The following is a 72089-nucleotide window of genomic DNA, read 5'->3' as shown; positions in this document are numbered from 1 at the left end:
TGAAGGTGATGCTTTTGAATTTTCCTTTCTCAATAATGTACCTTCAATGGTCACTATGGATCAGAATTTGGAAATTAGCAGATTGCCAACAATTGAAGAAATAAGGGCAGCAATTTTTGAGCTTAGTGGGGAGAGTGCTAATGGTCCTGATGGATTCATTGGCCTATTTTATCAAACATGATGGGATGTTATTGGTGCTGATATACACAATATGGTGCTACACTTCTATGGAGGGGCTGCATTTCCTAAATCCATCACTCACACCAATCTAGTGTTGCTGCCCAAAGAACCTAGAGTTGAGACCTTCTCTGACTTAAGACCTATACGTTTGAGCAACTGCATTAGCAAGGTCTTGTCTAGGGTGTTACATGACAGATTGGAGAGTTTTTTTCCCATCTCTAATAACTCCTAATCAATCCGGATTTGTAAAGGGTAGGAGTATATTTGAGAACATCTTATTGACTCAAGAAATTGTCACTGACATAAGGTTAACGGAAAAGCCAGCTAATGTGATGATCAAGTATGATATGGCTAAGGCCTATGATAGGGTTTCATGGAAGTACTTATTACATGTGCTAAGGAAGATGGGATTTTCTGAACACTTCATCAACATGGTGTGGAACTTGATGTCAAATAACTGGTATTCAGTATTGGTGAATGGGCAGTCCTCAGGGTTCTTTAAGTCGACAAGGGGTATGAAACAAGGGGATCCCTTATCTGAAATAAAGTGTCACATGGTGACTTTTACTTGAAATGATTATATTCAAAAGAGTTTATTTGAAAGAATTATATTCGGAAGATATTTATTTGAAAGGATTATGTTCTAAAGATTTCTATTTGAAAAACCTGTAGATAAAAGGTGTATATTTTGAAGGACTTGATTAGCTGGTTGTGCTTGTGTTCATTATTCGTTTGGGCAATATTTATGATATTCTTGTTGCTTTGTTGTTTATATCACCAGTTGAGTATTGTTTATATCATTGCTATCTGTTTTTTATTATCTTTGTATGTCGTATTGCACAGGTTATTTGACTAGTGAGTGTCTTGATTGTACCTCGTCATTACTCCACCGAGGTTAGTCTTGATACTTACTGGGTACCGACTGCGGTGTACTCATACTATACTTCTTCATATTTTTGTGCAGAGCCGGGTATTGGAGATATCGAACTCGGGAGAGTTAGTGTGTTGATCGCAAGGATTCCAGATAGAGTTGTTTGGTCGTTGCAGTCCCTTGAAGTCTTTCCATTTTTATTGTACTGTCACTCTTATTCGAACAATATTGTATACTCGATCTTTGAGATCATTGCATGTAATCAGTTAGAGTTCGTGATTCAGTACTGCCAGTCTTGGGAGGTTTTTATAATTGTTTTCGATGTTGGTTTTGACACTTGTATTGAATTAAAAAAAATAATGACTTGAATTATTATTAAAATCGGCTAACCTAGTCTTAGAGACTAAGTGTCATCACGACACCTGTGGTGGGATTTTGGGTCGTGACAAATTTATTTACAAGGAAAGTATCATGGGGATTTAAATTTGAGTTTAGTTTAATTCTTGTTTGTGATTCTTTAATTTAAAATATACTTATTAAATTATTGTTCTAATTTGAATTTTTAATATGATAATCTTTCATTAAGAGATTTTAATCTCCAATATCTTCCAAGTTGCCACAATCAAGTTCATACTCTCAAATTTCTCCTCTCGTGGAAGAAATTTTGTACCAATTAAAATAACAACCCCATTCCTCTAAAAATACAAAGGCAAAGAGTAGATCTGAATTCTTTAAAGACTGATCTAAAAGAAAAATATCCATTAGAGACAATCATCAAAGTGAGTTTGATGAGATTAGAAATGCATACCTTCGAAAAAGTCCTTACCAATCCCGGATCGATAAATTTTCACAAAGAAAATAGTTTTTACAATATATTTTAATTTTTAATATTAATAACAATTTATTTCGTTGAGTTCTTAGTACATTTCTTCTTCACATGTTGAACAAGCTTGATAAAAATCCTAGGCCCGCCACTGATTATGATTCTGCCGTCTGCATGAACCATGAAGCAAAGAACCTTAGCTATTTTTGCGCTTCTACTTTTGATAACATTGGTTTGCACATTTGGTACTGCTTTTTACAAAATTTTACGGGGTTTTACATATATGTTGTGGTATTGTGTGGGTTTAAGTAAAATTACCTCTTCTCGTAATAGTGTAGCAATGTGTCACTGGTATAACAATGTATCTTCGGCGTCGGGGAGCGAGAATTGAGGGGGAAGGAGTTTGGGAAATTTGTAGGGTTAGGGGTTTGGGGAATATGTGGGGTCCGAATTAATTTAAATAAAATTGATAATAATAAAATAATAAATAATATAAAAACACATATATTGAGATAACCAATGACTGTGTACTTTGCGGTAGGTTAAAATATAATTAAAGTGAATAAATTTACTTAAGATATTAAGGATATGATGACTTTGAAAATAAAAAAAAATCAAGTAGCAATTTTTTATACATAAAGATAAAAAATATTTACAAGGTAAGAAAAATAATTAAATAGTAGTAAATACTTAATAACAATAATAATGAGGTTACATTGATATTGATAAATCGGATAAACGAATATTTTTTACATAAATAAATATTTCAAAATATGATAGTGGAAACATTGTTGCCCTGTGTAGTAGTCAATTACCTGTTTCATCACAAGTGTAGTAGTCCCTTACTGATATATCCAAACTATCGGTAACGGACTACTTCAAACTTGTAAAATATGCATTACCTCTTATAGTAATAATGTAGTAATGTGTTACTGATATCACAAATATATCTTCGGCATCGGGGAGCGAGAATTGAGGGGGGTGGGGTTTGGGAAATTTGTATTTAGTGAAAGGGTTAGGGGTAGAGCTATTAAAGTGGGCTAGTCCAACCCAACCCATCCCAAGTCTCACGGGCTTTTAAATTTGGTGGGCTAGGGTGGACCGGGCCGCCATCTAAGTGGGCCTTAAAATGGCTAGCTCAACCAATCTCTAAGAGGGTCGCGAGCTAGGGTGGGTCGCAATTCATTTTTTTTAGAAAATAATTTCTTCGAATCTTTAAATATTTCTTCGTGACATAGTCTCTTAATCATACGAACGACTTCTTTTTGTTTAGAGCGTACAAAATCTTAATATTTGACAAGGAATCTCGTAATTGAAATACACATTCTCTATATCTCTTACTCTTCTTTTTTAATATTACATGAATGTTTTTTTAATACTTTTCTTTCACTTTCCTCAGGTTGAGAGATTGCTTCAATAAGTCTATATGTTGAGGTTTTTTAATTTAGGTTTAACATCATTTCCTGAATTCATTATTATAGTTCATAAATATTTTAAAAGTCACGAAATTTGCTAGTGTTGTCAATTTTCTTTGGGTCTTAAAACTGGACCTTTTTCCTAGTTCGCTGTTAATTAAGCTAAAGAAATACTAATCTTGTCATACTACATGCATATTAAAAATCTAAATTCTAGTTGATATGGAAGGGTAAATGAACAATCTAAGGTAGGGGCTGGTTTGGGCTGGCCTCACGGGCCAAGCCCATTTTGACGACTATATAGGTTACTATTTCACTGAAAGTTTCATAGATATCATCCCTTGACAGGACATAGTAACAATATTACTGTAACAACCCAACCAATCGTTTTGAGTATCTGCACTTCGCTCGGTAGTTTGAGAGTATGAGTAGCTCCGTATGATGAATTATGAATTATGTAAATCGTCGGTTTTGATTTTCAGGTTATTCGGAATTGATTTGGAAGAATGATTCTCAACTAGGAAGCTTTAAGTTGGAAGAGTTGACCAAGTTTGAATTTTGTGAATTTGACCTCGAAACGGAGTTTTGATGATTCCAATAGCTACGTATGGTAATATTGGACTTAAGAGTGTGTTCGAAAAATTATTTAGAAGTCCGTAGTTAAATTAGGCTTAAAATGGCTAAAATAGAAATTTAATTTTGAAAGTTTGACCGGGGAGTTGACTTTTTGATATCGAGGTCAGAATCAAGTTCTAAAATTTTTTATTGGTACGTTATGTTATTTATGAATTGTGTGCAAAATTTGAGATCAATCGAACTTGATTTGATAGGTTTCGGCACTGAATGTATAAGTTGGAATTTCTTAGTTTCGTTGAGCTTGAATTGGAGTATGATTCGTGGTTTTAGTGTTGTTTGATGTAATTCGAGGTTTCGACTAAGTTCGTATCATATTTTAAGACTTGTTGGTATGATTGAATGGGGTCCCGAGGGGCTCGGGTGTGTTGTGGATCACTGGTTGAGAAACTAGTTAAGAATTTGGAGTTTGACCATGGTTAATATCGTGTCAAGATGACCTCTCTTCGGTGTTTTAGGTGCGCGAGCAGGTTCGTAACATATATTATGATTGAAACGCATATATGGTTTGTGTCCGGGAGGTACCGAATGAGTTTTGGGTGCTAAAACGAAAATTCTTTCGTTGCTGATTTTCTGGTGTAAAATAATTACGAAAATGTCATTTTTATCCCTTAAATTTCTAGATTTTATTTAAATCTTCAAAATATCATATCTCCCTCATTCTAAGACCAAATTGGGTGATTCAAAAGCCTAACTTGACTGCAATTTCACAAGGAATTCATTTGAGGTATCAAAAGAGAGTTTTGAGATTGTTTGTCATATGAAACGAGGCAGAACAACTGGACAAGAAAAAATTTTAATATCGAGGGTTTGTTCATTTTCCATTTTTGATGAATTGGAGCTCGGGGAGAGGCGATTTTTGGGGGATTATCAAGGAAAATAATGGGGTAAGTATTCGTTAACTCAATATTGGTCAAATTACCCGAACCCATGGTTATTTTTAATATTTAATTGGTGAATTATGTTGGAAAATTTAGAAAACCCTCTTGGTTTAATTTGAAGATTTGAGGGTTGAGTTGATGTCGGAATTTGGTAACAATAGTATGATTGGACTCGTGGTTGAATGTGCGTTCATATTTTGTAACTTTTATCGAGTTCCAAGATGTGGGCCCCACAAGCGATTTTTTAGTGTAATTCCGGACTTTTTTGGGGAAAATTAGTATTTTGATATGGACTTAATTTCTATAATTTGTGTTGACTGAATCGAATTAATTATGGCTATATTCGAGCCGTTCGAAAGTTGATACGCGTAGAATAGATTTTCTATAGCATTGTTTAGCTTGCTCGACATTAGATTCAACTTGTTCGAGGTAAGTAGCATCTCTAATCTTGGAGCTGCGGGTATGAAACCTGATTATACGTGTTATGTGAATTCTTTGGAGGTGACGCACACGCTTAGTGACGGGCGTGTGGGCATGCACCATAGAAATTGAGACTCAGTTGATTCTAATTAATTTGTATTCTTCAATGTATTTTTATATGTTAGAGAAATTGAGTTGTGACTCATGTTAGAAATCATGCTTAGGAAAATGTTGGTATTATTGGGACCCAATTAGGCATATTCATTCATTGCATATCATATCTCAGTCTCTGCTGTTATTTATTGATACATCATAGCATCATTTTGGGCTAGTTTCATGAAATTATGAGCCCGAGAGACTAGAAAGATTGATAACTGAGTGAGGTCGAGGGCCTGACTGTGAGGATAATTATGGGATTGGGTTGCACGCCACAGCAGGCAGATTGGCTTATTATAGCACGTGAGTTGTCCGTGCGGATCCAGATATTGATACTATAGCACGTGAGTTGTCCATGCAGCATGTGAACTGTCCGTGCATATTATAGCGCTTTGGCTGAAGGAGCCCCTCCGAAGTCTGTACATACCCCTAGTGAGCGCAGGTACCTATTAAGTGTGAGTGCCGAGCGATTGGGAGTATTGAGTGACTATGAGGACTGAGTGACTGGGAGGACTAAATGAATTGATACTCTGAGAGTATGTATATGGTTTTATTACTGAGTTGCATCGTATTGACATGCACACTTGACATACAAGCATAGAGATGCATTTTTTCTCATACTGTATGATATTGCGTCATTCATGAATTCACATACTCATTGACATGTAGGCATAAAGATGTATTTTCCTCATGCCATTTGAAAATGAAACATCCTATCTGTTGTTGAAATGTTTTTGGAAAAAATCCCAGTTTTACAAAACGTACTCATATTTTAGTGATTTCGGTAAACGATTCGGGTTTTCACTGATATACTTGAAAATCGGGCCTATTTTTCTGGAACTGTGAACGAGCTGCGCATTTTATCTCTGAGCTACTTCTTTTATTACTTCTATTATGTTGTTATGCACTGTTGTTGGCTATTGGTGTTGGACCCTGACCTTTGTTCCAGCTCGTCACTACTTTCAACGTAATATTAGGTTTGTTACTTATTGAGTACATGGGGTCGGTTGTACTCATACTACACTTCTGCATCTTGCATGCAGATATTGGATGATGATGTTGTTGTGATCGACGGGAGCTAGATTTGAAGATGTACCTGTGTTCCGATCATATCTGCCTCTTGTTCATGGTAGCCTTAGATTTATAAAATAATTTATTTATGTACATTTCGAACTGATGATGTATTTATTTCATACCAGCTTATAAATTCTAATCTTAGAAACTCATGATTTGTACTACCAATCCTTGGGGAGTGTATTAGAGTCAGTTAAATATTATTGGAATTGGATAGGTATTAGTTGGCTTACCTAGCGGGTTGGGTTAGGTGTCATCACAACTAGTTGGATTTTGGGTCGTGACAAGGTGGTATCTGTAACGACCCGACTTGTCGTTTCAAGAATCTATGCCCCATTTAGCTACATAAGGTCTCGGGCAGCTTCGTAATATGTAATACGACCCACGTGTATTGTCGGGTTTGATTTTCAAAAGATTCGGAATTTAATTTAAAGAACAATTCACATTTTTTAAGCTTAAATGGAAAGAGTTGACCGTAGAGTTGACTTTTGAGCAAACGACCCTAGAATATAATTTTGATAATTCCAATAGCTCCGTATGGTGATTTTAGACTTGGGAGCATGTCCGGAAAAATATTTGAAAGTCCGAAGTGAAGTTTGACCGGGGAGGTTAACTTTTTATATCGGAGTCGGAATTCAATTCTGAAAATTTTCATAGATCAGTTATATCATTTATAACTTGTGTGAAAAGTTTGAGGTCAATAGGATTTTATTTGATACGTTTCGGCACAAAATATAGAAGTTGGAAGATTTGAAAACTCATAATTCGATTCGATGGGCGATTCGTAATTTCAGCGTTGTTTGGCATGGATGGAAGTCTCAACTAAGTACGTATTGTATTTTAGTAAATTTTAGTATATTTGGTTAAGATCTCGAGGGCCCGAGGGCCTCGGGTCGATTTCGGAAGGTTAACAGAATGTATTTCGGACAAAAGGAGCTGCTGGAATATTTCTACTGCAGAAGCTATTTTTGGACAGCAACTGGTGCAATCACAGAGCTGATTTTGGAAGCTTATATCTCGAAATCTATAAGGAATCTGAAAATTATCAAAACATTAAAGTTGTAGATCTTTAATTCTAGTTTACATAAAGTTAAAAAATTAATCATTTGGACATTTGTACAGAAAGTTATGGTTGACTGAATAAAGGCTGGTAAAGCCATTTTGCCAAAAATTTCTAATACATGAAGCCGACTTTAGAAGCTTATACCTCGAAATTCATAAGGAATCTGAATAATATCAAAACATAAAAGTTGTATCCCTTTGATTCTAGTTTTCAGAATGATAAACCATTCATAATTCGGACATTTGTACAAAAAGTTATGATCGATTGACCGAAGCTAGTACTGCAAATTTTGGCTACATCAGTGTGCATCGCCAGAAATTTCTACTGCATAGGGCTGACTTTGGGAGCTTATATCTCGCAATCTATAAGGAGTTGGGAGATGGAAAATATGAAACTTGTAGCCCTTTGTATCTAGTTTGCCGAACCTTAAACCGTTTGGTAGTTGGAGTTGAGTACAAGAAGTTATGGTTGATATACTACAGGCTGTCGAGGAAGAGTTTGATGTTTTCAACTTAAGCATGTAATGATCTAAAGGTCCATTGGATGAAAAGTTTAGATTAGGAGGTCGAGTTGTTATCAGAATTTGATAAAAAATGTATGGATGGACTCGTAATTGAATGGTTGTCAGATATTTTGAGTTTCGTCGGATTCCGAGACGTGGGCCCCACTGGCGATGTTTGAGTTAAATTTCAGATTTTGTTGGAAAATTAGTATTTTCATATGGAATTAATTCCTATAATTAGTATTCATTGAATTGAATTAATATGATTAGATTTGAGCTGTCCGGAGATCAATTCAAGCAAGAAGGCGATTTTGGAATATCGGCCTAACTTCAAAAAGGTAAGTATCTTGCCTAACCTTGAGTGGGGGAATTATCCCTTAGACATTCAGTCTTATGTGAAAATTGTATAATTGAAACCATGTACGCGAGGTGATGAGTACGTACTTAGTTTATATGTGCATATTATATCGGTTGAAATTTGTAGACGCCCTTAAATATTAAATTGGAAAATTATTGTAACTTATTAAATCCATTATTTGTCATGCCTCATTCCTTGTTAGTAGAGGTTGTTTTTATATGATAATTTAGAGTGATTGCCACTTGAATTTTATACGAACTCTGTGTTTGTTTGAGTTGCCATTTTTATGGAAAACACTTTCATTATTAATTTTACCTACAGATAATTTAAATGAAAAAATTTAGTTAATGAGATGAATAAATCTATTTATTTCTTGAAGTTGTGATTTATAAGAAGTGTTGTTCCTTGATGAATTACTTTTCAGTTAACGTTGTTGAAAATTCGGAATTGAATTATAAAGGTCGTGAATCATATTGAGGCAAAGTGCCAAATTGTGAAATATTATTCGGTTGAGTTGTTCACTCCCGAACATTTTGTTAAGATAAACATTATGATCGAGTCGTGGGCTCCTTATTGTGGAAAAATAATATATTGTTGATTTATGTGGAAAGTTGTAATACTTGAGCACTTGATGTGCAATTTATGATATGTTGTAATATTTGAGCACTTGATGTACAATTTGTGATATGTTGTAATATTTGAGCACTTGATGTGCAATTTGTGATAATTTTTAATATTTGAGCACTTGATGTGCAATTTGTGATATGTTGTGACATGTGAGCACTTGAGGTGCAAGTTGTATTATGTTGTGATATTTGGGCACTTGAGGTGCGATTTATGAAATATTGTGATATTGATACGCATGCGGTGATATAAGGTCAAGGTATTGAAACGCATGCGGTGATACCTTGTCTCTCCTTCTCTATATCTTTGTATATTGTATTTGGTCTCAAGCTATTATAGACCGTATTTTCCAGACTTGTACTCATATTAGATGCTCATGTACTCAGCGACACCAGGTTTTGGGAGTGTTGTATCGGAAATTGCTAGATTTTTGGTATTGTATTAAATGTTACGTTTTTAAATTTAAAGGAAATCGTGGGTTATTGATATTGTCGGCTTGCCTAGTACTGAGATAGGCGCCATCATGACAGGTTAGGATTTTTGGGTCATGACACAGGGTTGCTCAACCATTGTTATAATATGTCGTCCATATCGAGGATGCGAAAGTATTGAGAGATCATTCAGTTGTGCAATTGGGGGTGCAACAGGTTCTGACATCTGGTTGATAAGTACGATCATAAGAAGGTTTAATTAGTTGCCTAATCGTCACAATCGTGGTAGGGTCACGGGATGGATGTAGTTCTGAAGATAGTTGGTCATATTAGAGACTATGTGGTTCGTATGGGATTTCCATTTAGTGAAGGGTACATACTAGCAGTCAAGGCACTGGAGGAAGCGAGTTTAACTGTCACGAGGATGACATGCGCTAAATAAATGGCTTGAGGTGTCTTATGACTGGTGTCGTATGAACGGTGAAGGTTAGTACTGTGGATCATCAGACTGTGTCATATGGCTTCGTGCTAAGTGAAGGGAGTACACTATCAACGATCAGATTGCGGGGTCATGTGTTATATCAGTTTTGTCCTGAGATGTATTTATGTGGTATTGAAAGGTTCTCCGAAACTTGTATATGATTAAGAGCTGAGATTTGTATGGGATGATGCTGAGACTTGCGGTATTCACGCGTCCTTAATAATTCTACATTTCAGTATCAGCAGGGTTATGGAAACAATTTCAGAATACTCGGAGTACTCCAGTAAGTTCTTTTAATGCACCACTGACACAAGGTTCCTATAATGGTTATTCTAGTTATCTGGAACAGACCCAGTATGAGCAGTCGAACCTGCAGAGGGGTTGTTATCAGTGTGGTAATACTAGGCAAATCATGAGAGATTGTCCCAGACTTGGAAGGGGTAGATTTTATCAGAACACTCAGGCTATGGTCCCCAATGCAGTTACTACCCCACATGCACAACTAGTTAGAGGTGGAGGATAGGCGGGTAAAGGGCGCCCTAGAAAGGGAGGCCCAACCCGTTGATATATTTGCTATAGTATGGCTGAAGCCACTACACCAGACGATGTTGTTACAGGTATGATCCTGATTTGTTATAAAAGAATATTTTTCCTTAATTTGATTTGGTTCTAAATATTGAGGCGAGTCTTCCTATTATGCTCCGCTTATGGGTGAGCTTCATAATTTTGTGAATCACTTATATGTTATCCCTGTTGGGAGATTCGATGAGGTTAGCCTGTGTCTATCATTTTTATTTTGTACACCATTGAGGACTATAAGTCCAAAGGTGACTTTTTATTACTCTCTACATTGGGTTTTTATGTGATTTCGGAATAATTGAGTTTAATTTTATGAATTATATGCCCTACCGGTATTGGGGTTCATTATGTGTTGTGAAAATTGTTTACAGAATTTATTGAAAAAAAGAAATAAAGGAAATTGAAAATTTCAGTTGGCACGATGTGCAAATACTTGTGATTCAGAACTTAGGACGAGATCCTCGCATTTTAATATAAATTGATATGTTTAAACCAAGCTACGAGTTGCGGTGGAAGTTATATAAGGACGAGATCCTTGTGAGGAAAATTTTATGTTTAAGTTCTCCCTTGTGAAATTAAATTTGTACTATAGTACTAATAGGGAGTCATGCTTGTTAGGCTTATTTAAAAATTCTTATATGAAATTCTCTGTGCATACTTGACAAATTCTTATTGTAATTATTGAGTTTTAACCCACGAGGTAGGTGCCCGCCCAGGTGGCGTTAAATGTGACTAGTTAATCTGAGTAAATAATTATGAGGTCTTCATGCCTCGCGTGTTGCCGTTAGTGTTGTGAAAATTAGATATGAGATTTTGGTTAAGATAAGATTAATTGAGGATGCTGAAGTTAATTATAAACAGCTATTATGACCAGAGATATGGTTATGAACATACGTATGATGTGTGCGTAGACATGAGTTGCTACAACTAGTTGAAACTAATACCGTGTGTTGATGTAAGGAATTTGAAATTGATTGGAGTGGAAGGAATTGGCTTTAAAGCTTATAAGTGTGAATAAAAGAAATAATCTCCACAGAGATGATGTTGTCGGACCCCTGTTAAATTTACGGTGACGTAGAATCACCCGTGAGTATGTGTGAAATAATGCACTCAGTAATTTAATGTCATCAGAATAATTCTTGGCACGTTCGAGGACGAACATATGTTTAAGAGGGGGAGAATGTAACAACCCGACTTGTCATTTTAAGAATTAACACCCCATTTAGCTACATAAGGTCTCGAGCAGCTTCATAATATGTAATATGAACCGCGTGTATTGTTTGGTTTGGTTTTCGGAAGATTGAGAATTTAATTTAAAGAACAATTCTCATTTTTTAAGCTTAGATGGAAAGAGTTGACCACAGAGTTGACTTTTGAGCAAACGACCCCGGAATGGAATTTTGATAATTCCAATAGCTCCGTATGGTGAATTTGGACTTAGGAGCGTGTCTGGAAAATTTTTTGGATGTCCGTAGTGAATGTTTGCTTGAAATGACGAAAGTTGAATATTTGGGAAGTTTAACTAGGGAGTTGACTTTTTAGATCAGAGTCGGAATTCAGTTCTAAAAATTTTTATAGATCCGTTATGTTATTTATGACTTGTGTGCAAAATTTGAGGTCAATCGGATTTGATTTGATATATTTCGGCGCAAAATATAAAAGTTGAAAGATTTGAAAACTCATAATTCGATTCGATGCGCGATTCATAATTTCGGCGTTATTTGGCATGGTTTGAAGCCTCAACTAAGTTCGTTTTGTATTTTGGTACATGTTGGTATATTTGGTTAAGGTCCTGAGGGCCTCGGGTCGATTTCGGAAGGTTAACGGAATTGATTTCGGACAAAAGGAGCTGCTGGAATTTTTCGGCTGCAGAAGCTGTTTTTGGACAGCAACTAGTGCACCCGCAAAGCTGAATTTGGAAGCTTATATCTCGAAATATATAAGGAATCTAAACTTTATCAAAACATTAAAGTTGTAGATCTTTGATTATAGTTTCCAGATTGTTTAACCATTCATCATTTGGGCATTTTTACAAAAAGTTATGGTCGACTGAATTAAGGCTGGTAAAGCAGTTTCGCCAGAAATATCTGATGCGTGGAGCCAAATTTGAAAACTTATATATCGAAATCCATAAGGAATCTGAAAATTATCAAAACATAAAGGTTGTAGCTCTTTGATTCTAGTTTCCAGAATTATAAACCATTCTTCATTAGAACATATGTACAAAAAGTTATGATCGATTGACTAAAGTTGGTACTGCAGATTTTGGCTACAGCAGTGTGCATCGCCAGAAATTTCTGCTGCACAGGGATGACTTTAGGAGCTTATATCTCGCAATCTATAAGGAGATGGGCGATGGGAAAAACATGAAAGTTGTAGCCTTTTGTATCTAGTTTGCAGAACTTTAAACCGTTTGGAATTTGGAGTTGAGTACAAGAAGTTATGGTTGATACACTACAGGCTATCGAGGAAGAGTTTGATTTTTTCAACATTAGCATGTAATGATCTAAAGATCCATTTCTAGTTATAGAGATCGAAATTTGATTTTGAGACTTTCGAGATTTTGATAATGAATTATAGGAGTGATATGGAATGTTTGGTCTAATTTCATCAAGTCACGATTGAGTTTTTAGCGCGAAACATGAGTTAATTGTTTGACGAGCGAAATTGGTATCGCATTGAGAAAATGAACTTTGACTTATGTTCTGATTGAATGAGTAGGTTCGTATTTTTATTTGTGATTCATAGGAACAAGAATCGTCGAATTTCGAGTTCGTATGATGGAGTTAGAGCATTTTTAGTGAAACAAAACTGCTAGGGTAAACAGTCCTGGTGCGCACCTTTAGCGGCCATATTTGACACTTTTAGCGATAGGATTGGACTTTTAGCGACCAAAATGGTGTTTTTTGGGCAGAAACATAAGGACCAAAAATGGTCATTTCCTTCATTTCGTTTTGGATTTTTTGAGCACGGTTCTTGGGCGATTTTGAGGATTTCTTCAAGACTTCAACTTGGGTAAGTGTCCTATATATAAAAGTGATTATATTTCATAAATCCATGGTCATATTCATCATTTATTTCGGATTTAAATGGAAGAAATTAAGATTTTTGCAAAACTTTTCAAGAACGAAAATTTTATATTTGGAGGTCGAGTTGTTATCGGAATTTTGATAAAATTGGTATGGGTGGACTCGCAATTGAATGGGTTGTCGGATTTTGTGAGTTTCGTCGGATTCCGAGACGTGGGCCCCATGGGCGATTTTTGAGTTAAATTTCGAATTTTGTTGGAAAATTAGTATTTTCATATGGAATTAATTCCTATAATTAGTATTCATTGAATTAAATTAATTTGGTTAGATTTGAACTGTCCGGAGGTCAATTCAAGCAAGAAGGCGATTTTGGAATATCGGCCTAACTTCAAAAAGGTAAGTATCTTGACTAACCTTGAGTGGGGGAATTACCCCTTAGGCATTGAGTCTTATATGAAAATTTTGTAATTGAAACCATGTACACGAGGTGACGAGTACGTACTTGGTTTATATATGCATATTATATCGGTTGAAATTCATAGACGCTCTAAAGTATTAAATTGGAAAATTATTGTAACTTATTAAATCCCTTATTTGTCATGTCTCATTCCTTGTTTGCTGAGGTTGTTTATATATGATAATTTGGTGTGATTGCCACTTGACTTTTATGCGAACTCTGTGTTTGTTTGAGTTGCCATTTTTATGGAAAGCACTTTCATTATTGATTTTACCTACAGATAATTTAAATGGAAAAATTTAGTTAATGAGATGAATAAATCTATTTATTTCTTGAAGTTGTGATTTAAAAGAGGTGTTGTTCCTTGATGAATTACTTTTCAGTTCACGTTGTTAAAAATTTGGAATTGAATTATAAAGGTCGTGAATCATATTGAGGAAAAGTGCCAAATTGTGAAATATTATTCGATTGAGTTGTTCACTCCCGAACATTTTGTTAAGATGTTATACACATTATGATCGATTTGTGGGCTCCTTATTATGAAAAAATAATGTATTGTTGATTTATGTGGAAAGTTTTAATATTTGAGCACTTGATGTACAATTTGTGATATGTTATAATATTTGAGCACTTGATGTACAATTTGTGATATATTGTAATATTTGAGCACTTGATGTGCAATTTGTGATATGTTGTAATATTTGAGCACTTGATGTGCAATTTGTGATATGTTCTGATATGTGAGCACTTGAGGTGAAAGTTATATTATGTTATGATATTTGGGCACTTGAGGTGCGATTTGTGAAATATTGTGATATTGATACGCATGCGGTGATATAAGGTTAGGGTGTTGAAACGCATGCGGTGAGATAACACGTGGCTAGTAGGAGAACTACTAGAAGTCATGCGGTATGATAAGGGTGGCTAAAACGCGGGATGCTATTTCGGGAAAAATGATTTCTTTAAAAAACTGAAATATGAAGGCTCCCGCGGTGATATAAGGAAATAATATATTGTGAATTTATATGATAATTTGGTGTGATTGCCACTTGAATTTTATGTGAACTCTGTGTTTGTTTGAGTTGTCATTTTTATGGAAAACACTTTTATTATTGATTCTACCTACAGATAATTTAAATGGAAAAATTTAGTTAATGAGATGAATAAATCTATTTATTTCTTGAAGTTGTGATTTAAAAGAGGTGATGTTCCTTGATGAATTACTTTTCAGTTCACGTTATTGAAAATTTCTAAATTGAATTATAAAGGTCGTGAATCATATTGAGGCAAAGTGCCAAATTGTGAAATATTATTAGGTTGAGTTGTTCACGCCCGACTATTTTTGTTAAGATGTTGTAAATATTATGATCGAGTTGTGGGCTCCTTATTGTGGAAAAATAATATATTGTTGATTTTTGTGGAAAGTTGTAATACTTGAGCACTTGATGTGCAATTTATGATATGTTGTAATATTTGAGTACTTGATGTACAATTTGTGATATGTTGTAATATTTGAGCACTTGATGTGCAATTTGTGATAATTTTTAATATTTGAGCACTTGATGTGCAATTTGTGATATGTTGTGACATGTGAGCACTTGAGGTGCAAGTTGTATTATGTTGTGATATTTGGGCACTTGAGGTGCGATTTGTGAAATATTGTGATATTGATACGCATGCAGTGATATAAGGTCAAGGTGTTGAAACGCATGCGGTGAGATAACGCGTGGCTAGTAGGAGAACTACTAAAAGTCATGCGGTATAATAAGGGTGGCTGAAACGTGGGATGCTATTTCGGGAATAATGATTTCTTTAAAAAAATGAAATGTCAAGGCTCCTGCGGTGATATAAGAAAATGAGATATTGTGAATTTATTTATGATTTGGGACTACGAGGCGGTACCTCGCGAGTGCCCTGTTGATATTTCTTTATTTATGTTCTTGTCTTGGGTGATTTTGTTTCATTTAATATGTAAATTCTTGTCTTCTTCCGTGATGTACTAATTGACTTTATTATTATGTATTTTGTGCTCCTAGTTGTATTGTGTTGGCTTTGGCTTTTTAGCACGAGACTCTGAAGAAGTATATTTCTGATTTTTCTTACTGATTTTCAATGATTGAGTTAATTTAAATAAATAAAATTATTATTATGTTTTAAATTAAATAGTTTTACATCCAAGTCAGTAGTTTATCTGATGCTTTAATTTAAGTGCAATGTTATTTTCTTTACCCAAATAATTTCTAAAATAAATTTATTTCTTTGTTGATTTCTTACTTGATTTAAAAATTGTAAACTCACTTTAGTGGAAATAAATTGATCATGTGAATCTTATATACATTGATATTATTGGCACGTGAGTTGTCCGTGCAGTTGTGATAGAAATATGGGCACGAGGTGCCGTGAAAATATGGAAGGGGGCTGAGACCCGTATGTTTATGATTTTGAAATGAGGTGTCACGAGGTGACTTTTATTTGAAAGAATTATATTCAATATATTATTTCAAAGAATTATATTTGGAAGGTATTTATTCGAAAGAATTATATGTGAAAGATTTATATTTGAAGGACATGTTTAATTGGTTGTACTTGTGTTCCTTATTCATTTGAGCAATAATTATGATGTTCTTGGTGCCTTGTTGTTATATCACTGGTTGATTTTGTTGTTATCATTGCTAGTTATTTTCCAGTACTATTATATACTGCTATATTGACAAGTTATTTGACTAATGAGTGTCTTTACTGTACCTCGTCAGTACTCCACCGAGGTTAGTCTTGATACTTACTGGGTACCGACTGAGGTGTACTCATACTACACTTCTGCACATTTTTGTGCAGAGCCAGGTATTGGAGATATCGGACTCGGACAGAGTTAGTGTGTTGATCGCAAGGATTCAAGGTAGAGCTGCTTGGTCATCGCAGTCCCTTGGAGTCTTTCCATTTTATTGTACTGTCAACTCTTATTCGAACAGTATTGTATATTCGATCTTTGAGATTCATTGCATGTATTCAGTTAGAGTTCGTGACTCAGTATTACCAGTCTTGAGAAGGTGTTATAATTATTTCCGATTTTGGTTTCGACACATGTTTTAAAAAAATAGTTTGAATTGTAATTGTAATTGGCTTACCTAGTCTTAGAGACTAAGTGCCATCATGATGCCTGTGATGGAATTTTGGGTTGTGACAATATCAGAGCTCTAGGTTCATATGTTCTACAAGTCATGGGCAAATGTCTAGTAGAGTCTTACAGATCGGTATGATGATGTCCATACTTATCTTTGAGAGGCTACAGGGCATTTAGGATAATTTCCCATCTTTCTTTCCTTATCGTGCAGAATTGATTCAGCTTGAAACATAACTCTTTGAATTCCTTCCACGCATTCATATGCGTATGTGAGCGCTCGGTATCAGTTGTGCATCATCGGCTTGTGATTCCATGAACGAGGTTCGAAATGTGTATTCGATATTTTGGTGATGCGCCAGTCTGGAGGACTTGAGGCCAGGTTTGGACAGTAGCTTGGGCTGGGTAGCTTCAGTTGTAACTTATACATTTTGACTCATATGTCCAGTAATGTCCCTATGAGTGGAGCTTGTGGCTAGACGAGCGATCGAATGGCTATACGATAAGTATGATGTGACTGCGGGATGTGTTAAGATGGTTTGAATATGGCGAGAAGTGTTTTCTTGGAATGTAAAGAGGGCTATTGGGTGCTTGATTTTCATTTGATGTGACGTACAGTCTCGAATTGTGAGTGTATTGATGGATCTGTCTTGCAGTTTAATTCTGGAACGAATTAGATTTTCATGTTGTGTTGATGAGTTCAAACTCAGAAAGATTAAGTTATTGCATAGTAATCGTGGCTGTGAAAGGGTATAACAAGGTGCCAATTTGGCACCTCGAGGCTACACAAAGTGGGTTATCTCCTGTAGAGTAATCTACGTAGGTGTGTTCATTAGAATGTTGAGTGGAGAGTTTCTTTTCTACCAGTGGGATATATGTGTTGAGATTTGAATTTGAATCTGGTTGAGAAAGTTGACTTGACTGTCGCGAGAATGAAGGCCAGCTTAGCAGATGAATTGAGGTACTTTATGCTTTGTGTTACTTGAGCTTGTGAAGAATTTTCTTTGAATTGACTGCGGGATTATGACAATAGTAGAGTATGGGTATGGCGAGTTATCAGATGTTTGGTTATATGGCTTTGAACCAAGTAGGGGAGCCTGCTATTTACAATTCAATTTTATGGTTATATGTTAAATTTTAGTTTTGGTGTGAGGCATACTTGTGAATTTTTTATGACCTTCAAAGGTTGAGATTGAGGATGACTCGAGTGAGGATATTCCTAGATGCGGCTTATATTGCACTTTATGAGTATATGAAAATCACGGGATGAGTGAGTTGTTATTTGTGAAGGATGTAGTGCGCACGAAGTATGAATTTGATTGGTGGTATTAAGGCAGGGTTACTTCTTTGGGTGTTATTGTACTAAGGGGGCATGTGTCTTTCGGCCTATTTGGGAGGTGCAATTTGGATTTGAGCAAAGTGGGTGACTCTCGAGAAGGTTCTAATGGATTCAAAAATATATAAGTGGCAATTAAAAAAAATTTGAATCCGTATATCGCTAGAATCGGTTATTTACATTGAATGGTGTCGGGACTTGCGGTAATTTTGTATGACTATGGATTCTACATTTCAGTATAAGAAATGAAAGAGGAACAATTTTAAATTCACATAAGGTCTTCTAGAGTGGGTGTCTCGGTTGTGGTAGTTATGGGGTGCTTAAGAAGAATACAATGGCTTATGAGCCTTAGGGCGGTGTGGTTTTATGTTAGGGTGTCTTGTAGTGAGCTTTGGGTAAGGATCGTAGTGTTCTGACAAGCAGAAGTGTCAATTTTAGGGTAGAAGAAACTCGGAGGAAATAGGACAACTGGGTAGTAGGCTAGACTAGTATGGTGATGGTATGCTCGGTTATTTTGGGTGATTAAGATGTGGTGAGGCTCTACAGATATTTTAGTGGCAATACTCTCGGATTTGGCAACCTGTGTGGCTTGGTCGAGTTAGAGAAATTCAGTTCTGTTAGCTTGGTTATGTGCAAATGGGTTTCGAAGAGTTCTAGTTGGTTTCCATCACGGTTTAAGATGGAAATGTCCTACCAGCATGAGGAATATGTTATGTATTGTGATTTCCTCCTGTATGGGAGCAAATGGAAAGTTTCTAATTAACCGGGTATGTATTTTTGCTTGTGACTCAGAGTGTTAATGAGGATCTTGTGTTCTCGTATGATGGTTTAATAGAGGCGGTGAGTGGAGTGAGATTGGAATTGCATGTGCAAGTATACGATTCAGTTTCAAAAGGGAGGTAATGAGTTTATGGAGAACAAACAACTTCTAATATTGGCACTTGTGGTATTACCCTAGCAGAGTGTACATTCAAAAGAAAAGGGGGCACACTCTGTTTTGCACCTACGAATGTTTCGTGGGTATTGCGGTATTCGCCTGATTGATAGACTGCCTATATTCAAATTATTGCTATATGGCATGGAAGAATTATGGAAGTATTTCTCGTGGGATGAACGTGTATGAGAGATGTGTTAGATATTCGGGCGGTAGAGTTGGGAGCAGATATGGTGTTTCATGTGTTCTATAAATTTGGGAGATTGGGAGTTCTCAGAAGCAGATTGTTTCGTGACTGTGAACTGTGAAAATGTGGCCAAAGCTAGACAGATGATAGTATATGTTACGATTAGCTCATTGTGGACTTTCGGAGGAGTATGTATCTATTTGTGGGTGACCAGAGTTGATTTAGGTTCTATTGGTAGGCCCAATGAGGGTGTGTATTCTACATCAGACCATATTTGTTGACTCCGAACTGCTATTGTTGAGGAATGTGCCATTCGGTTAGAATTGATTTTATTCATATCTGATATGTTCTATATGTTACTCTTCCATGCCACGAAGGGTTGTGATTCGTTGGTTATATGCACACATGATGCGGTTCTGTTTGGGCCTTATAGCAGAATTCGAGCGAGATGGTGATTGGGGTATGGAATGGTTGATTGCGCCTTGGTTATGGTCTTTTCGGGCTGTGGTATATTATGTTATTGGCTTCTCCATGGTTTTGGTCATGCACTTCGGGAACTTGATGTCGAATTGCCTGTAGTTGTTGATTTTGAGCATTGTGGCTTGAGGTATTTCATATGGACCGGTATTTTGGATGTTCACGCATTGTAGAGGGGCTATGTTGGGATATGATCCTTTGTGTTAGATTCGTGTATCTTGGTACTACTATGTGTGATGGGTTCATAGCATTGCGTTGTGGTGGTACTTGTTGGGCTTACAGGACAGTTCTTTCATTTGAGTCATTTTCCCCGATTGAGTACATTTGAATTGTTGCTTGTTGGTGCATAGATTGCACAGTTGTGACTTTAGGTTTTATTGGTGTTGCATGTCAATAGAATAGTTATGTTTGATGAGATAAGGTCACTGGACCTAGAATGGATACTATCGGATTTGATTATGGTATGTTTGGAAACATAACACCGGAAGTCGGCTTAGAACTTGGCTTTGGTTCCCATCGGACGAGAGAGAGTTTCATGACTTGTTGATATGATGAGTGGTTAAGAGTTTATACATGTTTCTTTCATCATCGGCGCTGTACAAAGGTTCATAACAAGATTTTAGTTTATATGAGGTTTGTTACCGATGTCGAGTTGGTTATCGAGCAGCTATTGCAGCCGGAAGTTATTGCTATGAGTATTTGAATTATGTGGTATACCATGTTATTGTGTCTCGGGTTATGGTTATGGATTTGTACAAATTATTCATACTTATACAATGTGTAGATGCGAGATTCGGGTCTTGTAGGAAATTCCGGATGTTAAAAATTAGATTCTGGGGTTTACGGGCTAAGGTTAAAGTAATAATCTTCAGTATGTTGTGTTGTCGCGCCTATATGGAATAGGGTGACGCGGGATCACCCCCGGGTATGTGCATGGTAAGATTTCACAGTGATCTGACGGCTTAAGAACAATTGTGGGCACATTCGAGGACGAACGTATGTTTAAGTGGGGGAGGATGTAACGACCCAATCAATCATTTTGAGCATTTTTACTTCGCTCGGTAGTTTGAGGGCATGAGTAGCTTTGTAAAATGTATTATGACTTGTGTGAATCGTCGATTTTGGTTTTCAGGTTATTCGAAATTGATTTGGAAGAACGATTCTCAACGAGGAAGCTTTAAGTTGGAAGAGTTGACCAAGTTTGAATTTTATGAATTTGACCTCGATACTGAGTTTTGATGATTCCAATATCTATGTATGGTGATATTGGACTTAGGAATGTGTTCCAAAAATTATTTGGAAGTCTGTAGTTAAATTAGGCTTGAAAAACCTAAAATAGAAATTTAAGTTTGAAAGTTTGACCGGGGAGTTGAGTTTTTGATATCGAGGTCGGAATCCAATTCTAAAAATTTTCATAGGTACATTATGTTATTTATGATTTGAGGTCAATCGGACTTGATTTGATAGGTTTCGGCATCAAATGTAGAAGTTGGAATTTCTTAGTTTCGTTAAGCTTGAATTGGGGTATGATTTGTGATTTTAGCATTGTTTGATCTGATTTGATATTTCGACTAAATTTGTATCATGTTGATATGATTGAATGGGGTCCCGAGGATTTATTCATTTTCCATTTTTGACGAATTGGAGCTCGGGAAGAGGTGATTTTCGGGGGATTATCAAGGAAAATAATGGAGTAAGTGTTCTTAACTCAATATTGGTTAAATTACCCGAATCCGTGATTGATTTCAACATTTAATTGGTGAATTAATTTGGATAATTTAGAAAACCCTCTTGGTTTAATTTGAGGATTTAAGGGTCGAGTTGATGTCGGAATTTGGTAAAATTGGTATGGTTGGGCTCATGATTAAATGGGCATTTATATTTTATAACTTTTGTCTGGTTCCGACACGTGGTCCCCACTGACGATTTTTAGTGTAATTTCGGATTTTTTGGGGGGGAGGGGGGGGGGGAATTAGTATTTTGAGATGGAATTAATTCTTGTACTTTGTGTTGATTCAACCGAATTAATTATGGCTAGATTAGAGCCGTTCGGAAGTTGATACGTATAGAATAGAATTTCTGGAGCATTGTTTAGCTTGCTCGACATTGAATTCAGCTTGTTCGAGGTAAGTAACATCTCTAATCTTGGAGTTAAGGGTATGAACCCTGATTATACGTGTTATGTGAATTGTTTGGAGGTGACGCACATGCTAGGTGACGGGCGTGTGGGCGTGCACCGTAGAAATTGAGACTCAGTTGATTCTGTAGAGTTCTTTAGTCAATTAGCTTGTATTCCTCCATGTATTTTTATGTGTTAGAGAAACTGAGTTGTGAGTCATGTTAGAAATCATGCTTAGGCAAATGTTAGTATTATTGGGACCCACTGAGGTTATTTCTACTATAGAATTATATGTTTAAAGTGTAATTTCATACTCAGTCATATTCATTCATTGCATATCATGTCTCTGCTGTTATTTATTGATACATCATATCATCATTTTGGACTAGTTTCATGACATTGTGAGTCCGAGAGACTAGAGAGATTGATGACTGAGTGAGGTCGAGGGCCTGATTGTGAGGATAATTATGGGATCGGGTTTCACGCCGCAGCAGGCCAGATTGGCTTATTATAGCACGTGAGTTGTCCGTGCGGATCCAGATATTGATACTATAGCACGTGAGTTGTCCGTGCAGCATGTGAACTGTCCGTGCATATTATAGCGCTTGGGATGAAAGAGCCCCTCCGAAGTCTGTACATACTCCCAGTAAGCGCAGGTACCTATTAAGTGCGAGTGCCGGGCGATTGGGAAGATTGAGTGACTATAAGGACTGAGTGATTGGGAGGACTGAATGAATTGATACTCTGAGAGTATGTATATGGTTTTATTACTGAGTTGTATTGCATTGACATGCACACTTGACATACAAACATAGAGATGCATTTTTCTCATGTTGTATGATATTGCGTCATTCATGAATTCACATACTCATTGACATGGTGGCATAAAGATATATTTTCCTTATGCCATTTGGAAATGAAACATCCTATCTGTTGTTGAAATATTTTTGGGAAAAATCCCAGTTTTACAAAACGTACTCATATTTTTGTGATTTCGGTAAAAGATTCGAGTTTTCACTGATATACTTGAAAAGCTGGCCAATTTTTCTGGAACTGTGAACGAGCTGAGCATTTTATCTCTGAGCTACTTCTTTTATTACTTCTATTATGTTGTTATGAACTGTTGTTGGCTATTGGTATTGGACCCTGACCTTTGTTCCAGCTCGTCACTACTTTCAACCTAAGGTTAGGCTTGTTACTTATTGAGTACATGGGGTCGGTTGTACTCATACTATATTTTTGCACCTTGCGTGCAGATATTGGATGATGATGTTGTTGTGATCGACGGGAGCTGGTTTTGAAGATGTACCTGTGTTCCGGTCATAGCTACCTCTTGTTCATAGTAGCCTTAGATTTATAAAAAATCTATTTGTGTACATTTTGAACAGATGATGTATTTATTTCATACCAGCTTGTAAATTCTAATCTTAGAAACTCATGATTTGTACTACCAGTCCGTGGGGAGTGTATTAGAGTCAGTAAAATATTATTGGAATTGGATAGGTATTAGTTGGCTTATCTAGCGGGTTGGGTTAGATGCCATCACGGCTAGTTGAATTTTTGGTCGTGATAATTACTGCCTATTTTGACATGATCTAGTAATGATGACATAGTAACTTGTTACTACACGTCAAAATTAAAGCAGTAATTTACGACCATGGGCCATATACAGGGCGGAGTTAGCCTTCAACATACAGGTTCGGCTGAACCCATTAATTTTAATTTAATCTCTGTATTTACCTTAAGAAATTTATATTATATGTACATATTATTAATTTAGAACCCGATACTTAGAAGGACTAGAATTCTAAATTCATAAACTTAAAAGTCTGGCCCCGTTTCTGGTTTTATATATATATATATATATATATATATATATATATATATATATATATATATATATATATATATATATATGCAAAAACGAGGACAACAAAGTATATGGAGCTCATTAGATAACATTAATAGCCACAAACGGTTGGTAGAATAGTAAGTAAAAAGTAAGGGTTGTTTAAAACTTTAAATTGACAAAGACTAGTCCCAGTAGTCACATCACTGGTAATAGGGAATATAACGGTTTCATTTTTGTATCAATTCCGAAGAGAAAAAGAAAAAGATTCTTCTTATGGGAAATCACAACTTTCTCGTTCTTCACTCTCCTTTCTCTTTCTAGATTTGTTAAGAAACAACTCTTTTTTTTTTCATTTTCAATCTCTGTCAACACTCATATATAGGAAGGAGGAGGAGCTGCTGCTACTGCTGACATAATACATATACAAACGCTTTGTTATTGTTAGCTCAAAACTTGTAAGTAGGCTTAAAGTTTTATGAGTTTCAAATTGGAAATATAACTAATTTGCCATATTGACTGTTGGTTTCTAGGGAATTCAGTTTGTCTTTAAAGCTTTTAATCACTTTCCTAACACACAACAAGAACTTAGCCATAATCCCAAACAATGTTGAAATTTAATTTTATAGCTTAAAATGCAATTTAAATTTATGTTAAAGTTTTAGAGTTGATTCCCTATAAGGTCGTTCATGTTTTAGAATTTTCTCACTAAAATTACGTACGTGTTTCCATGGCCACAATTTGGGAGAATTGTTTTAGTTTCCATATGCAGATTTAACTGTAAATACTCCTCTGTTGTGTCTTACACCGTTTCTGTTTGATTGGAGTGCTACCTCAACCTGTGAGTTGAGCCTCAATTTATCTAGTTATTGTGAAGACCCAAAATGTCATTTTTAATTTAAACATTCATTTATGTATTCTAAAATCTTGAAAGTACTATTCATCATTCCTCGACTTGCGTGCGCAGTCCGTAAAATTTTTCAGAAAGTTTTTATGTGAAAAATTAATTAAAATGTGAAATATACCTTTAAAACTCAATTGAGTTGACTTTGAGCAAACGGACCCGGATCAGTGTTTAGACAGTTTCGTAGGCCCGTATCGTGATTTGGGACTTGGGCGTATGCCCGGAATCGAATTCAGAGGTCCCTAGCTCGAGTTATCGCATGTTGTCGAAATTTTTAAGTTTAAAGGTTTAATGACTTAAGAAATTTAACTAATGTTTGACTTTGTTGATATCGGGTTCGTATTTTGGTTCCGAACCCGGTATAGTTCCATTACTATATTTATGACTTGTCTGCCAAATTTGGTGAGAAACAGAGTTGGTTTGATATGATTCGGACGTCCGGTTGTTAAAATAGAAGTTCTAAAGTTTTATTAAAAAATTCACCTGATTTGGAGTCTGATTCGTAGTTCTAGGTGTTGTTTTTGTGTTTTGATCGTGCGAATGAGTTCGTATGAGGTTTTTGGACTTATGTGCATAATTGGTTTGGAGCCCCGAGGGCTCGGATGAATTTCGAATAGGCTACGGATGTTTTAAAACTTAGAAAATCTAAGTTTTTTGTGCTTCAGCTGGTTTCTGGTATTTCCTTCTTCGCGTTCGCGAAGGTACTCTCACGAACGCGAAGAGTGAACGAACTGGGTTGGATTTTACCCTACGTGAACGCAAAGGATTGTACGCGAACGCAAAGTGGAGGGGAGTTGCCCTTTGCGAACACGGATAGTGTATCGCGAACGCGTAGCTTTGTGGACCTGGGGGAGGGGAAATCGATCAATACTCTTCGTGTACGCGGCACAAGGCTCGCGAACTCGTATACTGGTGGGTGGAAGCCTTCGCGAACACGAAGGGTATCTCGCGCACATATAGGCTATTTGAGCCGCTGCATCGCGAACGCGAAGAAGGCCTGAAGCCAAGTGATTAAAACATATCAAAAACGAAATTTTTTCCATTTTTCACAAACCCTCCATTAGAACTCGGTTTAGGGGCGATTTCAAAGAGATTTTTCACGATTTCAAACTCGGTAAGTGTTCTTTATCATATAGTAATTATATTTCATAAATCCATGTCTATATTCATCGTTTATTTCGAATTTAGATGGAAGAAATTGAGATTTTTATAAAATCTTCCAAAAATATAAAATGAAGATTTGAAAGCCAATCCGATGTCAGAATTTGATAATTTTTGTATGGTTGAACTCATATCGGAACGGGTGTTCGATTTTCGTGAGTTTTTTCCAGATTCGAGATGTGAGTCCTAAAGTCGATTTTTAAAATGAATTTTGGATTTTAATCCGAAAAATTAATAAATTCATATGGAATCAATTCCTACGATTTGTATTGAGTATATTGAACTTTTTATGACTAGATTTGAGGATTTCGGACACGAATTCGCGAGGCAAAGGTTTATTGGAATCTTGAATTTGGTTGCAAAGCGAGGTAAGTGTCTTGGTTAACCTTGACTTGAGGGAATAGAATCCTTGAATGATTTCTTACGTGAATTTCATGTGTAATGATGTATAGGCAAGGTGATGAGTGCCTCTACTTTGTCAAATTAATTGTTTGCATAATAATTTAAAAATCATAAATTATTTTAAGACACAAATTAATTGTTATAATAATTATTTCTCTCATATTCGTTGTCAAATATTAATTCTTGAATTCATGCAATAATTGTCACATGCTTAATTGATTTATGTGTCTTATTTGATACTTGACATTTAGCATATTAAATATGAAATTACCTATTTTCTCTCTTATTTCCATAAATAATTGCTACTTGTCATTACTTGTTTCCTAAATAATTTATAATCATTGTATGCATTGTTGCCTAATAATTTCTTATTGGATGTGGTATTTATTGGAGTATTTTTATTATATTTAAGAGTTGTTAATTTATATTGTTGGAGCGGGTTGCACGCCGCAACGAAAATGAATAAATTGGGGGATCGGGTTGCACGCCGCAATGGATAAAATTTTAAGTTTATATTGTTGGAGCGGGTTGCACGCAACAACGAAAATTTATTGAAAAATTATATTGTTGGAGCGGGTTGCACGCCACAACAGAAATTGATTGAAATAATAATTGGTTATGACTGCCGAGTTGGCTTCAAATTTTGAAATGAATTACTTGTTTTATTTCTATTATTATTGTTGTTACTATTATTGCGTACAGGTCCGAACCATCGAAAATGACCTAAGAAATATTGGTCACCGCCTCGCCATGACCGTTACTTAGTTTTTAGAGTGTAAGGGACATAAAACGTGAACTCTGCAATAATATTATTTGAACTTAGCTTTCTTCTTCAGTCCTCTCGGCGTATGTTAAGCTAACGTGCGCCGAACTTGGCTATGGCTGGAAAGAAGGCTCGAGGTAGACCTAAGAAGCAACAAATTATGGTTAATGACAAAATTCCAAAGCTAAATACCATAGGAAGGAACTCAACAATGATTATGGAATCTATTTCTGGAGCTTCAAAGATGCAAGCATTTCGCACAGATCTCCCATGGAGAAGCTTCAGGATCAGCTAGTCAACAAACAAAAAAAAAGGCAAATCAAAGCCCAATCCCCATGCATGCCGACCTAAGGGGAAGTGTCACACCCCTCCCCCCCCTGCTCGAGCCGCTACTGTTCCATTGAAGAGCAAGGAGCAGGAAATTGTATCTCAAGCTCCTTTACCTGTAGCAGCCAATAATCCATCACTGGAGGAGCTGAAGGAGTCTACTTGGGCCGGAGTACTAATAGGTAACAGATTTGCTGCTAATGGTATGACATTGAGCTACATAACTCCTGAAATTATAGAAGGAAACCCAGTGGCTAAGCTTGAAAAAAAAAGAAATTTAGAAGGAAAACTTGAAATGGAAGTGTGCCTTAATAGTACATGTGCTTGGTGAAAAACCCGGATACAATTACATGAAGCGATACATTAATCAGATGTGGAACACTGTTACTATGCCAGAACTATACTATCATGATGAAGGTTATTACATGGTCAGGTTTCATAGCATGGCCGATATGAAAGAAATCATGTGTGATGGTCCATATACAGTGAACAATAGATCTTTGATAATGAAACACTGGTCTCCACTGTTTGATTTTGGCTCAAAATTTTTGACAAAAATACCTTTATGGGTAAGGTTTCCTGAGTTGCCTATGAACTGTTGGAGTGGCAACTCACTGAGTAGAATTGCAAGCACCATAGGAATTCCAATGTTTGCAGATGAGTGCACTGCCAAACAATCAAGAATTTCCTTTGCTAGAATACTTATTGAAGTAAATGTTACCGAGCCCTTACCAAGCAAGGTACCAGTTTTGGATGACTCAGGTGCTATATTTGAGCAGGCTGTTGAATATGATTGGAAGTCATAGTTCTGTGAAAATTTTCTTAAAACTGGGCATGACTGTGCAAAAATTCCCAAAGAGGGAGTTAAATAAGATCAACAACCCAGGAAAAGGAGTCTACCTCTAGTGAAGCAGATATGGAAAACTAAAGAAACACAGTGGCTTCTACTTCAGAGGAAAGCCAAAAACAGGTGGAAGAATCAAGCAAGGAAGTAGAGTGTACTTCTGAGCAACCTGTGAACCTTGAGGATAAGCAGCTAGCAGAGGAAGGCCCACAAAGACAATTAGAAAAAGGGAAGATTGCAGTTGAGATCAATGGGGTTCCAATGACCTATGCTAAATCAATACTATCTCCTGTGAAACAGGGGCCAAAATAACAAACAAGTTTAGCTATGATGGCTAACTTGAAACCACCTATCACAGGTGGTCAAGCTCATCATGCATGATGTCTTGGATGGTGTGGAACATAAGGGGTACCAAAAAGCGATACAAACAAAAAGAGTTGTGTACCTATATAAAAGAGAATAATATAAAGTTAGTTGGCTTAGTAGAAACTAGAGTGTGATGACCCAAAATATCATCTTTAAATTTAATAAATAATTTTGTATTCTAAGACCTCGAAAAGTACTATTTATCATTCCTCGACTTGCATGCGCAGTCCGTAAAACTTTTCGAAAAGTTTTCACGTGAAAAAATGAATCAAAATGTGAATTAGAGCTTTAAAACTCAACTTAGTTGACTTTGGTAACATTTTGAGCAAACAGACTCGGATACTGTTTTGATAGTTTTGGTAGGTCTGTATCGTGATTTGGGACGTAGGCGTATGCCCGCAATTAAATTTCGAGGTCCCTAGCCCGAGATATGAAATTTTGATGAAAAATTAAAAGTTTAAATTCAAATAGTGACCGGATATCAAATTATGTGCAAACGACCCCGGAATAGAATTTTGATGATTCCAACAGCTCCGTATGGTGATTTTGGAGTTAGGAGCATGATCAAAATTTTATTTGGAAGTCTGTAGTGGAATTAGGCTTGAAATGCAAAAAGTTAAATTTTTGGGAAGTTTGACCGGGGGTTGATTTTTTGATATCGAGGTCGGAATCCGATTCTAGAAATTGGAAGAGGTCCGTTATGTTATTTATGACTTGTGTGCAAAATTTGAAGTCATTCTGAATTGATTTGATGTGTTTCGGCACAAGATATAGAATTTGAAAGTTCAAAGTTCATAGATTTTGATTTGAGGTGCGATTCGTCGTTTTGATGTTGTTTGATGTGGTTTGAAGCCTCGACTAAGTTCTTATTATATTTTGGGATATGTTGGTATAATTGGTTAAGGTCCCGAGGGTCTCGGGTAAATTTCGGAAGGTAAACGAAATGGATTTCGGACAAAGAAGGCTGCTAGAAATTTCTGTATTCGTGTGATTCTAGTTTCCATAAAGTTACACCATTCATCATTTGGACATTGGTACATAAAGTTATGATCGATTGAAGGAAGGCTGGTAGAGCAGTTTCTGATGGACTTTTAGTGACGAAAAATAGACTTTTAGTGACGGAATATGGACTTTTAGTGACGGATTGGCAGAAACTTAAGGACCAAAAATGGTCATTTCATTTATTTTGTTTTGGATTTTTGGAGCACAGTTCTTGGGCGATTTTCACGAGAAAATATTGGGGCAAGTGTTCCTTATCCTATATTGATTATATTTAATGATTCCATACTCATTTACATCATGAATCCGTGAATTTATGGAAGAAAAATCAAGAATTTTGCAAAATCTTTCAAAAACGAAAATTTAAGATTTGGAGGTCGAGTTGTTATCGGAATTTGGTAAAATTGGTATGGGTGGACTCGTAATTGGATTGTCGGATTTTGTAAGTTTCTCCGGATTTCGAGATGTGGGCCCCACAAGCAAATTTTGAGCTAATTTCGGATTTTATTGAAAATATAATATTTTCTTATGAAATTGATTACTATAATTTTTGTTGACTGTATCGAATTAATTATGACTAGATACGAGTCGATCGGAGTCGGAAAATCGACTTGTCTAACCTTGTGTGGGGGAAATTCCCCCTAGGATTGATAATTGTAATATGTGGAAAGTCGTGTACACGAGGTGACGAGTGTGTACACGTGCTAAATGTGAATGATTATATTTTAAATTGTGTAGATCATTGTTGCGCATTAATTAAATTATTTTATTTTATTATATTCTTCATTATTGATTTAATGTTTATATTTTAAATTTGCTTGACCTTTTTCTGCTAATTATTTTATTTGTTTAGTTGGAACTTGATTTCTTTTATTCTGTGCATTATTTGAAGGTTTATTTTCTTTAAATTAAATATTATTAATATGAAGTATTTGACATTTTTAAACTTGATATTGAAGCAACGTATTAAAGATTTTGAAATATTATTTTCCTGAATTATTTACTCCTGATGGAGCAGTGAGCTCTTTATTGTGAAAAAATTATTATTGTTGAATTATTTTGACATGAGCCGTGAGTTCTTTATTGTGAAAAAATATTATTATTGAATTATTTTGACATGAGCCGTGAGCTCTTTATTGTAGAAAAATATTATTGTTGAATTATTTTGGCATGAGCCATGAGCTCTTTATTGTGAAAAAATATTGTTGTTAAATTATTTTGGCAAGTTAAATTATTTGAGCACTAGAGGTGCAAATTATGATATATTGTGATATTGATACGCATGCGGTGGTATAAGGTCTGGGTATTGAAACGCATGCGGTGAGATAAGGGTGGCTTGATACGCGTGGCTAGTAGGGGGAACTACTAGAAGTCATGCGGTGTGATAAGGATGGCTAAAACGCGGGATGCTATTTCGGGAAAAATATTTTCTTTCAAATAAATTGTGAAGGCTCCCGCGGTGAGATAAGGAAATGAGATCTTGTGAATTTATTTATGATTTGGGACTATGATGCGGTACCTCGGGAGTGCCCTTATTGATATTGATTTATGGCCGCAATTGCCTTTGATTATTGTGTGATTTTCTTAAAGTTGAAAAGAATTCTATTTTATTTCCACGAGGTATTTATTTTCCATTATTTGATGTAATTAAATGTGACATTCTACTTGATTCATTTCCATTTTCATTTTATCTTATAATATTGTTTAAACATTTTACCATGCCATTATTTATTCTCCAGTAGGGTCTGACCTGACCTCGTCACTACTCTACCGAGGTTAGGCTTGGCACTTATTGGGTACCGATGTGGTGTACTCATACTACACTTCTGCACATCTTTTTGTGCAGATCAAGGTACATCTTATCAGACCACGCATCAGTAAACTAGCTGTAGAGGAGACTTCGAGGTATATCTGCCAACGCCAGCAGACTCCGAAGTCCCCTTCTATTCTTGTTATGTTGCTTCCTTATTTTCTTTAGACTCGGTTATATAGAGACATCGAGGATAAATTCTTATAAGCTTGTGACTTATTTCTACCGGATTTTGGGAGTTAAAATTTTTTGAATTGTAGTTTAATTATTTCAGATATTTATTATTATTCCGCATTGATAGGCTTACCTAGTCTTAGAGACTAGGTGCCATCACGACATCCTACGGAGGGAATTTGGGGTCATGACAAGTTGGTATCAGAGCTCTAGGTTCATAGGTGTCATGAGTCACAAGAAGGTTTAGTAGAGTCTTGAAGATCGGTACGGAGACGTCTGTACTTATCTTCGAGAGGCTATGGAACTATTAGGAAATATTCACTTCTTTGACTCCTTATCGTGCGGCATTGATTTAGCTTGAAACATATATCTTATATTCCTTTGTATCTACTCGTGTATGACATTGCGCACTCGGGATCAGTTGTGCGTCGATGGTTCGTGATGCCGTAGATGGACTATGAGGGAGCCAGAGATGCTCAAACATTGCCTCAACGTGTGGTTCCGACTAAAGATGCGGGCGTATTGAGAGATCACCTAGTGAATCATGTGGGGGTGCAACGGATGTTGGCGTCTGGTTGATTTATACAAGCTGTGAAGGTTATTATTGTGGATCATCGGACGTTGTGACCTATGACTTCGCACCGAGTAGGGGGAGTCCACTACCAATGGGTGGATTGCGGGGTCATGTATTATATCAGTTTTGGCCTGAAATGTAAATATGTGGTACTGAAAGGTTCCCTAAAATTTACACATGTTTAAGACCTGAGATTTTGTAGAGGATAAGGTTAAGACTTGCGGTATGTCCGCCTCCTTAATAATCATATACTTCAATACCAAAGGAGTTATAGAAACAACTCTAAATTTGTAGAAGGTCTACTCAGCGTGGACGTCACTGTTGCGGATTTTGGGGTGCTTCGGAGTAAGTACACTTGTTGATGAGAGTCTGGACCATGTGGTTCATGATAAGATTTGTCTATATGGAGCTCTACTTTTGTGATCGTTGTGTATAAATAGGGGTAAGGGTTACCCCAAAGAAGAGTCGAAGAGTATGTTAAGAAATTGGTCAGCTCAACAGTATAGAGTCAGTATAACAAAAGAAGAAATTCGCCTTGGGAGAGATAATTCTCCACCGGTGTTCGTGGCAAGCCTATGAAGAGAGAAGACCAGCCAATGCAATACCTCCCACTTGGCTCAGTTCTCAGAAACGCTTTTGAAAGAGTTTGTTTTCCGGACTCTCCGTAATGCATGGCGCATAGGGTTTGAACGGTTGTGTCATGTCACCATTGACGATGTCAGAATATGCCATCAAGTTCAATAAGTTAGCCTGTCATACTCCTACTTTGCTTCCTATAGCCAGAGGGCGAGTCCATAGACTCATTAAAGGACTCAATTATGATCGTAAAATTTTGTACGACTCGAGAGCTACAAGTTGATACTTCATTTTTGCTAGTTGTACAAATTGCCAAGATATTAGAATGTGTTCGGAGTGAGGAAAAAAAGGAAACTAAGGAGACCAAGACGTCTCGAGGTTTTGGGGGATTCAGTGAATTCTACTCTGCAAGTATAAATCATTATGGAGGGGGCTCGGGCAGTCGGCCAGCCCAGTCCGCATATCGGATTACTCGGGGTGCTCTAGTAAGTTCTTTTAATGCACCACCGACATGAGTTTGTACAATAGTTATTCCAATTATCTGGCATAGACTCAATATGAGCAGCCTAACCCGCAAAGGGGTTGTTATGAATACGGTGATACTAGGCACATCATGAGAAAAATTGTCAAAAACTTGGGAGAGACTTATTTCATCAAAGCACTCAGGCTACGTGCCCCATTGCAGTTACTACACCACCCACACGACCAGTTAGGGGTGGAGGACAGACGGGTAAAAGGTGTCCTAGAGGTGGAAACCCAGCCGTTGATATATTTATTTTACGGTATGGCGGAAGTCGCTACATCAGATGGTGTCGTTACAGGTACGACCTCGATTTAATATAAAGGAATAATTTTCTTAAGTTGATTCGGTTCTCAATATCGAAACGAGTCTTCCTATTGTGCTCCACTTATGAGTGAGCTTCATAATTCTATAATCTACTTATGTGTTTACCCCTGTTGGGAGATTTTATGGAGATAACTATGCCTATCATTTCGTGTTGGTCACTAATAAGAGCTGTGAGGCTAAATGTGGCTTTCTGTTACTCATTTCGGTAAATTTTGATGTGAATTCCGAATAATTAATTGCAAATTATGAATTATATGCCCTACCGGTGTGGGGTTCATTATGTGTTGTGATTTGGTGTAACAGAAATTATTTAAAATGAGAAAATAGAAATTTTCAATTGGCACGATGTGCATATTACTTGTGATTTAGAACTGAGGACGATATCCTCACATTTTTATATAAATTGATATGTTTAAACCGGGCTACGAGCTGCGATGGAAGTTATATAAGAATAAGATCCTTGTGAGGAAAATTCTTGTGTTTAAGTTCTCCCTTGTGAAATTAAATTTGTACTATAGTACTAATAGGGAGTCATGCCTATTAGGCTTATTTGAAAATTCTTATATGAAATTCTATGTGCATAGTTGTCAAATTCGTGTTGTAATTATTAATTTTTAACCTACGAGGTAGGTGCCCGCCTAGGTGGCGTTAAATGTGACTCGTTAATTCGGGTAAATAATTATGACGTCTTCATGCCTCACATCTAGTTATCAGTATTGTGAAGGTTTGCAACGAGATTTATTTTAACATGAGGTTTAATGACGATTCTGTAATTGATTATGAACAACTATTAAGACCAAATTGATCCAAGAGAGTGCCCCATTTACAGGGTCAGACGAGTGTGAGTTAAGCTTTCAGAAGCTCAGGATCACTTTGACTCTGACACAAGCATTGGTATTACTTACATATTCAAGATTTTATACTGTGTATTGTGAGGCGTAGCGTATTGGTCTCGGTGCGATATTGATGCAAGACGGTAGGGTGATTGCCTACGCATCCAGATAGTTAAAGGTACATGGAAAAAAAAATATTGGTCCACGACCTTGAGTTAGCAGCTATTGTTCGTGCCTTGAAGAATTTGGCAGCATTATTTGTACGGTGTCCATTGTGAGGTCTACATCGATCACCGAAGTCTACAACATCTGTTTAAACAGAAGGATCTTAATTTGCGACAGCGAAGATGGTTGGAGTTGCTTAAGGATTATGATATCACCATTCTCTATCATCTTGGGAAGGCCAATGTAGTGGCCGATGCCTTGAGTTGTAAGGCGGAGAGTTTGGGCAGCTTAGCATATTTACCGGTAGCAGAAAGACCTTTGGCCTTGGATATTCAGGCCTTGGCCAACTAGTTTGTCAAATTGAATGTTTCCGAGCCGAGTCGAGTTTTGGCTTGTGTGGTTTCTCAGTCTTCTCTTTATGATCGTATCAGGGAGCGTCAGTATGATGACCCCCATTTGCTTGTCCTTAAGGATACAGTTCAGCACGGTGATGCCAAAGAAGTCTAAATTAGAGATGACGGTGTATTACGGATGCAGAGCAGGCTATGTGTGCCTAATATAGATGGTTTTCGTGAATTGATTCTCTAAGAGGCTCACAGTTCGCGGTACTCCATACATCCGGGTGCTGCGAAGATGTAGTAGGACTTGAGGCAACATTATTGGTGGAGGAAGATGAAGAAAGACATAGTGGAGTATGTAGCTCGGTGTCTAAATTGTCAACATGTGAAATATGAGCATCAACGACCGAGTGGATTGCTTCAGAAGTTAGATATTCCAGAATGGAAATGGGAGATGATCACTATGGATTTCGTTGTTGGGCTCCCACAGAGTCAGAGGAAGTTCAATGCAGCTTGGGTGATTATGGATAGATTGACCAAGTCAGCTCATTGCAATCCTATGATGACTACTTACTCTTCCGAGCAGTTGGCTCGAATCTATATTCACGAGATTGTCATATTTCACGGCATACCAGTATCTATCATCACTGGCCGGGGTATGCAGTTTACATCACGGTTCTGGAGGGCAGTACAACGTGAGTTGGTTACTCGGGTAGAGTTGAGTACAACATTTCACCCTCAGACGGATGGGTAGTCCGAACGCACTATTCAGATACTGGAGGATATGCTTCGTGTGTGTGTGATAGATTTTGGGGGTGCTTGGGAACAGTTCTTATCACTTGCGTAGTTTGCTTACAACAACAGTTGCCAGTCAAGCATTCAGATGGCTCCGTATGAGGCCTTGTATGGTAGGCAGTGCCGGTCCCTAGTGGGTTGGTTCGAACCAGGCGAGGTTAGGCTATTGGGTACAAACTTGGTTCAAGATGCCTTGGAAAAGGTTAAGTTAATTCAGGATTGACTTCGTACAGCCCAATCTATACAGAAGAGTTATGCGAATCGGAAGGTTCGTGATGTTGCATTAATGGTTGGTGAGCGGGTATTGCTCCGGGTTTCGCCTATGAAGGGCGTGATGAGGTTCGGGAAGAAGGAAAATTTGAGCTCTAGGTATATTGGGCCTTTTGAGATTCTTGAGAGATTTGGAGAAGTGGCTTACAAACTTGCACTACCACCTAGTCTCTCTGCGGTTCATCTGGTATTCCATGTTTTCATGCTTTGGAAATATCACTGCAATCCGTCTCATGTGTTAGACTTCAGTTCGGTGCAGTTGGATAAGGATCTATCTTATGTTGAGCAACCAATGGCTATTTTGGATAGGCATGTTCGAAAGCTAAGGTCAAAGAACATTGATTCCGTGAAGGTTCAGTGGAGGGGTTATCCGGTCGAGGAGGCAACTTGGGAGACCGAGCATGGTATGCGCAGCCGTTACCCTCACCTTTTTACCACTTCAGGAACTTTTTTTAACTCCGTTCGGGGACGAACGCTTGTTTTAGAGGTGGAGAATGTGATGACCCAAAATGTCATCTTTAAATTTAATAATTAATTTTGTATTCTAAGACCTAAAAAAGCATTATTTATCATTTCTCGACTTACGTTCGCAGTCCGTAAAATTTTTCGGAAAGTTTTCAAGTGAAAAAATAAATTAAAATATGAATTAGAGCTTTAAAACTCAATTGAGTTGACTTTGGTCAACATTTTAAGCAAACGGACTCGGATCAGTATTTTGATAGTTTTGGTAGGTCTGTATTGTGATTTGGGACTTAGGTGTATGCCCATAATCAAATTTCGAGGTCCCTAGCCCGAGATATAAAATTTTGATGAAAAATTAAAAGTTTAAGTTCAAATAGTGACCGAATGTCAAATTATGTGCAAACGACCCCGGAATAGAATTTTGATGATTCCAGCAGCTTCGTATGGTGATTTTGGAGTTAGGAGCATGATCGGAATTTTATTTGGAAGTCCGTAGTGGAATTAGGCTTGAAATGCCAAAAGTTGAATTTTTGGGAAGTTTGACCGGGGGGTTGACTTTTTGATATCAAGGTCAGAATCCGATTCTGGAAATTGGAATAGGTCTGCTATGTCATTTATGACTTGTGTGCAAAATTTGAAGTCATTCCGAATTGATTTGATGTGTTTCGGCACAAGATATAGAATTTGAAAGTTCAAAGTTCATAGATTTTGATTTGAGGAGCGATTTGTCGTTTTGATGTTGTTTAATGTGGTTTGAAGCCTCCACTAAGTTTGTATTGTATTTTGGGACATGTTGGTATAATTGGTTAAGGTCCCGAGGGTCTCGGGTGGATTTCGGAAGGTAAACGGAATGGATTTCGGACAAAGAAGGCTGCTAGAAATTTCTGTTACAGAAATGTCTAGTGCGTGGAGCCAAATTCGGAAGCTTATATCGCGCAATCTATAGGAAATCAGAAAATTCTCAAAACTTAAAATTTGTAGCCCTTTGATTCTAGTTTCTAGAAAGTTAAACCATTCATCATTTGGACATTTGTACAGAACGTTATGATGTATTGAATCAGTTTTGCCAGAAAATTCGCCAGAAATTTCTGATGTGTGGAGCCTAGTTTGGAAGCTTATATCTCAAGATTCATAAGGAATCGGAACATTTTCAAAACATGAAAGTTGTAGTCATGTGATTCTAGTTTCCAGAAAGTTACACCATTCATCATTTGGATATTTGTACATAAGGTTATGATCGATTGAAGGAAGACTGGTAGAGCAGTTTCTGGTGGACTTTTAGTGACGAAAAATGGACTTTTAGTGACGGAAAATGGACTTTTAGTGATGGATTGGCAGAAACTTAAGGACCAAAAATATTCATTTCATTCATTTCGTTTTAGATTTTTGGAGCACGATTCTTGGGTGATTTTTGGGCAATTTTCATGAGAAAACATTAGGGTAAGTGTTCCTTATCCTATATTGATTATATTTAATGATTCCATACTCATTTACATCATGAATCTGTGAATTTATGGAAGAAAAATCAAGATTTTTGCAAAATCTTTCAAAAACGAAAATTTAAGATTTGGAGGTCGAGTTGTTATCGGAATTTGGTAAAATTGGTATGAGTGGGCTCGTAATTGAATGGGTTGTCAGATTTTATAAGTTTCTCCGGATTCCGAGATATGGGCCCCACAAGCAAATTTTGAGCTAATTTCGGATTTTATTGAAAATATAATATTTTCTTATGAAATTGATTACTATAATTTTTATTGACTGTATCGAATTAATTATGACTAGATACGAGTCGATCAGAGTCGGAAAATCGAGGAAAAGCATAATACTTGGTTAAATTGAAGCAAGTCGAGGTAAGTGACTTGTCTAACCTTGTGGGGGGGTGGGGGGATTCCCCCTATGATTGATAATTGTAATGTGTGGAAAGTCGTGTACACGAGGTAACGTGTGTGTACACGTGCTAAATGTGAATGATTATATTTTAAATTATGTAGATCACTATTGCGCATTAATTAAATTATTTTATTTTATTATATTTTTCATTATTGATTTAATGTTTATATTTTAAATTTGCTTGACCTTTTCCTGCTAATTATTTTATTTGTTTAGTTGGAACTTGGTTTCTTTTATTCTGTGCATTATTTGAAGGTTGATTTTCTTTAAATTAAATATTATTAATATGAAGTATTTGACATTTTTAAACTTGATATTGAAGCAACGTATTAAAGATTTTGAAATATTATTTTCCTGAATTATTTACTCCTGAATATTTTTGTAAGATTTTCGTACTCATTGTGATGGAGCAGTGAGCTCTTTATTGTGGAAAAATATTATTGTTGAATTATTTTGACATAAGCCGTGAGCTCTTTATTGTGAAAAAATTATTATTGTTGAATTATTTTGACATGAGCCGTGAGCTCTTTATTGTGGAAAAATATTATTGTTGAATTATTTTGACATGAGCCGTGAGCTCTTTATTGTAGAAAAATATTATTGTTGAATTAGTTTGGCATGAGCCGTGAGCTCTTTATTGTGGAAAAATATTGTTGTTGAATTATTTTGGTAAGTTAAATTATTTGAGCACTTGAGGTACAAATTGTGATATATTGTGATATTGATACGCATGCAGTGGTATAAGGTCTGGGTATTGAAATTCATGCGGTGAGATAAGGGTGGCTTGATACGTGTGGCTAGTAGGGGGAACTACTAGAAGTCATGCGGTGTGATAAAGATGGCTAAAACGCGGGATGCTATTTCGGAAAAAATATTTTCTTTCAAATAAATTGTGAAGGCTCCCGCGGTGAGATAAGAAAATGAGATATTGTGAATTTGTTTATGATTTGGGACTATGAGGCGTTACCTAGGGAGTGCCCTTATTGATATTGATTTATGGCCGCAGTTGCCTTTGATTATTGTGTGATTTTCTTAAAGTTGAAAAGAATTCTGTTTTGTTTCCACGAGGTATTTATTTGCCATTATTTGATGTAATTAAATGTGACATACTACTTGATTCATTTCCATTGTCATTTTATCTTATAATATTGTTTAAACATTTTACTATGCCATTATTTATTCTCCAGTAGGGCCTGACCTGACCTCGTCACTACTCTACCGAGGTTAGGCTTGGCACTTACTGGGTACCGCTGTGGTGTACTCATACTACGCTTCTGCTCATCTTTTTGTGCAGATCCAGGTACATCTTATCAGACCACGCATCAGTAAACTAGCTGTAGAGGAGACTTCGAGGAATATCTGCCAACGCCCGCAGACTTCGGAGTCCCCTTCTATTCTTGTTATGTTGCTTCCTTATTTTCTTTAGACTCGGTTATATAGATACATCGAGGATAAATTCTTAGAAGCTTGTGACTTATTTTTACCGGTTTTTGGGAGTTGAAATTGTTTGAATTGTAGTTTAATTATTTTAGATATTTATTATTATTCCGCATTGATAGGCTTACCTAGTCTTAGAGACTAGGTGCCATCACGACATTCTACGGAGGGAATTTGGGATCGTGACATAGAGTTAAGAAGGATAAGGCTAACCATATAGCTCAACTAGTGGTACCAAGATGGCAAACAAGGTACAATTATGATCATGCACTTAATGGGAGGATTTGGATGTTATGGGATCCAACTTTTATGACAAAACAGTGCTAGATCAATCTGCTCAAATAATGCATTATAGTATAGTTGGCAGAAAGAATCCAATGAATTGTTTCATGATAGTAGTCTATGGATTCAACACCAATGAAAAGAGGAAACCATTGTGGCAACAATTACAAGCCTTAGCACCACAAAGCACTATACCATGGATTATCTGGGGAGACTTCAACTCAGTTTTGACAATACAAGATAGGCTTTATGGGAATCCAGTCACAAGAAATGAAGTGCAAGATTTCTCATACTGTATGCAGGTGTTAAACTTGAATGAGTTACCTTGAAAGGGGGATTTATACACTTGGTCAAACAAGCAACAAGGTGCTAATCGAGTCTATAGCAAAATTGATAGAGCTATAGGAAATGATGACTGGATGCAAACATATGGGCACATGGAAGTAGAATACAGACTCCCATTCATATCAGATCATGCTCCAATGGTAATAACAATGAGGAGAGCAGAACCAAATGGTAAGATTCCATTTAGATTCTTCAATGTATGGGCTGACCATCCAAACTCCATGGCATTGGTAGAAGAAGTATGGAAAGAACATCATAATTCAGATCCTATGAAGAATGTTTGGCACAAGCTGAAGGCTCTAAGGCCATTACTGAAGCAATTAAATAACACAGAGTTTAGAGGTATCAAAGAAAGATTGGAACAAATAAGGAACAAGCTGCAGGGGATACAAGATCAAATGTTTACCTACTACTCAGCTGAACTAGTTGCTGAGGAGAAACAACTTTTAGAGACTGGAAAAATGGTCATTAATAGAAGAAAGCATCCTTCAACAGAAAGCTCAAGCAAAATGGATAAGACTAGGAGGTGCAAACTCCAAGTATTTTTCAGCAATTATGAAGGAAATAAGACAAAGAAAAGTCATCACAGAACTTGTCAATGCTTTTGGATATAGGCTAACAGACCATCACCAGATCCAAGAAAAGATCATTACCTATGATAAATCCTTGATGGGATCTGCTGCAGCCCAAATACTTGCAGTAAACAAACAGGTGATGAAAAATGGACCAGTGCTCAAACATATAAAGCAGAGCAGTCTTTGTGCTGAAGTTACAGACCAAGAAATATATGAAGGACTATGTGATATAGGAGATGATAAAGCACCAGGGGTAGATGGATATAATACCTTATTTTTCAAAATAGCTTGGCCCCTTCTAAACTCAGAAATTTGTCAAACAGTTAAGGAATTCTTTCAAACAGGGAAGTTATACAGAGCAATCAACTGCACAGCCATCACAATACTTCCTAAAGTTCCTAACCCTTCAAGCATCAAAGAATACAGACCAATATCTTGTTGTACAGTACTATATAAACTCATTGCCAAAGTATTGGCCAACAGAATTCAGAAAGCCATTGCTTCAATAATCTCAGATACACATACAGGATTCATCCCAGGTAGAAAGGTGGTTGATAATGTCTTGATTGCTCATGAATTAGTCAAGGCTTATTCAAGGAAGAATATTTCACCAAGATGTCTCATCAAGGTGGATATCCAAAAGGCTTAGGACACAGTGGATTGGAGGTATCTACAGAAAATGCTAGAAGGATTGGCCTTCCCAAACAAATTCACTAAGTGGATTATGGAATGTGTGACAACTGTTAACTATACTATACTCATCAATGGAGAAACAACTAAACCATTTGATGCAGCTAGAGGGTTGAGGTAGGGGGACCCAATGTTCCTTTTTTTGTTTGCTATAGCAATGGAGTATTTGAGCAGAAATTTAAAGATTTTGAAGCAAGAAAAGGCATTCCACTATCATCCCATGTGTTCAAGGCTTGATTTAACTCACTTGAGTTTTGCGGATTATCTCTTACTATTTGTAAGAGGAGATGCTACATCTGTAGCATTGCTACATCACAGATTCAATATTTTCTCAGCAGCATCAGGTCTTAAAGCTAACCTAGCCAAAAGCTCTATTTACTATGGAGGATTCAGCCTAGAAGTGAAGCAGATACAGCAAAAGCTAGGTTATAGTCAAGGATCCCTCCATTTCAGATATCTAGGCATACCACTTGACACAAAGAAACTCTCAGTAATGCAATGACAGCCACTCATTAACAAAATAGTGGCTAGAATATCCTCGTGGACAACAAAGAAGCTCTCATATGCAGGCAGAATCCAATTGGTGCAATATGTAATCTTTTGTATTCAAGCTTATTGGGCACAAATCCTCATCATACCAGCTAAAGTTGTTAAAGCAATAGAGGCCTACTGTAGAAGCTATGTGTGGTCGGGGGAGAATATAATCACTAAAAAAGCTTTGGTGGCATGGAACAAAATGTGTACACCTAAAGCAATAGGGGGGCTTAACTTAATCAACTTGGCATTATGGAATAAGGCAGCAATCACAAAAACATGATAGGAATTGGAAACCAAGAAAGATAAGTTGTGGATCAAATGGATTCATAGCTACTACATTAAGGATCAAATCTTTGTCATCATGGAAGCACCAAAACAGGCATCTTGGATGGTAAGGAAAATATTTGGAGCAAGAGGTAATCTGGATGGCATCAGCAATAGCCAAGCTAACCAAAGGACAGTAATCAAGCAGGTTTACCTGCAACTGTTAGCAGAGTTGCCTAAAGTCCCATGGAAAGCTTTAATGTATCAGAATCAAGCACGACCAAAAGCAACCTTCACAATGTGGCTACAAATACAAGGAAGACTTCTCACTACTAGCAAATTGAAGACTTGGGGAATACAAGTGGATGATACATGTTGCTTTTGCAATCAAGCACCAGAAACAAGGGAACACATCTTTGCAAAATATGCATATGGTAGAAATATATGGTGCAGACTCATGCAATGGTTATAGGTGCATCAACCATTTACAACATCATGGTCTGAATGGCAGAACTGGATTGTAAAGAAAACAAAGGAGCGATCTCAACTGGCCAGGATACTCAAACTAGTATTTGCAGAATATACACACACAGTGTGGAGTGAGAGAAATACAAGGATATTTGAGAAGAAAGCAACAACATGGGATGTCCTTGCAAGGAGAGTGGTATGCATGTGCAACATTAGAGCTGAGGGTTATACTCGTGTCTTTTAACAAAATGTTAATACTGAGTAGTTAGCTTGAGAGAGAAATGTACAAAAGAGATTAGGAGGTAGGGAAGATATAGAGAGAGTTGTTTTACCAGTAAAGAAGTAGGTCAAGGTGACCTACTGCTTTGTAAATATGTAATTTGGTGGTTAATACAAAGATTTAATTACCAAAAAAAATGAGAACTCTGCCTGATTCTCATATTTTTGTGTGTTATAGCCCACGCCTTATGCGCAGGGCCAGGCCCCCGAAATCAGACTGCCTAAAATTTATCCGGACAATAGAGAATAACGAAAGGAACATCGGTCACCGACCCACAATGATCGTTCCTCATTTTTTAGCATTTTAGGGCCATAAAACGTGAACTCGGCCCACTTCCTATATTTTCGTGTGATATAGCCCACGCCTTCTGCACGGGCCCGGGCCCCCGGACCCGGACAACCTAAAATTTATCCGGACAATTGAAAACAAACTAAGGAACATTGGTCTCTAACTCGCCATGAACGTTCCTCATTGTTTAGCGTTTCAGTGCCATAAACGAGAACTCGGCCCGATTCTCATATACACACGCCTTTCGCGTGGGCTCGAACCTTCGGATTCGGACCGCCTAAAATTTATCTGAAAGATCAAAAATGACCTAAGGAACATTGGTCACCGCCCCGTCATGAATATTACTCATCTTTTGGCATCTTAGGTTCATTAAAAGAGAACTCGGCCCGATTCCTTTATTTTCCTGTGTTATAGCCCACGTCTTCTGCGTGGGTCCGGGCCCCCAGACTCGGACCACCTAAAATTTATCCGGATTATCAAAAATGACCTAAGGAACATTGGTCACCAACCCTCCATGATCATTCCTCATTTTTAGGTATTTTAGGGCCATAAAATGAGAATTTGTCCTGATTCCCATATTTTAGTGTGCTATATAGCGCACGCCTTCCGCATGGGCCTGGGCCCCCGGACCCGGACAGCCTAAAATTTATCCAGACAATATAAAATGACCTAAGTAACATTGGTCTCTGAGCCTCCATGAACGTTCCATATTTTTAACATTTTAGGGCCATAAAATGAGAACTCAAACTGATTCCCATATTTTCTTGTGTTATAGCACATGCCTTCCGCGTGCGCTGGAGCCTTCGGACTCGGACCGTCTAAAATTTATCCGAACCATCGAAAACGGCCTAAGGAACATTGGTCACCGCCTCGCCATGATCGTTACTCTTTCTTTAGCGTTTTAGGGCCATAAAATTGAGAAGTCGGCATGATTCCCATATTTTCGTGTGTTATAACCCACGCCTTCCACGTGGGTCTCGGCCCCCGAACTCAGACCGCCTAAAGCTTATCCATAAAATAAAAAATGACCTAAGGAACATTGGTCTGGGCGCCCGGACCCGAATCACCTGAAATATTGTCAGCTCATCAAAAATGACCTAAGAAACATTAGTCATTGCCTCGCCGTGACCGTTGCTTTTTTTGGCATTTTAGGGCCATAAAACTAAAATTCCGTCCGATTCCCAGATTTTTTTGTGCTATAGTCCACGCCTTCTACGTGAGCCCAGGCACCCGGATCTGGATTGCTTAAAGTTTTGTCGGACCATAAAAAAGGACCTAAGTAACAATAGTTACTGCCTCGTGATGATCATTCCTCATTTTTTGGCATTTTTTGGGCCGTAAAATTGAAATTCCGCTTGATTCTTAGATTTTCGTGTGTTATAGCCCACGCCTTCTGCTTGGGGCCCGAGCCCCCGGATCCGGATCGCCTAAAAGTTTACCGGCCCATCAAAAATAACCTAAGGAACATAAGTCATCGCCTCACTATAACCGTTCCACGTTTTTTGGCGTTTTAGAGCCATAAACTAGAATTTCGCGTGATTCCTAAATTTTTTATGTTATAGCCCACACCTTCTGCATAGGCGCAGGCGCCCGGACTCAGATCGCCTAAAATTTTACCGGACCATAAAAACGACATAAGTAACAATAGTCACTGCCTCGCCATGACACTTCCTAGTTTTTGGCTCTTTAGGGTCATAAAACTGAAATTTCGCTCCATTCCGAGATTTTTGTATGCTATAGCCCACATCTTCTGCATGAGCTCGGGAACCCGGACCTGGATCGCCTAAAACTTTGCTTGATCATCAAAAATAACCTAAATAATAATAGTCACTGCCTCGCAATGATCGTTCCTCGTGTTTTGGCATTTTAGGGCCATAAAACTAGAATTCTGCCTCATTCTCTGATTTTTGTATGCTATAGCCCATGACTTATGCATAGGCCCGGGCGTCCGGACCCGGATCACCTAAAATTTTACCGGACCATAAAAAACGACCTAAGGAACAATAGTCACTGCCTCATCTTGACCGTTCCTCATTTTTTGGCATTTTGCCGGACCATAAAAGGCGACCTAAGGAACAATAGTCACTGCCTCATCATGACCATAAAACTCAAATTTTGCCCGATTTCCAGATTTTCATGTGCTACCTTCTGCATTGGGCCTGCGTGCCCGGACTCGAATCACCAAAAATTTTGTCGGCCCATTAAAAACGATGTAAGGAACATTAGTCATCGTCTCTCCATGACCTTTTCTAGTTTTTTGGAGTTTTAGGGCCATAAAACTAAAACTCTGCCCGATTCCCAAATTTTCGTCTGCTATAGCCCATGCCATCTGCATGGATCCGAGCGTCCGGACCCGAATCGCCTAAAAACTTTTGGCCCATAAAAAACGACCTAATATTTTTCACCTCTCTATGATCGTTCCTTATTTTTTGTATTTTAAGGTCATAAAACTTTAAATTCGCCTGATTCACAAATTTCCGTGTGCAATAGTCGACGTCATCTGCATGGGTCCGGGCGCCCCGACCCGAATCTCCTAAAATTTTACCGGCCCATCAAAAGAAACCTAAGGAACATTAGTCATCGCATCCCATGATCGTTAAACATTTGTTTTAGTGTTTTAGGGCCATAAAACTGGAATTTCGCCTGATTCCCAGATTTTCGTGTGACGTAGCCCACACCATCTGCATGGGTCCGGGCGCCCGGATCCGAATCGCCAAAAATATTTCAGCCCATCAATAATGACCTAAGAAAAATTAATCACATCTCCATAACCGTCTGTCGTTTAATGGCGTTTTAGGTCCATAAAATTGGAATTCTACTTGATTCCTAAATTTTTGTGTACTATAGCCCATGTGATCTGCATGGGTCCAGGCCTGCTGACCTTCATGGTCTAAAATATTGTCGGTCCATCAAAAACAACCTAAGGAACATTAGTCATCGCCTTTCATGATCGTTCCTCATTTTTTGGCGCTTTAGAACCATAAAACTAGAATTCCGCCTGATTCCCAGATTTTCATGTGACATAGCCCACGCCATCTGCCTAGGTCTGGGCGTTTGGACTCGAATCGCTTAAAATTTTGTTGGCCCTTCAAAACTGACCTAAGGAACATTAGTCATTGCCTCGCCATGACCGTTCCTCATTGTTTTGCATTTTAAGACCATAAGACTTGAATTTCTCCCGATTCCCAGATTTTCGTTAGCTATAGCCCATGCTATCTGCATGGATCGGGGCGCCCGGACCCGAATCGCATAAAATTTTGTCGGCCCATAAATAACGACCTAAGGAATATTAGTCATTGCCTCGCCATGACCGTTCCTCGTTTTTAGCGTTTTAGATCCATAAAACTAAAATTTCGTTCGATTCTCAAATTTTTGTGTGTAATAGCCCACGCCATCTACATGGGTCCGGGCGGGCGCCCTGGCTCGAATTGCCTAAAATTATGCTGGCCCATCAAAAACTATCTAAGGAACATTAGTCATCGCCTCGCCACGATCGTTCCTCATTTTTTAGTGTTTTAGGCCCATAAAACTGGAATTCCGCCCGATTCCCAAATTTTCATGTGTTATAGCCCACGTCATTTGCATGGGTCCAGGTGCCTGGACCCGAAACGCATAAAATTTTGTTGTCCCATCGAAAACGACCTAAGAAAGATTAGTCATCGCCTCTCCATAACCGTTCCTCATTTTTTGACGTTTTAGGGCCATAAAACTAGAATTCCGTTCAATTCCCAGATTTTCGTGTGCTATAGTCCACGCCATTATATGGGTCCGGGCGCCTGTCCTGAATCGCCTAAAATTATGCCGCCCCATCAAAAACGACCCAAGGAACATTAGTTATTTCCACTCGATGATCGTTCCTTATTTTTTAGAATTTTAGGGCCATATAACTCAAATTTCGTCTGATTCCCAGATTTTCGGGTGCTACAACCCACGTCATCTTCAAGGGTCCAGATTCTTGGACCCGAATCGCCTTAAATTTTTTTGCCCCATAAAAAATGACTTAAGGAACATTAGTCATTGCCTCGCTATGACCGTTCCTCATTTTTGGCGTTTTAGGGCCATAAAACTAAAATTCCGCCTGATTCTTAGATTTTTGTGTGTTATAGCCCACGTCATCTGCATGGGTCCTGACGCCCGGACTTGAATCGCCTAAAATTTTGTTGTTCCATCAAAAACGACCTAAGAAAAATTATTCATCGCCTCGCCATAATTGTTCCTCATTTTTTAGCGTTTTAGGGCCATAAAACTGGAATTCCGCCCAATTCCCATATTTTCGTGTGTTATAGCCCATGCCATCTACATGGGTCCGGGCGCCCGAACCTGAATCGCCTAAAATTATGTTAGCCCATAAAAAATGACCTAAGGAACATTAGTTATTGCCTTGCCCTGACCACTCCTCGTTGTTTGGCGCTTTAGGGCCATAAAACTTAAATTTCGCCTGATGCCCACATTTTCGTGTGCTATAGCCCGTGCCATCTGCATGGATCCGGGCGCTCGGACCTTTATCCCCTAAAATTTTGTCGGCCCATCAAAAATGACCTAATAAACATTAGTCATCGCCTCACCATGATCGTTCTTCATTTTTTGGCATTTTAGGGTCATAAAACTGAAATTCCGTCTGATTCTCATATTTTCGTGTGCTATAGGCCATGCCATCTGCATGGGTCCGGGCGTCCAGACTCGAATCGCCTAAATGTTTGTCGGTGCATAAAAACGACCTAAGGAATATTAATCATTTCCTTATTTTTGGCGTTTTAGGGCCATAAAATTAGAGTTCCGCCCGATTCCCAGATTTTTATGTATTATAGCCCACGCCATCTGCACGGGTGCGAGCGTCAGGACCCGAATCGCTTTTAATTTTGCCGGCCCATAAAAAATAACCTTAAGTAACATTAGTCATCACCCCGTCATGACTGTTCCTCATTTTTGGCGTTTTATGACCATAAAACTATAATTTCGCCTTACTCCCAGATTTTCGTGTGCTATAGCCCACGCCATCTTCACGGATCCGGTGCCCAGACACGAATCGCCTAAAATTTTGCTGGCCCATAAAAAATGACCTAAGGAATATTAGTCATCACCTCGTCGCGACCGTTCCTTATTTTTTGGCGTTTTAGGGCCATAAAGTTGGAATTCCGCCCAATTTCCAGATTTTCGTGTTCTATAGCTCACGCCATAAGCACGGGTCCGGGCGTACGTACCCGAATTGCCAAAAATGTGCATGCCCATAAAAAATGACCTAAGGAATATTAGTCATCGCTCCGCCATGGCCGTTCCTTATTTTTTGGCGTTTTAGGGCCATAAAACTGGAAGGCCGTCCTATTCCCAGATTTTCGCCTGCTATAACCCACGCCATCTGCATTGGCCCGTGCGCCCGGACCCAAATCTCCTAAACTTTTGCCGCCGCATCAAAAACGGACTAAAGAGCATTTGTCATCATTCTGCCATGACCGTTACTCAATGTTAGTGTTTTAGGGTCATAAAACTAGAATTTCGCCCGATTCTCAAATTCTCATGTGTTATAGCCCACGCCATCTGCACGGATCCGGGTACCCGGACCCAAATTGCCTAAAAATTTTCCGGCCCATAAAAATAACTTAAGAAAATTAGTCATCGTCTTGCCATGACCGTTCCTCATTTTTTGGCATTTGCCATAAAACTGGAATTCCTCTTGATTCCCAGATTTTTATGTGCTATAGCTCACGCCATCTGCATCGCCTAAAATTTTATCAGCCCATCAAAAATGACCTAAGGAACATTAGTCATCGTCTCGCCATGATCGTTCTTTATTTTTTGGCATTTTAGGGCCATAAAAGTGGCATTTTTAGCACTAAATGTTACAATTTTATCCCATTTTGTTTTAAAGAAATAATTCAATTTTGAAGAGTATAAAAGTCTGTCAATATTTTGGGGATATCTTTGCCGTTTAATATTTAACGTTCCAACATTCATAGTTTTATAATAATATAGATAAATTGATTAGCAAAATACAAACAAAATACAAATTGTTACTCTCCAAAAGTACTTTTCAAAAAGCATAGCTAGTTCAAACTGTTATTTTTGGTATGCAAACTTACCGGGCACAGATATTTACACTGCGTACAAAGGTGTTGCAGATCCATTAAAGGCCACTACAGAAGTTGTATGTGGTCTGAAACCAGCTTGATTACCAAGAATGCCCTGGTTGCATGGGAAAGAGTATGCATCCCCAAAGCACGAGGAGGATTAAACTTGATAAACTTGTAATGCTGGAACAAAGCTGCCCTAACAAAAACTTACTGGGATCTATCTCGCAAAAAGGATAGCTTGTGGGTCAAATGGGTGCATGAATACTACAAAAAGGATAGAAGATAAATGAAATCCCTACTCCTCAGCAGGCTTGTTTGATGATAAGACAAGTCATTCAACTCCAGAGATATATTATATATTGAACCAGATACACACTGAGTTTAATCCAAAGAAGAGCATGATCAGGCAGATACACTTATAGCTTCTGGGAGATTATCCAAGGGTACCATGGAAGTGCCTGATGTTCAAGAATGATGCACGACCAAAATCTGGATCACTTTGTGGCTAATGCTACATGGTAAGCTGCTGACTACAGATAGACTAATCAAATGGGGACTAGTACTAGATACAACTTGCAGCCTATGTCACAACCACCAAGAATCAAGATCATTTATTTGTGGAATGTGAATTTGCAAGAATGATATGGGCTAAAGGAGACACATTCCAGGGAAGTAATTGGGAATCACACCTGCAGTGGGCCATCAAAACTGCTAAGGGAAGGAGTCAGACAGCTCAAATTTTTAAAATGATTTATGCAAAGTGTGCCAATGCAATATGGATGGAGAAAAACAAGAGAATCTTTGTGAAGAGAGTTACTGGATGGCAAAGCATCACAGGGGAGATTGCATACGTTTGTAACATCAAAGCTTCAGATGGAATAAGGAAACTAGTCCAAAGCTTCATAATGTAAAGTTTTCTTTTCCTGTTTGAGAAGTAATCGAGCTCTAGAGGAGTAGGATTAGATGAGGAGACTTCAGAGATCTGTTACGTTTTCTTCCCTTTGTTAGTCAGCTGAGTTATAGTTGTGCTAAAGTTTTGTATTGTTTTAAAATTTCTCGTGATTAATAAAATTATTGGTTCCCAAAAAGAAAAGTACTTATGGCAAAAAGCATTTTCAAATGGCCATATTTTGAAAGCTTGGTTAAACATGCTGTAAGTTTTACTTAAACCTTCAATATTCTTAAAAAGTTGTGTAGTATCAGTGGACAAATCTTACCCTTATACTTTTATCTTACTCTTCTTATATGGCAAAACCATATTGTACAAATCTTACCCTTTATACTTTTATCTTATTCTTCTTATGTGGCAAAACCATATTGTTACCCCCTCTGTCCTAATTTGTGTGTGGAAGAAAAAGGAATCTTTTCAATATCATGGAATATCAACACTATAATGTTTTATGTAATTCTTTTTTTAATATTTTTATTTTTATTTTTATTTTTTGCATTATTTGCAGATATATCAGACAATATTACAATACAAACAAATTTTAATATACATACTGTTCGTATTTGCCAATAGGCAACAATTGCGCCTTGGTTAACAAGATAGTGGTTCAAAAGGAGCTCTGGGAAGTGGAAATGCTTTACACGAACATAGGAAACTACAATTGTAAAAAGATCTGAAGCAAGAAAAGGACGATCAAATTCTACTTCCCGTTGACCATGAGAGACTGAAATGGTACTCTCTTAATTTCCACGAAGGTTGAAAATTCCTTGTTTATTGGTTGTTTCCATGGCTCACCATCCATCTGCATATAAGCTTCATCCCACTCGCCCGCTCGCAACTCAAATCTAATTGCTGAAGCCTACAAAGTTGCAAAAGATGTATTCAATTAAACCTCATCCAACAACTCCACCTAGGAATAGTTATAGGAACAATCTCATTTAGAACAAATGTGATCTCACCAACATGATAAGAAACAGGCATATAAGCATATGACATTCTTAATCCGCGCATGTTATCTAAAAAGTTATAAGAAGTCTACTGTTTAAACAACGTTGTGACTTCAGATGCATGAGATGGCCATGTAAAAGCCTTTATCTTGTCCTAACGAGAGATTTTGATTCTAAAATAGTTTTTGCTTTATTCTATGAGGAGTAAGTCGTCATGGAATAGGCATCAAAGCATCACTTCATAGTACGCGGCACAAAATTAGTTTTACTGTATTCCATGGTGACTTACATCCCAATTGCCTCATTGCCTGAAGGACATGCCTAAACACACATCTAAGCATATGACATGCCTGAAGGATACATATTCAGTAATTAACACACATCTAAACTCATTGCCTCTAACGGCAGCTAATTCTTTTTTATCAGATCTTGATAATACCTGGGCAATGTGTTTTGCAGAGATGAGCTCAACCATAACCATAGAAGCATGCCATCCTTGTTTCAGGCCAAAAATTTCAAGGCAACCATCATCTGCATGGGCTTCCACAAAACCCCTCTATGATTTCGCAGGAAAACAGAAAGAAAGCATTGTTACTTTTGAAGATGCATAACAGTTGGTAGTATGTTATATGTTAGCTTTCATCTTCAAATCAGATGTGAAAAGCGGCTACAACTTCCTATCTTTATTCTGAAGTTTATGACAACCACATTCTAGGTATGGGTAAAGTATGACAGTTGAGAATATATGATATACTGCACTAATACTGCCATTTAATTTTGTTAGGTTTAAAAATTAGAAGTTGCAAAACCTTGAGAGAAAAATATCACTAGGGCCTTGGGCTTTTTTGCTCAAATTATTTGTTGCAAGTAGAGAAACTACACAATTCGCAGAACCTAAAACTGAGTGACTAGAAGCTCCATCATTTCTCTGATCACAGAACTATACAACAAACAGCACATAAAATTTAAAGCTGAAAACAGTGTTTTCTGAATATGGACCATCTTAATATTAATATAATATTGCTATTATTATAAATAAATAAAAAAATATGGACCATAGTCAGAACTTTTGCAAACTGACATTTTGAGTTGTTTGTCTGACAACCTAAATAGAACAGTTAATTCTTTCTATTTAAAGTGTTGGGCAATTTCCAACCAAATAACCCTATTTTATCATTGGTTTCAGAAATGACTAATTTAATTTTTTGAAGAGAAAAGAATCTTCATTACAGTATCCAGTATAAAAACCAATTACATTAATTACTGAATCATGAGTTTTACCTCCTAAAAACAAGTCTATTTTCCCAAATTCATTAACTACCTGTGGCCAAATTTAAGTGCAATAAGTTTCAAATTGATCTCTATATAAATAGTGTAAATTAGAGTGGATGAAAAAGGACCAACGTAAAATGGAAGTGTGATATGCCAAAGCCACTAAGTCCACACTCCACACAGCTAACTACAAAAGAATACCTTCTCCAAGTACTCTGGCTTCAAATGTCCCCATGGATTCCTTCCACCGCCATAGCTAGGGAGATTCAGAGTGACAATAGACCGAACACTACAATAGGACAGAACGACAGGTAAAATGAACGCATAAGTAAAAATATTCAATGCATGTAAAACTCAGTCCATTAGCACTATATTTCATATTACAAAATAATATAATCGACTATTTGTCAAACCATCATAATAACAAGAGATATATAATAGTAAGATATCCTGGCAATTCTGCATCACATGATAAACATAAAGTACAACACTGTAATAAACACCACTACAATAAACCCAGTGTAATCCCACAAATGAGGTCTGTGGAGTGTAGAGTGTACGCAAACCTTACCCCTACCTTGTGAGGCTAGAGAGGTTGTTTCCGATAGACGCCCAACTTAAGGAAAATGAGAAAGAAGCAATAGCAATAACAGCAAGCAGTAAATACTGTAATAAACACTACAGGACAAAAATCAACCTTGAAGGAACAGGGACTTGCTCCCACTTTGAGCTGTTGACCTTCTTAACATATAGTCGCAAAATATTATTCAGTCCCCTGCATCAATAAAAGTAAGCACAGCATCTTGAGAAAAATTATATCAGAGATGAGAAGCACGATTGAGTACAACAACTTTAAAAACAATCACTCTGAAGTAACAATTACAATAACAATAAAGGGAAAAATATATTTCCTGATATCTTTCCTGAAATGAAAAGATAAACTTGAAATCACACCAAAAACAAGTAAATTGTTTCTAAAACAGTTTCGAAGGTAAAAAAGTAACATCTCCAAGCGTATGTGTTGGAAGGAAAAGAGGGGACCCAGAATATACATGACCATTCATGATAATAAAATACTTCCAGACCAATGCTAAGTTATCCATATATAGAGGGAAACAAGTAACAACACATGGCACACAATTTCTAGTGAACTTCGTAAGTGCAAGCACACATTCACTTTCTTTGAGATCGATTTGAAAACATTTTGATTATTAAAAATTATTGGCCACGAAGTTTTCTTCCGGACTCCTTGGATTCTTAGGAAAATACTTTTTGCTGGCTTCAAATAGTTTTTGAAGATTTTCCTTTGCATTTGGTCTAAGAATGAATTTACATCTATTTTACAAAATAAAAGCTGCCATTTGTTTGAGGGATAGAGCAGTACTCTTCTCTAATTTCTGATGAAGAAAATTAACACTACTCTTGTCTAATTACGCTGAAACGTTGCTGGTGCATTAGATTTTTTAGTTCTCAGATTTGCAGCACAAAAGCTGATAGTTCACGTTAACTTAAAATGCATTCGTCTTAGAGTTTCACATCGTCCACGCTGATCCTCTTATACTAATTTAAGAATAAGCAAGCAAATAGGTAATCAGGAAGATGGGAGAAAAGAAAGAGCAGAAAGCATGATGTCACTAGTGAGAGCTTCAACAAACAATTAGACAAGCTACAAATTGACAAGTGAAACACATGATTATGCTGAAACACAATTTCCACACTGTAAGAGCCAGATGAAGAAGCTCACAGCTAAACTTCAGTATATGAATACGTGCAAGAGAAGTAAATTTGGATATTTTATGAGATGTCAATCTTCATGCCAAAACTGCATTTGTGGTTTAATTGTTGGAACATGAAATAAAGTGGTTCTCTTGTGCAAGATTCAGGTATTACCAAGGAAAGGGACAATTTAATTGAAATGTTTAAAGTAATCTACGCGGACTTTTGAAGGTGGACTTTTGGAGTCCTAATTAATTAATCTCTTAACACAACCTGCAATATATATATGTATGTATGTATCTGCCTACTAGCTTTTGAGACCAATCTATGATATACTGGACAAGAGAGAGGTGCGAAAAGTTGTATGTTTATGCGTGCAACTAACATAAAAAGGTACATAAGAAACATCTTTTGGTAAGCATGTGGCAACTACCTGGAATGAATTAAAAGGCATCAGGCATCAAACAGGTGTTGAGTAAGTTATTCTAACCTCAAACCAGGGTCACTGCTACATGGTGTAAAGAACCAGCCTTGTGTGCAACTATATCCTGAGTAAATCAACTGGAATAAATGCTTCGTCAATACCTAGAACTTCTGTCCCTTGAAATTAAATAATCGCACTTTGATAAAGTTAAAGTATCAGTTAACTATATGAATCTCAAAAGACCATACAACATGACTATTATGGAAGTTTTTAAAATAAACCGAAAAGTTTGAATTTCCCATTAAAAGTAACAGAAGCACAGGACACCCAGTAGTGGTCTTAGAGATATAAAGATCAATATTTTTGGGTCTCCCCACAAATGAATTACTACAATGCTGGAGCAGAAAAGGATGTAACCAAAGTTCCAAACCAGTAAATATGTTGCGTCCAGCTTCGAAAATCAATGGATATAGAAGACTGCAAATATCTTCAGAGCTCTATTTCAATTAGAGACCCAATATGAGATCCAATGCTTAGCAGTCATTATGTTCAAAAAGAGAATTTTCAGCTCAAGGAAGATGTGTGGTAAACTACATTTTATATTTAAGCATCCAGCATAATCTTTCCCCAAAAATTTCTTCTAAAACATCTCAAAGCAATGTAATTTTAAGAAAAAAATCCACATAAAACTTTCTCAAGAGCTCAACAAAATGTCAGGCAGTGGATTTCTTCAATTTGAAAGGCACGACAAAAAAGTACTCAGTTTAGTCTTTATCCCATTTTCAGCACTTCACACTAGAAGATCCTCTAAGTGCAAGTTGCTTCAATTGAATTTCAGTAAATATAAATCAAATCCTACTGATCAGCTGTTCCTTTGTCAACACATAATTCCATCTATTTACATGTGTGAGGGAGCAACTATTTGATTAGCTACCGAGCTTTCAAAAAAGGGCAGCGCGGTGCACGACCCATCCCACGTTCATGCAAGGTGGGATGTAGGCACCCTACCCTGATACGAGTAACAGTTGCTGATTTCACGGCTCGACCCTGTGACCAATAGGCCATACGGAGAAAACTTTACCGTTGCTCCAAGGCTCCCCTTCGCTACCGGGCTTTCAGCGTTTATAAAAATGTCTGCATCTAGGACGTAATATGCTTCACTAAAAATAAGTTCTGATAAATCTTTTATTAAAATTTCTTTAATGCTTTCCTTATGATAGGTGTTGCTTGCTCCACATATCTTCATTTGACAAGCATAGACACTTTTTCAAATTAATCGAGCAAAAGGAAAAGAAAAAAAAAAGATCAAGAGATTCCTTAATAAGAAACAAAAAATACTTCAAAAATTTTATGATCAAGGAACAAAAAGCACCAACCTTGTTTGATACGGGACCTTGTGCAAGGTATGGCTTTTCATTCCGTAAATGATGGAAGCCATAGGCTACCTGTGCATCCATTCCTGCATTGAAAGTTAAAGATATAAGTTATTGCAAACTTATTTTAAATTCTCGCGAACCAAATAAAGGCAATAATGATTGTAACAACTGAGTGAATGATTCTAATTTCCTTTGTTGGTTATTCTGCCCTCGTTAGTTTGTCAATTAATATCTTTTCTCTCAAGGCAGAATAAGGTTTGGTGTGTAGACACCAAGAGCTGTTTCTTTCATTCCTGATTTAAATTATAAGAAGATTTTACAGATTAAAGATGCTGGTAAAGAAAAGGTAGTTACTAAGAAGGCAAAAAGAACATGGAACTCAGTTCCACCAGCAATTTGGGGCAGTGTGATAGAAAGAATACAGGAATTTGAAGCAAAAAGGAAAATGCTTAAACACAGGTCTATCTTTTTGTTGTCTTTTTGGTGCAGACCGGTACTTATACATGATATAAATGCTATTCTACATCGAATCACTGAGCTGCACTATCTGTAACATTTTATGCAGTAACTGCTTAGTGCTAGTTTAACATCAATAAAATACCTTATCAAAACAAAAACAAAAATTAAAAAAAAAAATTACAGATTGAAAGAAGAAATGGAGTTCCGGACAGGTTGTACTTAGATAAAGAAAACCAAAAGAAATCCCTTAAAGCCATAGGTTTCATTACTAAAAGATTTAAGCAAATTGCATCAGTTGACCATAAGAGAAGCATCAGCTGACCTTGAGATCTCTTGAATTACATATCTAAGCAAATTGCAGACATAAGAAAAGTGCTAACATAGCATTCATTCCGGCAAGGTTTTCACTCTTTAGCAAACAAACCAGTATCTATACATAAATAAATTGCTCACGTGCAGGTAAAAGTAAGTGTAGTAGAAAAGTCCAAATAAAATATCATAACAGATTCTAGAAAATGAAATACTGAGTAGAAGAATAAATCAAAATACTGTCTACATAAATCACCCTAAAAAAAGAGACTAGATTATGGGGCCTATAGCAAAATCATTTTGTGTAGATATTTGTAGAAGTTGTAGAAGCATCACCAAGTAAAGGCATTAAAGTCAGTTTAAACAGCACTAATTGATAAAGATGGAAAGAAGACATGAATAAGCACGTAGCTATGAAACATTATGGACTAGCTTTATAGGTTAAGATCTCAAAAGTTCACATAAATGATAATGATGTAGAGTATATACATGGCTTTTCCAAGATAGTACACAATTAATCAGGTATCATGCTCTCTTTCAATTTAAGCTATCAGTTAACTTAGATGAGTCTTGACAGTAAATTACTTCAATGACCTATTTAACATCATACCTATGCTAAAGTAGTTGTAGTATACTCCTTGATAGTTGGACAATTTCTTGGGCAACTCACCATCAATATCCAATTCCTGCACAACAAAACCACAGCCAAATCGGCAAAACAGAAAAGAAACGTTAGGTATGCTTATTATCTGCCATATTAAGGAAAAAGCAAAAACATAATATTAAATAAAATTCATTACAGCAATCTGTTGATTGAATGACCATTTGGCAAGTACACTTAATTGAAAATAACGAGGAAATAATGAAGAAAAATATTAGAGTAGCAGCAAACAACTAAGGCCCTCCATGAGCTGAATGCAGGAAACAGATACATGTAGTCAACCACAAAACAGTGGAACAATACTTATTCTAGTTGAGATCTAACACCAAGGTAATTAGAAAGCAAAAGTAATAAGGCATGTCCATACATCAGCTAAACAATTTGTAAAATGAATGTAGAGTGACCTGATCAAGAGATGCATCCTCAGTAGGTTTCAGAGAATGAGGTGTATCCAGTTTTTCCCCAGCGGGCATTGATATTACAAGATTCCAACTGCAAATGAATGCTGTTATTTCATTAAGCAGCTCAGAGTAAAACAAGCCACAAATTATTGAGATAGAAGTTGAAGAAGAAAGAAGAAATGAAATATATCCTTCCTAAAACTAATATTTCCTGCCGGTGCCAGCAATTCATCATTAAGTTTGCTAAAAGCTTGAGTTCATTAGGAGCATATTGACATCCTTTAACTGGTATTTTGAAACAGAATTTTACTTGCACAAGGAAATGGAGAAAAGGAAACATTGACAAGTAATAAAAGTTAAAACAAAGAAAAGGAAGCCATTCTTGTGCACCAAGGAGCAAATACAAGGAAATAGTAGCGCTTCAAAAAACTTGGTCGCAAATTTCAAATTTTAGGTGAATATTTTTTAACAGAGATTTCAGAAAGAAAAATCATAATGACAACACAGAACTTCAACAATCTTAAGCAATTGAATTGAATATCTTGTAAGTTTAAGCAGTATCATTATCATGAAACTTGAAAATATACTACCAAGAACTACGCAAAAGACATCACCTATCCAGATGGTTAATTGGACCTGTTGCAACTCTGTCAAGAATACTTTTTGTGGCTGACTTCCAGTTAAAAGGAAATGACCCACCCTGAAAAGAAGATTTTAAGGAAATTCAGAAAAGCTAGACAGAACAAGAACAAGAGCTGGAAAATTGATGCACATAGAAGCTTACCCAACCAAAACTCCTGGATAAGTCATTTCCTGTGCCAAGTGGGATAATTCCTGTTGGTGGAACTGGCTCTCGACCCTGTTTCTTAAGCTCTCCAAGGCAGCCAAGAATCCATCCAACAGTGCCATCACCTCCTGCTGCCTGCCAAACCAGATTTAATTAAACAGCTCCTCAAATAAACTATATCCTTTTCGCAATAGTTTCCCGATAACAAATCTAAAATGCCAAAAAAATGCACTTGGAATCTACTATTGAATAGTTGAAAAAGACTCCAAATGACATCCACAGCATATCCATACCACGATTCTTATCCTTTCACGAGTCACTTTTGCACAGCTGTCACCAAGAGCAGCAAATATCTCCAGGCAACTTAATCCATATTGAACAAACTCATGAGGCTTCACAACTGACAGGTCAAGAACCTGGCACATTTTAAAGTAAAGATACAGAAAAAGGGAAAAGAAAATCAATACCATTTGATACAGTATTTAAAATTCAACATAAATTTACACAATATTATTATCAAACTGAATGTTCTCATATAAACTACCAAATTACTCCAACAAGCTATCTCTCCCCCCCCCCCCAAAGGCAATGCCAGAACGGAAAAGTGCCATCAGAGAAACCACAAAGCTTAAAATTTAAACCAATAAGCAATCAGAGCCTTGACAAACTATATTCAAAAATAAACAACAGTCTTATTTAGTATATCAATATCTAAATTATATGCAACTCTCCTAACTTCCCATGACAGATAAGAATTCATTCGCATGTCATCTAACTGGTAAGTAGATAAACAGAAGATAGATAAGACAGTCAATCCCCGTTTTCTTTTGTCTTATTTTGCCACTTTGCCTTTTCACTGTGTTCTGGACTTTAACTTTTCCAAGACATAACCGTGTAAAATGTGTCTGGTATGGATATTAGTATATATGGAGTATTTTTTTTTTTTTGATAGGTAGGATATTAGTAGTTTGTATTAACCCTTAAAAAAATCCTAACCTACTAAAAGACGGACAAACCCGTGACCGGATTCAGGTAGCAAAGCTCATGTAAGATAGGCTGTCTAATAAATTGCACCTGAAGAATTTTAGACCCTCAATGTCTGTGTTCAGGTATCACATTCACAAAGCAAGCAGGACCATTAAGGAAAAGAAGTTTCAAGGAGCAAGAAAGATTAAAAGAATGTTTTAACTAGCATTAAATACTTGCAATGTTGTTCTTTTTTCTTTTCTTTTCTTTTCGTTTTTTGGCTTATAAGAGCTCCACCAAACTATAGTAGCATGGGCCAAAAAAGCACCAACGGTAGTGCATAATCCACGTCTACTCTTGTAACGATCCGGACGGACGTTTTGACTATTGCAATCCCGTTCTCCCATTTACTGCTCAAATTGTGAATTACAGTTGTTATTCGGCTTGCCGGAGTAATTGGTTTGGGTTCGGTGAGGTTTTGAAATGATTTGGAGCGCTTAGTTCCAAGGTTTAGAATTTAAGTTGAAAAGGTTGACCGGATGTTAACTTATATGTAACGACCCCGGAGAAATTTTGCTAAGAAAATTAAGGTTTGGTGGTACCGAGCTCGAACTTTTTGGGTTGAACAATACACCTATGTGTAAAGGAAAATTCTATCCGGAAATTGGTCATTTATGCGACCACTATGCGGTCGCAGAATCACTCTGCGGACTGCATAATGGTCGCAAAGTGGATCAGTAGAGGGGAAAAATTTGAGGAAAATCTGCGGTACACTATGCGACCACAGACCTGTTTTGCGGTGTATTATGCGACCACAGAACAAGTATGCGGACCGCATAATGACCGCAGAACAGGTCAGTAATGCCCAGCTTTGGAGGCCAAATTATGCGGCCGGAATGCGGACCGCATACCTGTTATGCGATTGCATATGTGACCGCATAACTGCGTCGGAGCTTCCATTCTTTCTAATTTTTGACCCGACCCAACTTCGATTTATAGCCCTTGAAGCTCATTTTTGAGCCAAAATCTGATATTTTAGAGAGAGGTGAGAGCATTTTAGAGAGAGAAAGTGAAGACCTAGTCATTTATCCATCAATTCTTGTTCAAGGTTTGAAGATTTCACAAGGATCTTGATAGGGATTCAAAGAGGTAACAATTTATTTCCCTAATTCTTCAATTTCGGATTTGGAGTAAAGATGGGTGATTAATAGTATTATTCGTGGGTGTAGAATATTATATATACATACCAATAAGGTTGTGGAAAGATTGTTAAGTTCAAATGGGTAAGGATTGGGTTGAAATTGGTAGAAATCTTCATAGACTTTAATTGAAGATTTGAGGTTCGAGTTGGTGTCGGATTTTGGTGAAATTTATATGGTTGGACTCATGGTTGGATGGGCGTTCATATTCTGTAACTTTTGTCGGGTTCCGAGACGTGGGCCCTACGGGTGATTTTTGAGTTAATTTCGAATTTTATTGGAAAAATTAGTATTTCCTTATGGAATTAATTGCAATAATTTGTATTGACTGATTCGAATTAATTATGGCTAGATACGAGGCTTTCGGAGACCAATTCTCGTGGCAAGGGCATAGCGGAATAAATAATTACACGGGTTAAGGTAAGTAACAATTATAAATCTGGTCCTGAGGGTATGAAACCCCGGATTTTGGTATCATGTGATTATTTTGGAGGTGGCGCACATGCTAGGTGACGGGCGTGTGGGCGTGTACCGAGGAGATTGTGACTTGGTCCGTCCCGGGAAACTGTAAAGTTGAATAATTTATTGTTAGCTATATGATCTCTTTATGTTGAAGAAATTTGACTATAAATCATGTTAGAAGTCATGCTTAGGCTATGTTATAATACTGTTGAGACCCGTAGAGGTCGCGTACTTGTTGAAGTATTTGCTAATTGTTGTCTTGTACTCAGTCATGATTTTTCTTGCGTATTATACCTCAGTCTTTCTGGATATTTGTTGATATACTATATTATCTTTGTGATTTCTGAGAGCCCGAGAGACTTGAGAGGTTGAGGACTGAGTAAGGCCGAGGGCCTATCGGTGAGGTAAGGATATTATGGCACGTGAGTTGTCCGTGCAGGATATTATAGCATGTGAGTTGTCTGTGCAGCACGTGAGTTATCTGTGCAGCACGTGAGTTGTCCATGCAGATTATGGCGCTTGGGTTGTAGGAGTCCCTCCGGAGTCTATACACACCCCCAGTGAGCGCGGGTACCCATTGAGTGTGAGTGCTGAGGGTTGAGAGCCGAGTGGTGGAGTTGTTGTGATGAGCTGAGTAACTGTTGCCTGAGAGGCTGTACTTGCTTTGCATTTGTTGTTGCACTTGGTTGCTATCTGTCATTATTGTGAAATCTCTAAAAGAATTTATATCCGGATTACTTGAAATTGAACTGTATAAAATTGATTTGACTTAAACTGCCGGATTTGAAAGCATGTCTATTCTTTGCTGGAACTACTGAAAGTGAACTATGACTGTGTAGCTCGTCATTATCTTCAGTTTCCTTAGTTATTATTGTTACTTGTTGAGTTGGTTGTACTCATCCTACACCCTGCACTTCGTGTGCAGATCCAGGTGTTCCTGCACTTCGTGTGCAGATCCAGATGTTCCTGAACATAGCGGGTGCTGATCATTTCGCGCAGTTGATTTTCAGGAGATTTTGAGGTAGCTGCCGTGTTCCGCAGACCTTGTCTCTCCTTCTCTATCTTCTTGTTTACTATATTTGGTCTCAGACTATTATAGACCGTATTTTCCAGATTTGTATTCATATTAGATACTCATGTACTCAGTGACACCAGGTTTTGGGGAGTGTTCGTATTTGTATTTGGAAAATTTTGTATTATATTTAAATATTATATTTTCAAACTTAAAAGGAAATGTGGCTAAGTGACATTAACGGTTTGCCTAGTATCGAGATAGGCGCCATCACGACGGGTGAGATTTTGGGTCGTGACAACTCTAAATTTGTTCAGCCATATAATGAACAACTTATATCATCTTGTTGTATTGTTTTCTGTTGTGGTATCAAATTGAAACGCATCCCTATACCAAACTTAATAAATGGTTGAAATATAACTGCTATGAAGCAGTTTAACACGAACTACTATCAGACTCAGTCTTGTATTCTGGACAAGGTTGCGAAAACTATCAAATGTAACTAGTTAATTTCCTGATTTCAACAGTGTGGATATAAACTTCGATGCACTTACTAGTAGCTGAATTTATAAAATGAAAACCAAGTTTTACACAAATGTTTGCTTTCGTGATTGCTCACTTTAGCTCTCCTACATACAGCATAGCCATGACAAATTTACAGCAGACCTACCCAAAAAGAGTTTTTCAAAACTTAAAAACATGTTGTTATAATTCAAGTAGAAATCATATCAGCACTAAAAAAAATTATAGCATACGCGCAAGCTGTTACAAATAAAAAATGTAAAATATAGTATAACAGGCATAATACACGTACACCCAATGTCCCAACTCAATAGTGCCCCTATCAGTTCCCAAAAGTTTGTTAAAAGAACCAAAAAAACTCTTTTTTCTTTTTCTTTTTTAAAACAAAAAGAAAAGAAGTGGAGAAGGAAGCCCTCATACAAAACAGTTGAAAGATTAAATTTGCATCACTTGCTTGTGTAATACTAGTAAAAAAAATTCATAACCATACAAGTTTTGGAGAACCTTTCAATTCCATAAAAATCATAACTTATATAGCTATAGTAAGAACTCCAGTTCCATATAGCTATAGTAAAAAGAGAAGCCTTTAACTGCAGAAAGGAGAGGAGAAATGATGACCTGTTGTTCACCCATGAGTTCCTGCAACCTAGCTTTAAGCTGTGGGCCATGTCTTCCACCACTTTTAGAATTAATGAAGACGACGATGGGCCCCTCCGGCGGCTGAGGAGGCTCGGCCCCGGGGGCATAAGCCGTGTCGAAATGTCGCTTTACAGTTTCAGCGTCTACATCCTTACTCTGTATAGCCTCCCTGACCGCCACCCTTAAATACTCAGGCATCGTGATCCTCCTCCGGAGCTCCTCCTTGGATATTCTAACTCCGGCCAAAGTAGAACCTCTTATCGACTCTACTACCGACGACCTCCCCGACGCCCTTCTCCGACTCTCCGCCGTCGAATCCATCACAAAGTACACGCACTTCCCTTATGAGTCTATAGTCAATTAGAATTGTGTAACGGAATCGGAATGGTAATAATAAATATAAGAGAGGATAGATATTTATTGTGATTTGTGAGAAAGGTCGAAGAATAAGAAGAGGAAAAGTATATATTCACAAAAAAAGAAGGCGCTAAAGGAAAATGCCAGAGAGCCGAGGGAATTTGTTGACTTTCAAAAAGTGGTTTCTACTGTTCCATATTTACCCCTAACAGTCACTTAAATTACTAGTTTGCCAGTGTCTTCTTAGAGGTTGCACCTCTTCGAAAGACGAAGGACGATTCGGCTTATAAAAGTATCGTTTGAAAAAGAAAACAAATCTCAATAGTTTTGTTTTATTTTATTTAAACTTAAAAAAATGGATAAAGAACATCATAAAAATAATCTGTATTTATTATAACTTGTGTACCTAGAAAAAAATTAAACATAGTTTACAATTTCAATCACACTTTGAATATTTTCATTGAATAGTAATACTTGTAAAGCATGGATATTTATGGATGCGCAAAGTATGAGTCATACTGTATGACTATTTTTTAAGTTTATTTGATTCCTCCTTTTTGCTCATTTTAAAGATTATTTGTTATTTTATTAGGCATATACTAATTAATCAAAGCACTAATAGAACTTAAGAGAGATTAGTGTTCCTCCATCAAAATGTCCTTAAATTTCAAAGGTCTTACAAAAACGTACAAAATTCCAAGGCTATAGTATGCTTTTGCATCAATTTTTGATGTAAAGTTGGCTAAGGTATTGTTACCCTAAAATTCAAGTAACAATTAAACTTATTTAGTGGTTTTTAAGGATATGTGATTTAATCCAATACCAATTGGCAAACAAGGAATTGAATAGATAATCTGAATAGTAAAATAAATCAAACCAGTGTTCAAGCAGCGCTTTCGACCTCGATTCGAAATGGTCTCGAGGTTGAGTAAGAAGAACAGTGAAGAATAGAGGATAAACAACGAGGAACAGTAATGGATAGTAAGTAAAGTAAAGAACATCATTTTTGTATATCTTTTTCAGTGAATCAATGCCCCTTACAAATGAATAGGGTCCCTCTTTATATAGTAGAGGAAACTTAAATAAGGTACAATTCTAATCACGAAAATAATTCCCATGATTGACGTCAATAACCGTTTGATTTAATCTGTTCCGAGATTTTCGCCAAGATCTTCGGTCGCCATTCCGTTATTATGCCTTACTCGAAGTCGGTCATGCTCGGTCTCGATGTTCAGCGAGCACTTCGATCTTCGTGCTCCGTACTTTGCCATTGAGCTAGAGTCCGATTTATTACGAGCTTACTCTCGAGTTGGCTCCTCGTGCCTATGAAATATGGCATGCCCGATTCGACCGTATACAGGTATATACTATAGATTAAACTAGTTAAAATGGTTTTGATTGTTGCTAGTTCCCTCCTTTCTAGCTCTTATTTACTCTCCCATACACAGGCATACACAGGCAGTTCTTTTGGCTATTTTGTAACCAATTATGCGACCGATATGCGGTCCGCATAACCATTATGCGGTCCGCATAACCATTATGCGGTCGCATATGCGACCGTAGAACCTGTTCCGGAGCTCCATTTTTGAGTTTTTAAAACCCGACCCTATTTCGTTAAATACACTCTTTGGGTCATTTTTGAGCTATTATCTGACATTTTAGAGTGAGAGAGTGTGCCCTAGAGTGAGAAGGTGTTCTCCAATAATTGTTCTTCAATGCTTGCCCAAGTTTTGGAAGATTGAGAAGGGAAACTCATTAGGTCTTCATCCTAGAGGTAAGAGTCTACACCCTAACCCTCAATTTTGAAATTTGTGTAGAAATGGATAATAAGCAAGATAATTTCTGGGCAAGAGGATTGGTTATTTTACATGCATGTGTTATCAAAGGGTGTAGAAAGATTGTTCAGCTAAAAATGGTAAAGGTTGGGTTGTGGGATGATGGAATCCTCCATAAAAGGACCTTGAACCTTAATGCACACCTAGTGTTTGATAAAATGCTCAAATGAGCTAGAACCATAATCATCTTCCTAATTGTGGTTCAATTTGTTATATTTCTAAAATAGATTGAAGTTGCTAAGAATTCCGGAATGCTTTAGAGTTTAAGGAAGCTCAATTGAGGTATGTTGGCTAAACTCTTCTTTAAGAGTTGGAATTCTCATTATCCTTGTGAGTTCCGAGATGTTGATTATAAATCGAGTATTCCGATAAGTTTTGTGATGAATATATATGTTCAATTCATATTTCAAATACTTTTATCATATTGCATTATAAATTGAGGATGCGTCCCAAACTATAGATTATGTATCCACATGTTATAATTTCTAGTCGTGATTTATGTGAAAGTTATTATGCCAAGTTATGTAGAGATTGTGATTGTGATACACCTCCACCCGTATACATTGGGGGTGAGGCGGCATGACCGCTTTGTGTGGGGATTATGGTATAGAGAGTGTGATTGTGATACACCTTCACCCGCATATAAATTGGGGTGAGGCGTCATGACCGCTTTGTGTAGAAATTATGGTATTGTGGGATTGCAACTCTACCCGCTTACATTGGGGTGAGGCGGTACGACCGCTTTGTGTATAGTTTTGGTATTGTTGTGGCACCACCACCCGCATACATTGGGGTGAGGCGGCATAGCCGCTTTGTGTAGGTTCTTGGTACTGTGGTTATACATCCACCCGCATACATTGAGGTGAGGCGGCAGGGCCGCTTGATTTGAGTTGTGGTATTAAACGTACACCTCCACCTGCATACATTGAGGTGAGGCGGCGGGGCCGCTTTGTGTGAAGATGGTTATAGAGGATCTCATCTTAAATCCTATAAATGTTGTTGATAGCTTTTAATAAGCTTGATATGGTTGAGACGGTTATCTATATTATACTATTGTCGCAGTGGTTCATCATAATTATCTTGTATTTCTAAATTCTTAAATTGGTGTTTAGTTTTCATACTAGTACTATTCGACAGTACTAACGTCCCTTTTGCCGGGGGCGCTGCATCTTTAAATGGATGCAGGTGGTTCCACAGCAGGAGACATTCATCAGTGATAGCAGTACACCTTCTTCCCAGCTAACTTGGTGAGCCCCACTTCATCCCGGGGTCATGTATCTTTTGATCTTTATGTATTATGATTGAGGTATAGCCGGGGCCTTATTGCCGGCATTATCATTGTACTCTTCTTTATCTATACAGGATCCGTAGACATAATGTGGGTTGTGTATTGGTGCTGGAAAAATAAAAACTATGTTATGTTGTGGACGTATTACTTGTCCATTTGAAACTTTAAAAATAATAAAACTATTGGAAATGAATTAGTATTGTAGACATGAAAACATCTTCGTCTAATTAATGATAATATGCATTATCTCTATTCATGGATGAGTTTGGGTAGAATGAAATCTAACAGGCTTGCTCGGTCAGGTTCACTCGGTTGAGCGCCGGCCGCGCTCTTCGATTTTGGGGTGTGAGAGCAGGTGCGGAGCTGTGCTGGGGCAAAGGGCATATGAATGTGCGAGGTATTGGCCGCACCTGTGAGACCGTAGATGCGGTGAAGCAGCCGCAGGTGCGGGAGTCACTGGGCAGAAGGGTTCTTTAAGAACGGGGATTTGGCCCATTTTCTTCCATTTTTCATTTGGTTGGGGCGATTTTGGAGAGATTCAAAGGGAGGTTTCCATCAAGCAACACATGGTAAGTGACTCCCATTTATTACAAGTTAAATACATGGTTTTTACATGGATTCAAGCATGAAAATTGATAGAAATTGTGGGATTTTGAAAGAAACCTAGAAAATGATATTTTTGGAGTTTGACCATGAAATTGGATATGGAATTGGGAATAAATTATATATTTTAGTTCGTAATGCTATGTGTAGTGTTTATCTTCAAAACTTTTCGGAATCCAGGCACATGGGCCGGAGGGTGATTTTATTGATTTTTCGAGTGGAGTTTTAAATTGTTGTAAATTGAAGTATAATGAATATTAGAACATACATTTATGGATTTGCGTATTTATTGACTAGTTTTGAAGCGACGGGTATCGGTTTGAGTTGTTGGAGAGGCTTTAGAGCAGGTTACAGGATTGCGGAGCGAGGTAAGTCTCCTTTCTAAACTTGTAAGAGGGAATTAACCCCATAGGTGAATCAAATTTTTATGTGCTTCTATTTGTGGGGGCTACGTACGCACGAGGTGACGAGAGTCCTTGCATAGCTACTATTATGCTTATGTCCGGGTAGTCTAGGACCATATCATATTGTACTTGTGATATTTGTGCCCTACTTGTTAATTTAATTATTTAAAACATTTAGAAGTTCGATAAAGGAATTGTAAAAAGGTTAAACTTCATTTACTTGACCGTTAAATGGGAATATGTAATTCTTGGAATATTTGCCCCTTAATAAATCTTGATTTGGTTGTTTAAATGTATTTTTTTTTTGTGGAGCGAGCTGAATGCCTCGGTAGCAGATAGATGCATCTATGGTTCGTGTCGTTCGACCCTCGGCAATGTACAATTTAAATATTTATGTTGGATCGGGTCGTACGATCTCGGCATGATTTGCGCATGATTGAACTGGTTACTTTGGAATTTATGATAATTGATATTGCTTCATTGGCATGAGATACAAATTGTTAAACGATGAAAAAAATAAATTTGGAAATTTCTTATTAACAAAAGAATTGTTTACTTATTTCATGATATTGAGCTTACAGCTGTTCTACGTAATCCATGCTTAATTATATCATTGGTATTTTATTTATAGCTCATATTAAGTATCGGAGTCGACCCCTCGTCACTACTTCTTCGAGGTTAGGCAGGATACTTATTGGGTACGCGTTGATCTACGTACCCATACTACACTTGCTGCATATTTTTCTGTGCAGGTACGTATAAGTCTAGTGGCCCCCTGTGGGCGCGGTTATCGCGGGGACTTAGGTGAGCTGCACTCTATACTATGACTCGCAGCCAGCAGAATCTCTTTCAGAGTATTTATATTTTTCTGTCCAATTTGTATTCTGGACAGATGCTGTATTTTATTTTACATTCCTAGCTGATACCCATGCACTTGTGACACCGGATTTTGGGGTGATTATAGGTTGTCCTGTATTGAAATTGTTAAAAATATTATTATTTACTCGGTAAAATTTCATCTTTTACTACTTAATTGAAGGAAATATGATTTTAAAAATACTAAAATGAGAACCAATTTAAGTATTTATTTTTGGCCTGCCTGACAGCGATGTCCGACGTTATCACAATCTTTAATGAATTTTGGATCGTGACACTAACTCCGCCCGCGGGTCAAAACTATTAAAGCTCCCTCTTTGTTTTTATTTGTTTTTTGTATTGGACTCTTTAGAACTGCCTATAGTTGGAGAGCCACGCTGTGTAACAATGACAGTTGTACTATCCGATGACCGATGTGATCTAATATTAACAATATTATTGTTATAAGCAAATAAAATAATAACAATAATAAACCTAGATTCCGAGACAAAAAGATAATGAAATTTATTGATCAACGTATGCAAGGGTGCTCCAGTAGATAGTTTCAACAACAATGGCAATATTGTAAAGTTATAAGTACTTCTTTAACTTCGAGATGGCGCGGCCGAACTGATAAATTAATGGGCCCACGCGGCAGTTGAACAAGTCTATTCGCATCCGTACAACTGAAAAAACCGGCCATGTGGTCGTCGTTGGACTGCTTAGCCACTAGGAACTGGGAAGCTTCTCCCTTGTTTAAGTGTCTTATTAGATTTAGACTGTCAGTTCTAGAATCTTGAACCAATTGACCGTAGCTTCGCGTTTGTGGTCTCCGCCACACTGCCATTCTACTGCGTCAACCGTACATTTTTATTTATAGATTTGTTTATTACTCCATTCAAATTAATATATCTTCATTAGTTTATATACCTATGACCTATCAAGAAAACGAATAGTGAATTACATTCGGTGTTCAAGAGTGCTTTAACTTTTTGTGTGAAAATGAACATCAATTCTAAACTTTCTTAAGATTGTGTTATTCCCGCCAATATTGTTGTATTTGTAAATAATAATTTTGTAAAATATAAGTTAGCGTAATAAAACAATAATTAATTCGAGCCCACTGAATTCACAGTGTTTCCTTAAGGAATTTAATCCTCTCCTAGTACCCAAGGTAATGGATTATTTCCTCCCAGGATAGAACGAATCACACACTGGTGTAGCGGTACTTCAAACCCCAGTGTTTCAGCGAACACAAAGTTCGGTAGCAAATCACACTTACAATTGCTTTGTTTGAAGTTAAAACAATGCAGAACGAAGGAGTAGAAACTCAGAAAATCGTATGAAAATGCTGAGAGGAAGCAGTGCAATGTATAGCCAAATATGTTGAGCGATTTTCAGTTTGTTTCTTGTGCGTTGTGTGTTGAGTGTCTTTCTTCAATATCTGCTGCTGCACATATATATAGCAGCCAGTGTTGAAGAAGACCAAACGTCCACCCTCCATGGTGGAGCAAGCATTAGCTTGTTTGTGGAGCAAGCACATTCATGTTTGTGGAGCAAGCACATTCATGGTGGGAAGAGCATTAGGCGGCTGCCAAATGGTCAATACACGGATTGGAAAATATCTGTTATAAATGCGGATAATCTTACGTTAATATTTACTATTAACAAATAAATTTGGTCTAAAAAATTAATCAATCAATCGATCATTTGACCAAATCCAAATCCAAATCCAAATCCGAAGCCGTAGCCGAAGCCGAGCCGAGCGAGTGACGACGACGACGGCGCGAGGCTTGCTTTCTTCTTAACTCTTTAAGAGCTACAAGAAGAGCAATTATATATATACCCACCAAAATCTCTTCCTCTTCCAATATGGGACAATGTCTCATTGTCAAGAGGGGGAAACTTAAAATTTTACTCAAAAATTTTATTTTTTCTCCATTTCCCATTCACCCTCATTTTAAGACTATTTCATCTTAAAAAATTAAAAAAAACTCAACAATCCCCCACATGAATGGGGAATGGCTATATCACGGAAGTATGCATGAAAAAAAAATGTGTGATTTACAAGCAAGGATTAATCGCATCTGGATAAGTAGGTTTCCCTTTGAACTTTCCGTAGTAAACTTATGTCGGATATACTCGGTCAATCGGTAGATTTGATATCTTTGAACCGTCGATCTTTGGTGTATACCTAGACAACCATAAGTCACACAATCAACCCTTAACCGTCTTTGGTTCTCACTGTTGTGTTCGTTTCAGCCATGAACACCGCCTGATTTCATAAGTGCATAGAAAACTGGCCTTACAAAGTTCTCCTTGAAACGGCTAACACTTTACACTTACATAGGTGATTCCTAAACGTGTCATCCTGTAGATACACTATTTAATATACCCCGTATCAAATTTAGAAATCATTAAAAAGCCTTAATGCTTTATCCTTGATACTGAACATTGTCTCATCACGAGAACGGACTAAAATTTTATTTGACAATGTTGAACCGTCATTAATGACTTTGTTTGATCTCCTTGAACCTAGATCTTGGGATCTCCAGTCTTCTAGGTAGAGTTACCGCCACAATGACTTGTTCTCGGCCATAGCCCCATTTCCCTTGATGATTTCTCAACTACCTCTCTAGTTAGGCCTTTTGTAAGTGGATCCGACATATTATCACTTGACTTTACATAGTCAATCGTGATAATTCCTCTAGAGAGTAATTGCCTAACGGTTTTATGTCTTCGTCGTATATGACGAGATTTACCGTTATACATAACGCTCCCAGCCCTTCCAATTGCCGCTTGACTATCACAATATATGCATATCGGTGCCAACGGTTTGGGCCAAAATGGAATGTCTTTCAAGAAATTTCGGAGCCATTCAGCTTCTTCACCGGCTTTATCTAAGGCTATGAATT

At 37.3% G+C, this 72089-nt stretch overlaps 4 protein-coding genes and 1 long non-coding RNA gene across 5 annotated transcripts in view; 4 read left to right on the top strand and 1 right to left on the bottom strand.

Annotated features, from left to right (window-relative positions):
* The window catches only part of LOC142175394 (uncharacterized), a 781-nt gene extending 600 nt beyond the window's left edge, over positions 1-181 (top strand). Inside the window, exon 2 of the mRNA XM_075241979.1 lies at positions 65-181. Coding sequence (XP_075098080.1) covers positions 65-181 — 117 coding nt within the window. The remainder of the gene's footprint in view (positions 1-64) is intronic.
* A 187-nt stretch (positions 182-368) lies between these two features.
* On the top strand, positions 369-752 carry LOC142175393 (secreted RxLR effector protein 78-like). Its single transcript, XM_075241978.1, has one exon. It carries the CDS (start codon positions 369-371, stop codon positions 750-752), a length of 384 nt encoding a protein of 127 aa, XP_075098079.1.
* A 23511-nt stretch (positions 753-24263) lies between these two features.
* On the top strand, positions 24264-41759 carry LOC142175423 (uncharacterized). Its single transcript, XR_012704454.1, has 3 exons — positions 24264-24455; positions 26360-26430; positions 39792-41759. It is a non-coding gene; the product is annotated as an uncharacterized LOC142175423 (long non-coding RNA).
* A 224-nt stretch (positions 41760-41983) lies between these two features.
* LOC142175392 (uncharacterized) lies at positions 41984-42328 on the top strand. The gene has a single exon (XM_075241977.1). It carries the CDS (start codon positions 41984-41986, stop codon positions 42326-42328), a length of 345 nt encoding a protein of 114 aa, XP_075098078.1.
* An 8875-nt stretch (positions 42329-51203) lies between these two features.
* On the bottom strand, positions 51204-64321 carry LOC142175097 (diacylglycerol kinase 7-like). Its single transcript, XM_075241603.1, has 12 exons — positions 63812-64321; positions 59326-59448; positions 59030-59167; positions 58860-58945; positions 58249-58336; positions 57794-57869; positions 56416-56498; positions 55106-55176; positions 53597-53674; positions 53101-53188; positions 52067-52183; positions 51204-51539 (listed from the first exon to the last, which is right to left on the bottom strand). The coding sequence occupies exons 1-12, from the start codon at positions 64151-64153 to the stop codon at positions 51381-51383; spliced, it is 1449 nt and encodes a 482-aa protein (XP_075097704.1). The 5' UTR covers positions 64154-64321; the 3' UTR covers positions 51204-51380.
* Positions 64322-72089: the final 7768 nt, after the last annotated feature.

The sequence above is a fragment of the Nicotiana tabacum genome, chromosome 21 (assembly GCF_000715075.1).
Source record: "Nicotiana tabacum cultivar K326 chromosome 21, ASM71507v2, whole genome shotgun sequence".
NCBI lineage: Eukaryota > Viridiplantae > Streptophyta > Magnoliopsida > Solanales > Solanaceae > Nicotiana > Nicotiana tabacum.
Note: the sequence above shows the minus strand (reverse complement) of the source record. Positions and strands in the feature narration are given on the sequence as shown.

Bases quoted from the DNA above. Each gene is read 5' to 3' on its own strand.
- LOC142175393 (XM_075241978.1), top strand. From the start codon at position 369: ATGACAGATTGGAGAGTTTTTTTCCCATCTCTAATAACTCCTAATCAA.
- LOC142175392 (XM_075241977.1), top strand. From the start codon at position 41,984: ATGGAGTATTTGAGCAGAAATTTAAAGATTTTGAAGCAAGAAAAGGCA.
- LOC142175097 (XM_075241603.1), bottom strand. From the start codon at position 64,153: ATGGATTCGACGGCGGAGAGTCGGAGAAGGGCGTCGGGGAGGTCGTCG. The intron at 53,189-53,596 runs GTTGATTTTTGT...GTCCTATTGTAG, and splicing joins CAAGTCCCTGTTCCTTCAAG to TGTTCGGTCTATTGTCACTC. The intron at 52,184-53,100 runs GTATTCTTTTGT...GCGAAATCATAG, and splicing joins AGCCAGAGTACTTGGAGAAG to AGGGGTTTTGTGGAAGCCCA.